The 60948-nt window shown below is 41.3% G+C and overlaps 4 protein-coding genes and 2 pseudogenes across 4 annotated transcripts in view; 5 read left to right on the top strand and 1 right to left on the bottom strand.

Moving 5' to 3' along the window:
• Positions 1 to 2884: 2884 nt before the first annotated feature.
• On the top strand, positions 2885 to 6322 carry LOC129097248 (extracellular calcium-sensing receptor-like). The gene is made up of 10 exons (XM_054606045.1): positions 2885 to 3095; positions 3209 to 3303; positions 3449 to 3628; positions 3742 to 3930; positions 4055 to 4549; positions 4695 to 4904; positions 4999 to 5122; positions 5205 to 5398; positions 5528 to 5809; positions 5900 to 6322. Exons 1-10 carry the CDS (start codon positions 2885 to 2887, stop codon positions 6320 to 6322), a joined length of 2403 nt encoding a protein of 800 aa, XP_054462020.1.
• A 5066-nt stretch (positions 6323 to 11388) lies between these two features.
• Positions 11389 to 12844, bottom strand: LOC129097241 (extracellular calcium-sensing receptor-like; annotated as a pseudogene).
• An 8633-nt stretch (positions 12845 to 21477) lies between these two features.
• Positions 21478 to 24927, top strand: LOC129097233 (extracellular calcium-sensing receptor-like). Its single transcript, XM_054606020.1, has 10 exons — positions 21478 to 21688; positions 21802 to 21896; positions 22043 to 22222; positions 22336 to 22524; positions 22649 to 23143; positions 23295 to 23504; positions 23599 to 23722; positions 23805 to 23998; positions 24133 to 24414; positions 24505 to 24927. Exons 1-10 carry the CDS (start codon positions 21478 to 21480, stop codon positions 24925 to 24927), a joined length of 2403 nt encoding a protein of 800 aa, XP_054461995.1.
• A 6217-nt stretch (positions 24928 to 31144) lies between these two features.
• On the top strand, positions 31145 to 49448 carry LOC129097226 (extracellular calcium-sensing receptor-like; annotated as a pseudogene).
• Positions 49449 to 55411: 5963 nt separating this feature from the next.
• On the top strand, positions 55412 to 59604 carry LOC129097219 (extracellular calcium-sensing receptor-like). Its single transcript, XM_054605995.1, has 11 exons — positions 55412 to 55671; positions 55927 to 56162; positions 56324 to 56406; positions 56634 to 56813; positions 56933 to 57121; positions 57227 to 57730; positions 57837 to 58046; positions 58141 to 58264; positions 58419 to 58612; positions 58799 to 59089; positions 59182 to 59604. The coding sequence occupies exons 1-11, from the start codon at positions 55412 to 55414 to the stop codon at positions 59602 to 59604; spliced, it is 2694 nt and encodes an 897-aa protein (XP_054461970.1).
• Positions 59605 to 60466: 862 nt separating this feature from the next.
• The window catches only part of LOC129097209 (extracellular calcium-sensing receptor-like), a 6322-nt gene continuing 5840 nt past the window's right edge, over positions 60467 to 60948 (top strand). The window contains exon 1 of the mRNA XM_054605982.1: positions 60467 to 60539. Coding sequence (XP_054461957.1) covers positions 60467 to 60539 — 73 coding nt within the window. The remainder of the gene's footprint in view (positions 60540 to 60948) is intronic.

The following is a 60948-nucleotide window of genomic DNA, read 5'->3' as shown; positions in this document are numbered from 1 at the left end:
AAGACATAGTATGCAACTTCCAAAGCAACTACCACATTATTAGTCGCCGTTTCATTACTTCCCATATGACGAAGCAAAAGAGGATGGGCACCATGGGGGACGTAACTGTCCAATCACAGTCTTGTGATCCACTTACAGAACAGCTACGCAAGCTGGTCAGTCTAGAGGGGGATGACTGACAGAAATGGACCCCAGCCTCCTCAGTTGCGTCAGGAAGTAAAAAAACCCACTGCCACAACCACAGGTAACAAGTGTAGCTTCTGTTGTTCCCAGGGATATAGATGATTCCCCTCCACTTCTTACCCGACGCCTTTCTTATCGGAGCCAAAGCCGAGTGCGTCACATCAACAGCCGTGTTAGTGAAAGACTGCAAGAGGCTCTAGAGCCTCGGGCAGGTGTGGTGGTCAATAGTACTGCCAGCATTGGTGGGGTGGTATTGAGGATAAACCAGCCTCACAACATCCACCAGCAAATAGACACTCGACTGGTTCTTACATAGCAGGCTACCTTGGATAGTTGGAAGACGGGACTTCCTGAAGGAGCTTGTACATAATTGCGTTCAACAAAATAAATACTAGCCATTTTTTCCCATATTCAAAGGCCACTAGGTTTCCATCATGACAGTTAAATTAATCTTATTCTGGGCTATTTCTAGAGAAAGATTTAGTCTGTAGAATGTATGTGAAACATCACCTGTAATCCATAGCTGGATCTGACAGCATGACTTTCTTGTATGAGATGTCCACTATTCAAGTGAATGGTCTTTCTAGTCTGGCAGTGTATTGTCTGTATTCTGCTTAATGTGTAAATGTACACGGGAACTTTGTTTTCCTCCAAATGGCTTCCTAGACTGATTGTACAGATACGTGTTACCTTTGTCCCTGTGATGTACTTTCCAAATTGCAAACATTGACTATGAAGCAAAAAAAAAAAGAACAATTGGGCCTTAGGCAAAGAGGGAATGTCTTTCTTTGTATCATTTGAATGTGTAGTATAATCATACAACTACGTTAAATAGATGGGGTTAATCTTTTCAAAGATGAAATGTAAGTCTTCCTTCTCTTTTCAGTGACATTTCTTAATGTGTGATGTGTGTAAATATTCCTGTCATTGTTTTAAATCTGAGATGAGAGTAGCAAAGCAGCAGTTTTTTATTTTTATTTTTACAGTGTTACGCCATCCTACTTTCTTTGTATTGTTGCTCATCGGCGAACTCTGAGCATTTTCCTACCAATGCAATAAAACATTGAAATATTTGATTTCAACAAATTCCATGTTTATTTTCTGTTTGACTCAAAATTCTGCATAGAACATTCACCAGATAATTTATCAAGGATGAAGCTAAAGCTCAAAAACAAGTCAGTGTAGGTCACAAACAGCCTATTCTTTCCCCATATGCCACATGAAGTTACTGTATAATAGAGCTGACAAACAGCACACCTGTTGCTCTGGGCTACAATTCCCCAAACTGGTTCCAACAGACTGCCACACATTGCTAAGTTGTATGGATCAATCAGGGTACAATATTACTTTGAAATCTAAGAGAAAAGGACCCAATAATTTTGTTGTTTTCTTTCATGTTTTATCTCCACTCTTTATCTCATTCAGATAAAAAATAAACAGCATCTTGACATCATATACAGTATCTCAGTTACCTGGGTTGATTCAAATGAAATCATACAGTAGTTTTTCTATAGGAAAAATACTATACATGCATACACAGACACACAACTTACATGCTTATCAGTTGCAAGCACTGGATTGTTTTTCCACCATCACTCTAGAGAGGAGTAATTTGGCTTGTGTGTCATCAGTTTTACTTCCGTGCAAAAGGCTTTTGCATCTATTATAAATATTCACATCAACACTTCATTTGTGCAGAGTAGGGGGGTCGTTAAGTTCAGGTCATAGTCAGAGTTAGCTATTTACCTTGTGATAGGAGCTTTTCAACCAAGCGTTTCTGTTCATTATGTTCTCTGTTTTTGACATGAGGCTACGATGTTAGATTTAGATGTGAAATTGAATAGGATTTGTCTTTTGGTAACAAGAGCTGTTGAACGTTTTCTGAGGTACCATTTTTTTCTGAATTTAATTCAATCTGTTGTCAGGACTGATGACGCCGGTTTGATGTGACTGTTGTTTTACAAAGATTAAATGTATTGATGCATATTCTGACATTCAGATAACTTATATGTGTTAAATGTTCCGAACAGCTGCCTCCATGTCTTGGTTGCCCTGGTTCTTCACTCCGTGGTCCCCCTCAGCCCTCTCCCTCCTGCTTCTCAGTGTAGTGGACAGACAGACAGGGCTTCAGGTGGTTCAGGCGATATTGTGCTCTCGGTTGGGAGAGCCGATCAACAAGAGCCTCTCCCAGGATGGAGATGTGATTATTGGTGGACTTTTTAATTTTTATTACCCACGTTCAACTGTAGAGCAGGGATTCACCAAGATGCCTCATTATGAACCTTGCGCAGGGTAAACACAAAATGTATTGTTATTATTATGTTGTTCAGCACATTGTCTGTATTTATAGATGTATTTTGTCATGCTTGTGTGTTTCTGTTAAAATACAGATGAAAATATTCTTCAAAATGTTGAGGTATAAAGTTATGTAATGTTTATAATATGCATTGTGTTAATGATTGGTCAGTTAATAACAAAGTAGTTAAAGTGGCATATATCTAAGATAAGCAAATTTAAGTATAATATAGAAATATAGTGATTTCAACACGTGTTGCTGTAATACGTTTATGTTGGTCTAAATTACATTTGGATACAGATCCATGGTGAATATTTCTTTCAGTGATATTGTTGTTTATTTCATTAATTTCATTTAATCTCTGGTCTCAGTTTGGATCAAGAGTCATTAAAAAATGCATATACTATGACGTTTGCGGTGGAGGAAATCAATCGAAACAGCACCCTGCTACCGGGATTGAAGCTTGGCTACCGTATTCTTGATAGCTGTTTAAGCTCTTACTGGGCTCAGCAAGCTGCACTGTCACTGGTGGGAGGAGACGCACACAGCTGCAACTACCCCTTAACACCCTCTACGCCTGGTTCTGCAGCTTATGAACAACCTGGAGAGACAGCAGGTATGATTCGATCAAATTAAGTTTGAAGTGCACCTAAAAAAAAATAACAACTACTCATATGATTACAGTATAAAAAGGTTAACATCATGTAACCATATGTCTAATGCTATCAGCAGTGGGTCAGCCTGTTCCTTTGCTCATTGGTCCTGCCTCGTCAACAACAACCATAGTTCTGTCCAGGGTCCTGGGGCCTCTCTCTGTGCCGCTTGTGAGTTGCATTACCTTAGGAGATGAAATCCTTTATTTTTATACATCAAGAGGCATTTGAAATTTGAAAACATTGTTATGAAAAAAAAATGGTGTTATTGCCGTAAAAGCAGTATCAAATTAATATTTCTGCATCTTTTTTCCAGATCAGCTACCTGGCAAGCTGCCCTTGTCTGAGCGACAGGCTTAACTTTCCTAATGTCTTCAGAACAATCCCCAGTGATATTTACCAAGCCCGAGCCATGGCACGACTGGCCATTCGCTTCCGCTGGACTTGGATGGGAGCTGTGATTGACAACAGGGATTATGGTAACCTCGCAATACAGGTGTGTGTCTGTTATTTTACAGTAAATCGCCTCAAAAAGCAGCTCATTCAATTCCTTCATATATTGTTAATAACAATATATATTTTAAAAATGTTTGTTGTTTTGATCTCCAGGCCTTTCAGGAAGAGACCCAGGGGAAAGGGATATGTTTGGAATTCATAGAGACTGTTCTTCAAGAAACTATTGAGAGTGATGCCAGTCGTGTAGCCCTCACAATTCAAGCTTCGACTGCCAGGGTGATTCTGGTCTTTTGCTGGTATACAGAGATTAAGGAAGTGTTTCTGGAACTGGCCAAGATAAATGTGAGCAACTGCCTTGAAAAGTTGAAAAGACTAAGGTTTCCATCACTAAAGAAAGTCACTTTGTAAAAACAAAATGTCAACAGCTTTTCTTGTTGTAAATTATTTCAGTTTCCTCTTACTGTAGGTGACTGACAGACAGTTTCTGGCCAGTGAGGCTTGGAGCACCAGTGATGATATTCTAAAAGATCTTGACATCTCTAAAGTGGCAAGTGGTGTTCTGGGTGTGGCCATTCGAAGTTCAACAATACCTGGATTTGAAAATTATCTCAGAAGTTTGCACCCCATGCGTCGTCCTGATGATGAATTCTTACGAGAATTCTGGGAAAAGGAGTTTGGATGCAGGCTTGGAGCTACACAATCACACGAGACATCGCTCTCTCCTGCTGAGGGGTCCTCTCAGAAAGCTTCTCTGCCACTCTGCAGAGGAACAGAGTCCCTGGAGGGAGTGCAGAATCGCTTCACTGATATTTCCCAGCTGAGGGTGGCATATAATGTCTACCTTGCTGTTTATGCTGCAGCCCATGCCCTTCACAGCCTCCTGTCCTGCCCTGATAAAGAAAGCTCACCTGGATACAACAGCTCCACCTGCTCGTCTCCAAAACACATCAAACCCATAGAGGTAAACACTATTGTCCCTGAGTCATCTCATCCACAAGGGTCATAGTTCTTAAACTTTTAATATAATGAATATTGACTGCATTTTTTTGTAAACAGAATACAGAATTTTAAATGTGAACAGTCTCTTCAACATTTTTTACTTTCAGCTGTTGCAGCACTTGAACAAAGTGAACGTCACCACACCACAAGGGGAAATGTTTTATTTCCAAGGTGCCGACATTCCAGCAAAGTACGACCTTGTCAACTGGCAGAACACCCCTGATGGGTCACTCAAACTTGTTTTGATCGGTCGTGTGGACGGGTCTGACCTCCACCTTAATGAATCAGTCATTCAGTGGAGCACAGGATCCAATCAGGTGGTTAAAAAAGAGCAATATTGATTCAGGCTACTATCAAAATGTGAGTCAAAAGACATTATGTATTGATAATATGGTTTTACTTGTTGTTTAGGTGCCTGTTTCAGTGTGCAGAGAGAGCTGTCCCCCAGGTACCAGAAAGGCCAACAGGAAAGGAGAACCGCTCTGCTGCTTTGACTGTATCCCATGTGCTGAAGGGGAGATTAGCAATCAAACTAGTGAGGAAATTACTGCTTAAGATATCCTTAATTTAGCTATTTGTGTATTATTTTCCTTACTTCCTCTGTTTTCCTCTCCCAGATTCTTTACATTGTGAGCGTTGTCCATCTGAGTTTTGGCCCAATGCTAAGGGAACTACCTGCATCCCTCGCCAGCTGGACTTCCTTTCCTTTAATGAAACTTTGGGCATCACCCTGACTACAGCAGCTGTGTCTGGTGCCGCGGTGACAACAGCTGTGTTCGTGATGTTTCTCTACTACCGTCAAACAGCAGTGGTAAGGACCTAGAGAAATATAACAGAGTTTATTGAATGCATTTTAAATTCTTTATTTTTTTCCCCTTTGAAACAGTATTGTATTGTTTAAATGCCCACGTCTTTGTCTGTAAATCTAATTCCCCTCAAGGTGCGGGCAAACAATTCAGAACTGAGCTTCCTGCTCCTCCTGTCTCTGAAGCTGTGCTTCCTGTGCTCACTGGTGTTCATTGGTCGTCCATCAGTCTGGTCTTGTCGGTTCCAACAGGCAGCTTTTGGGATCAGCTTTGTACTTTGTGTTTCTTGCCTGCTGGTCAAAACCGTAGTAGTTCTGGCAGCTTTCCGCTCAGCTCGGCCTGGTGCTGGATCCTTGATGAAATGGTTTGGTCCAGGCCAACAGAGAGGAAGTGTCTGCCTCTTTACATCTATACAGGTTTGAATATAGTTTTATTGATTCAATGATGAGATCAATTCTTCACTTGATATAAAAATGATAACACAGACATGTTTGCTTTTCATACAGATCATCATCTGTGTGACATGGCTGTCCCTCAGCCCCCCTGTGCCTCAACGTGATCTGGGTTTCCAAGGGTCAAAGGTCACATTGGAGTGTGCCATGGACTCTGTGATCGGCTTCTCTCTGGTTCTGGGTTACATTGGTCTGCTGGCCTGCACCTGTCTCCTCCTGGCCTTTCTTGCTCGGAAACTCCCTGACAACTTTAACGAGGCCAAACTGATCACCTTCAGCATGCTGATATTCTGTGCTGTCTGGGTGGCCTTTGTCCCTGCTTACATTAGCTCTTCTGGAAAGTATGTTGTTGCTGTGGAGATTTTTGCAATCCTGGCTTCTAGCTATGGTTTACTGCTCTGCATTTTTGTACCCAAATGTTTCATAATTCTCTTGAGGCCTGAGAAAAACACAAAGAAACACTTGATGGCAAGGTAGTTTTATATAGTGTAAATCTATAGTATAACTCTCTCAGTATGGTGGAGACAGTAGCCCCGGTATAATGCAATTGTTCATGTGAATGCGTTATATCAGTTCCTTTAATTTAAATAATGTTACTAGTTAATCTGCTTGTATGAAATTAGCAAACTTCTTGCAGCTACACTTAATTATGGCTTTCATAGGTAACAAAGTATTGTTTATACTGTTCATAGACATCAATAAATGAAAACATCTATCATCAACCATAAAAGAAAAAACACTTTTTAATTAAATTCTCTCTACAAATGTTATTGATTTATTTTGCATTAATGTTGTTGGTTGTTCTCTTTCTCTGTGTTTTGAATAAATACCGTACCTCAACTGAATTAAACTCTCTCTACCAGTTTTTACTACACAACATTAATATGTAATCTATTCTAGAAAGATTATCTAGCTTGTGTACCATGTTGCACTATTTTCAAAATGCTATACATACAATAATTGAAAGTAAATAATATAAATAAATAGATTTATTACTTTCACAGTGGCTTTCACAGGGGAATTTTAAGATTACACAATAAAACAATTACATTTTATGTTCAACGAATCAACAAATATATTGTACAAAATACATTCTTAAAAATTGTTCAGCCAACGATAGCTACGAAATCCTAAGGAGTGCTCTTTTGATTGGTCTTATCATTTTGCCCATCAAATCCACAGCTGACAACATTAATCCACATGTTTTATCTTCTTTGCTAATATATCAGTCACCAGAGCCACTTGGAATTTGTTCAGACAGTGTCCTACTGCTGTTTCAGTGGCCTGACCTAATGTATACATTTCTTGCATATGTCACTGCTCACTGAAGATGTGCCACTGTTGCTTAGGCATCTGGCAATGAAACAGCATGTCAGTTGTGTATTCTTGTCACTGCTGTCTGATACCAGCCTGTAGATGCCATTTAAAACTGACATCATAATTCATGGCTTCAGATTGACAGACTGAATTTGAATCCTGACAGATTCTCAAAAAACGTTCAATCCTACAATCTCAAATATGAAGAATCCCTAGCGACAGTATAAATATTTATTGTCCCCAAGACCAAAATACCCCTCATCACCTGGGTTTTTAGTATACTTGACAAATTTCCTTTAGAGCTAAATTATTATTATTTTTTTAATAATAGTTTTCAAGTAGTAGGTGCACTTCCCACTTATGCTTGTTTAATGGGACTAGTGTGGGTACAAAGCGTCCACTAGTCACATGCTAAGCACTCATCCCACACCTATTCCCATCAGGGAGGCAGATGGGTGTGTGAAAGAGTTGTTTGCCTCTCATCACATGTGTGTAATGCTGATCAGGGAGAGTTGAGTGTGGCTTTTACCTCATCATTGTCAGTGCAAATGGAGCCTAAAAAGGGCTACCTTTTTTCTCATGAACAGGCTTGTTCATGTGTCAGTTTTAAAATGAAAACTTCATGTCATTTCATTTTAATTAGATGCCATGAAATACTCATGCATTATATGAATATAATCTCTGCATATAGAACTATAGTATAAAAATGTGTCTCTTGTTAAAAAGAATGATGGTAATCTGTTAGCTATAATCTGCAACACCATGAAAAAGAACTAAAATGGACACATCCTCGTTTTCCCCCTCTGTGTCTTCTCTCTGTCTGTGTGTAATGGGATTTAAATGTTTGTCAAATTAACAATGATGGAGGTGAGAAATTGCACACCTGTGACTCATCCTCACTTAACCGCCTTGAATTAATTGTGATGTAACTTAGTCCTCTGAGACCTTTTGCTCGCTGAATGAGGGCTTTCTCAGGCTTGATGAGCCTGAGCAAAGTCAGCCTTGCTTCCCCAAACTGTAAACTCACAGCATGAAAACCATTTGTTTTTCATTAAATTTTTTCTGTTGAGTCCTTTACTGCCCTAATTTTAATGCCATATTTCATGAATTTTTTCAGTACCATTGTTTCCATAGTTCAGCGAGCTGCAAATTTGATTTTGCTGCATAAAGGGTGGCATTGGTTAACTTAAGTTGCAAAGACGGTTGTTAGAAATAATTGATACCACTTGAAACACATGAAGACGCCCCCCAGACACAAAAAAATGTAATAATGCCACTGCCTGGTGTGTTTTCAGCGTAAACCATCCAAAGCCCGTAACTGGCAGGTTTAAGACAACTAGCATGAGTGCATGGTCGTGAGACGCCATGGCTCTTGACCACTGCTAGTGGTGTCCGCCTCCAGGTCTGTGTTGCAGTGACTGATGGATGGCAAGTTCACTACAATACAATGCGTCAATCCTATAGGGACTCTCTTGTGGCCCTGTATCAGTGGCTTCTAGAAAAAAGGTGGGGGTAGAAAGGCTCAGACCTGGTGTTTGAGATGTGAGTTTCCTTGTTTCCAAGCAGGGACAGCATATGGTTCTGGTGACTGGCAGGGACGTGGCCTCCTCTTAGATGGGGAGGTTCTGAATCTAGCTGCCCAGTCACTGACTGGTCTACTTATGCTTTCTTTGCCATCGGCCATGTTTAGGACAGATGCAGGTTGGATGTTTCAGCCGGCCCAATATGCCTGCAGTTGTACTTCGGAGATGTTTGGGGTGCTTCGGAAACTTGGAGAGGGTTGTTATGACTTAATTTCTTACTTTATCAATGACATTTGGACATGTGTCAATAGAATGCTCTGGAATTTTTTTCCTAATTTTAACTATCCCTCCATTACCTCTAACCGCTTATTTTATTTAGGGCAGCGGGGGGGCTGTAGCGGATCCCAGCTGAAATTTGGCGAAGACAGGGTATACCCTGGACAGGTCGCTAGGCTATCACAGGGCTGAAACCATTTAGACTCCTCATTTAATCTGAGTTGCATCTCTTTGGCCTGTGTGAGAAAACGAGAGAACCTGCAGAAAACCCACGCTGACACAGGGAGAATATGCACACTCCACATAGAAGTGGCTGCCTCTTATTGTAACTAGTTTCTATAAAAACGTAATTGTCCCCATAATTACACAGCCCATAGTGACGTCTCAGAGACTTTCTGCAAATAGACGTTGCTGTTGATTTGATATCTCCAAACATGGACAAATTAAATCATAACTATTTTAAAAGTTACTAAATACCACAAGAAATAATTAAAACTTTTTTTTTTTTTTTTTTTTTACTTGGATCCACCACATATTGACTTCCTTCATAATATGAATGATCCAGTCTTTTAAAAACATTTTCCAAAAGGTCTTCATAATGAACCTTTACTGAAAATAACAATGTCCTGCTAGCCCTGCTGTGAGAGGTGTGGCTGTGTATTTAAGTCACTGTGGATTAATTCATCAACTAAATGTTAAAGTTGAAAATGCAACTCTATTGGGACATCTAAAGCCATTGGCCTCCAGGTAAATATAATAGTTTCTGTAGCACACAGTACTCAGTTATTTTATTATTATCTTGCTCTCACCTTTGAGATCAGTGATTTGGCGCAGTGTCATCCTGTTTACTATCATTCCGCCTGGACTTTACAACTGTTATGAATACACAGAACAACATCTATGTTGTGCAGAGGACGACGACTCCCTTCACTGTGAGCATTGTCCATCTGAGTTTTGGTCTAATGCTAAGCGAACTGCCTGCATCCCTCGCCAGCTGGACTTCCTTTCCTTTAATGAAACGTTGGGCATCACCCTGACTACAGCAGCTGTGTCTGGTGCCGCGGTGACAACAGCTGTGTTTGTGGTGTTTCTTTGCTACTGTCAAACACCAGTGGTAAGATCCTTTTGTAATGTAAACAAAACTCTACTGTACACTTTCTACAAATTGTCGTTGTTCAACTGTAGTTGATTGAACTGTTTCATTTAACTGCCTGCCATGTCATTTTTTCAAAACATTTGGTTGACCTTAAACATGCCCTGTTTGGCTTATGGTTAATGTGCTTGTATTTTATTCACTTGCAGGATTGTTTAATCTTGCACACCACCCATCAGGACATACGCAAAAGTAAGGGCAGGGCTTAATATTAATTTCATTTGAGATTGATTTGGTATTGAGGCGTTTACCATTTATTACTGAAATTTGCACAACAGCCATAATATATTGTGCATTTTTTTGTTTGTTTAAATGTCAATTGATTTTTTATATGTAAATGCACCTTCCAGTAAAACGTCAACTTGCCTAGTTGTAAAATATGAGGTTTGCTTTGCAGTTTAATACATATACAGTATGAGAAGAGCTACTTTACACTGGGTATAATCCCAAATTTGTGTGTGACAAGCAAACCAAATTAAACTCAACAATTGGATTTCTCCCATGGATATGTATGTGGATGTGTATGTCCACTAGATGGTAGCAGCATACCAAGATATTATTTGTAAAATAATTCATCCTCCCTTGCACTGTGTCTGTTCGATGGAGGGTGATGTATCTGGCTGGCACCCGAGGTGACTTGGCAGGTCTTAGATATAATCAGTTCTGCAGAAAAATGTGGGAGAGATGTACTTCCACATTAGTCTGTTCAATTTGCAATGTTATGGATTTGGTAATTGCACTTCTATGATTACAGGCATGAAACCTGTACGGATGATACGTATATACCTGAAAGACAAGAAAGCATCTTATTTAGGTGGCATTTTAGAAAAAAAAAGAAAGCATTTTCATAAATTTCATTTCTTTTTCATAAAATTACTACCGGAATCAAACCCTTGTGAAGTCGGTCCAATGAGAATACATGTTTTGATTCATATTGGAAAACCAATAATAACCAAACTTTGACCTCTGGCATAAACTACTGATGTAAATGTTTCAGCTAGCATGTTTAATTACAATTATGGCACTCGAAACCAGATCTTATTTTTCATGCCGGCTTAGAACAGTGAATACAAAAACACAAAAAGTAAAAAGAATCTGAATGATATTTTGCCGTAGCATAGTTGTCATTTTCAAAACTGATTGCGGCTTTGTCTTCAAAAATCCTTTTTATTTCAACTCTCTTTTTCCTCTGTAGTTCATCACGTGGGCAGGAGAGCATTTAGAAAATTGCTTCTAGTTTTGTTTGTTGAATGGAAAATACAGAGTGGATAGCGTTATTTGATACATTCACCTCGCCCCATGATTGCTTTCTTTGTGTTCCTCTCTGGTCTCAGCAGGATTATATAACATTTGGGTCCAAACAGTGCCAACAAGAGACCAAAACTGGAGGCCAGAATGGCAAATACTTTCACTGCATCTGCATATTTGCCTGGAGAGTTTATATAAGCAGGAACAAAAGCCACCCACACAGCACAAAGATCAGCATACTGAAAGTGATGAGTTTGGCATCGTTGAAGTTGTCTGGAAGATTTCTTGCCAGAAATGCTAACAGGAAGCTGAGGATAGCCAGTAAGCCAATGTAGCCCAGTAACACTGCAAAACCAACGGTGGACCCGACTGCACACTCATAAAGTATCTTGTCGTTTTGGTATTGAGTCTTTTTATGGGGAGCTGGTGAGCAGGGGATTTTGGGGAGCAGACACAATCCAAGCAGTGCAGATTGCTGCCTGAATAGAAGTAAGAACCATGACTGTCTCTCTCTGCTGCACAGCACCAAACCACTTCAGACCGGCTCCACCTCCTGGCTTGGAGGACTTGAACACAGCCAGAACCACCATTGTTTTCACCAGGATACATGAGACACAAAGTACAAAGCTGATCCCGAATGCTGCATGTCTCAGTTGGCATGTCCACAGCCCGGGACAGCCGATAAACAGTAGTGAACAAAGGAAACATGATTTAAGTGAAACCAAGAGCAAGAAACTTAGTTCTGAATTGTTGGCGCGTACCATGGGTGTACTGCGATGATAGGTGAAGATCCCCAGGACAACAGCACAGATAAATGTGCCCAACAATGAGGTGGTTGTCAGGCAGATACCCAGAGGCTCATGGTAGGAGAGAAACTCTGTTTTCTTAAGAACACAATGGTCACACTGAGGGCTGGACCAGAAATCCTCAGGACAGCTGGTGCACTCCATGGAGTCTATATGAAAACACGGAAACAGAGCATCATGGACACTGACACTTACGTTGGGTGTGCATCACCTGGGCACCAATAAGTGCAAGATTCACAAAAACAAATTCATATTCAATAATTTAACATATGGTTTTATAATAATACCAGCCTGTGTCATTGCTGAACTTTCCCTCAGAACATGGTACACAGTTGAAACAGCAAAAAGGCTGCCCCTTTTTTCTGGCCATGCGGGTACCTGGAGGACAGCTCTCACTGCACACTGACAGGGGTGACTGAAGGGATTGTAAGAGTGATATAACAGTTATTCTAAACTTTTTGATGCTGTTATTGTGTGACATGCAGTACTAAAGTAAAAACAACAATAAAGGTGTAACCTGTTTGGAGTCCAGAAGATGAAGTTCCAGAAGATTTTATCTTCATCAAGTGTTAGTTCTTCATCTTTGGAGGCCAACTTCATCTTTGGAGGCCAACTTCTTAACGAGCCCCACATTCTGAATTTTAGTTCTTCCATCAGGGAGCCAAATCCAGTTCATGACATCATATATTGGTAAGGCATCACCTTTTTCATCAAAGGAAACTTGATCTCTCAGTAAATAACAAGATGAGGAAAGAGAGGAAGACATAGAGAGGAAAAAAGAGAACAGCATAATATGACTTTGCATACAATTAGCTTTTTCCTTAGAAGTAATTTGACATATCACAGGAGGAAAAGCACAGGTTAAAATAATAAAATAGGCTTGGCTGTATTCTATTTAGCTGTTTCTGTTCCTGGTGTCATGGTATCATGCATTACTGTCATCACTTCCATACAACAGAGTAATTGTCATTGTTGTGCTTTTCCTAATATGGCATTTAAAAATGGCTGCTGTGAAAAAGTCCAATTTTAATTGGACAAGCTGGTTTATAATTGCAACAAACTCAGTTTCACCCTCAAATGGTATATGCTAAAAGTTGAATAAAACAAACACTGCTACTGTTGTTTATGGAAGATTTTTTGTTTCACAGAATAATTTTACGCCAGTGTTTGTAAGGAGAATAAGAAAAAGCTGAGACGTCAAGTACAATTGAAATAGACTGTCTTTCCAATATTCAAAGCTGAACAGTGAGAAGAGACAGGAAGCTGAGAACAGTAACATGATGCAGTGTTTTATTTTCCCTGCAGTGGACTGTTGGGATGGTCCTGATGGAGAGCCGATGGTGTAACATGGCTACACTTTGACCTCCAAGATACTGTTCAAGTCTGTCATAAGGACCATCAATAAATACGCCTTCATAAATAACCAGTGAGTCAAAAAACCCTGCTGTGTGTGTGTGTGATAGCATGTGAGTGTTTGTGACCCTTTATGGAAACTAGACATTTCCATTTTCCTCATAGGTATTGTACTGGGAGAAAATGGCCCAGAATGCCAAATAGAAATGCCATTTTACTTGTTTCTCTTTCAGTTTACTCACTCAAATAAATATGTCTGAAACATAATTTCTGGTTTACATTCAGTGGAGCAAATAATGTCCTTTGCACAAGGACAAACAGAAGAACCGTTCTGTATGTGTGTGGCACACACAGAGAGTTTCCATTATTATTTATTATTATTATTGTGTTATAAAACGATTTATTCATTACAAAGGTACAGACAGTGTTGGAGCAGATAAAATCAATGTAATTAAACTAGAAATTTAAGTACATTTGGCAATAGCTTGTTGGAAGTTTCATTGAAATGAATGTGCTGTTAATCAGTTTTTTAAAATCTTATTTTCTAGTCCTCAACTTCTAGTAATAATTTGCAGGTAATCCATGATATGGTTTTATAGGAAAGATTCGACATTTTGAGAAATATGCTTATTGGCTTCCTTACCAAGAGTTAGATGATTTTTTACTCTTTGGATTTTGAGCAGGTGACACAAATATGTCAATAAGTGAGCTTACTTGGATTTTGAAACCAATTGACAGAGCAAAGCTAGCCGCCTCCTCTTTCCAGTCGTTATGCTAAGCTAAACTAATATGCTAGCTGTAATTTCATATTTAACTGATACATGACAGTATTTATCTTCTCAGCAAATTCTCGACATGATAACAAATTTAACAAACAAGTATTTTCAAACAAATACATCAGGAATCAATCACAGATCAATATAGGGTAACATTCAACTAAACAGGAAAGCACAATAAAGACCCAGGCACACAACCTAGTTAACTTGCAGAATTTCAGAACATGGATAAAAAATCCCACAAAAGCCCTTTTAATGTCTTATGACTCTTTTTGTTGAAAATAGAGCTGATATGATTAGTTAATAAATTGATAATTCAGTAGGCCAAGTGATTATTCTGTTAATCGATAAAGATTAAGCTCATTGAACTGTGTCAGTGTTTCACTTGAGAGAAGCTCCTGGATGTCAATGTCTGCGTGTCAAAGTGAAATGACTCTGGATGTTCTTTTTTCTGTTGTCTCTTTTTGTCTTTCGAGGTGGATTTGTGTGTGAGTATGTGTTAGTGTGTGCATGAGTGTGTGTTTTGTGGTTCAGAGGTGGAGTTGAGAAAATGGCTGATTCCCCTGAGGGAGAGCTGTCAGTCTGACAAACCTGACATTTTGCCAAAGCATGGACAAGGAGGAGGACATTCAGGAGACGTCTGGAAGCGATGCCGGAGGACAGTTTATCAGGTGACCTTTGACCTGCTTCACCACAACACTGACAAACCCTGACAACTGGGAGGTTTGATAGTTGCTGACTGTTGGGAGCATTGAACAGTCCAGGGCATCAGCAGTGCCATGCAAACCTCTAAAGCCATTTCAGCATTAATTTATCTTTGAGGGAAAGAATGATGGATTTCAAGCCAAGTGCTACTATAGACAGCAAAGAAAGGGGAGACTGGGTGGTTCTCCTTTCATGTATCATCTTTAATATATTAACATTAAATGAATGACAGCAGGAATGCTAGGCAGTGTTCACTCTGCAAGTCTTGCTGTTCAATCATGACTTCCTTCTCATAGTTCAACAAATTGGATAGTCACACATGGAAGGGACCCAAACCAGAATTCAACATGTCAGAATAATTTTTTTCTCTCCCCTTTCACAAAGAAAAACAACCAAATCTGAATATATCCCATTTCTCTTTCACACACATTCTTTGTCGATTATTGATCCATTCGTTGAAGTGGAGATCATCGGCCTGCCAGTTGATTGCTGCAAGGAACTGACACAAGTTGTTGATGACAACGGTTAGACACACACAGACTTGAACAACATCACAACATTGTGCACTCACTGAACCACTGAAGAATGTTTTAGCATATCATCACATATCATCTTGAAAATGTCTTAAAGCAGTTATAATGGATATTATATATTATATGAAAACAATGCATCAAATGCCAATCTGAAAGCTATATGACAATCTGAAAGGGGTTGCTTGTGGTGATATACCACAAGCAACCCCTAATTAGCTGCCACTGAATAAAGCTGAGTCATTGTTAATGCGATTACTGACACTTGAGCTTTTCCGACGATTGACAAGTCAAAATGTCTTCTGTGAAAAGGGCCTGTTTTTGAAACCTTTTATTGATCACATTTAAGGAAGGAAAAAAACTATATTGCAGACCTTTTATCCATAAAGCATAGATTATAGCCTAAGGTCCTGTTGGCAGTTTTACAATATAGATGGAAATGACACCGTTCAATCTAATCTAGGGCTTTGATAATTGACCAATGACCTAACTAGGTATTTAATAAATGGGTCAGCAACACATTTTACATGTGAAAAGTGGTACATAATATTTTAACAGTAAATTACACTTTACATGCAATATAACATAGCCTATTAAAAATATAGTCATTGCAAACATCTACAAATTAGTGCCTTCATTCCTAAAAAAACAAAGCTGATGCAATGCCATAACTACAGATGTTTCATTTGACTTTGGGTTGTGGAGCACTGGATCAGAATTCAGATTGTTTAATTAGAGGCATAAAGGAAGCAGAACGAAGGGGTCTGCTGTTGTCACCCCTAACATATCCCCACAGATGAGGGAACCCGGCAGGGGGAGGGGTGAAGCCTCCTCTGGGAAAGGTTATCCAGCCCTAGGAGCTCAACAGTATTATAAGATTAGTGTGCATGATCCATGAAATACATAATTTTACACATCACTACCTCTATCTTCATCTTTCTTAGTTTTTATGTTGATACTCTATATGTGTTTGGATGAGATACTGATAAAATACATCCTAATTATAATATAACAAAGCTATATGTGTGTTTTTCTCAGGTTTTAATCCAGTATGGGAGGAGACCCTGTCTTTTACACTTCACATGGCTGAGGTGGTTTTGGTGCGTTTTCTTGTCTGGGACCATGACCCAATCGGAAGAGACTTTATTGGTCAACGGACTGTTGCCTTTACCAGCCTCATAACAATTGTTATCATTTGCTGTGAATTAAGTTTAGTGCTTGACATAGCTTTTCCTTAAATTTTAAACTGTAATCTGTAAAGTGCACCTTGGTTGATAATGTGTTTCTGAGTAGCATGTCTCACTTCTTTTCTTCTTGGTGGGTATTTTCCTTTCATCATCCCAGTCAAGTAATTAAATATTTTTGGAATTATGCAAATACACCCAAATTACGTCCATTTAAGTTTAATAACCATAAGGAATTTGTACGATTCATGATGCTAACACTAACCAAGCCACAGCAATCTGATGCATTAATATCAGGGTCACTGTTGACTTTAGAAACAGTTGTGCTGTTTTGTTCAAGTTTGTTTAAGTGCTACTTTCTTTTTGATAAAACGCTTGGAGTGTCTTAAATAAGCATTTTGCATTGACTTGTCTTGCACATTGATTGTGCAAGACAAGCACTGTTGAACAAAATGATACACACACATTATCTCATGATCATACCCCTTTCCGTCATTCAAACTACAGGCCTACCACCCCTACCACACTGCAAGATTTAAGGTCACCTCTGAAGACCATCACTGCATCTACTAAGAAGAACCACTTAAGTCCCCGGAGAGTAGCTGAAAAAATAAATCATGAAATCCATTCACCACGCAAGATTTCCCAGGCAGGAGCACCTGCTCCAGCTCTCCTCTTAAGCCTAAAAACTGCTGAGCTTGAAGAAGTCTACATCATTCTGGATGAGGAGGTGCTGCTGCCTGTATCAGTGTACAACCTGAGAAAACAGGCGGTCCATGTTCAGGCAGACACTAGGGAGAGCACACCCTTAAGTAGCTTGGGGTTCTCTCCAGCCAAGGTGGTTGCTGGGATGATGTGAACAGAAATAGGGTTTGGAGTAAAGAAAGTGAGGAGGCAGAGGAGAGTGTGTACGAGGAAGTGTATGATCCCCGAACACCAACATAAGTACCAGGAACAGAGCAAAGTACTTCTAAAATGTACACAGGCTCCTCTGTAAACAATAACTGTTTTCAGTTTCTCCATGACTCAGCTGGAAATGCTTTCGCAGAAGTGGAGATAAATGTCGATTAGGATCCATTGGAGATGGTTATGACATCTCCGTAACATTGCAAACAATGAGAGGGACCCATAGGTCCAACCAAACGGCATGCTATTTACCAAAACCACGAGTCCACTCCCAACCTCTCCCAACAAAAACAGCCTTTGTATTACAGTGATCCTCAACAGCAGTACCCGTCACATGCATTTTCACAGCGTCCCACTCCAATGAATCAACCTTCCTATCAGCGGGCCAATCCCCACCAACACCAGAACAACTCCCAGGCTTCTTCCTTCCACAGACCCGTCAATTCTAGACCTTCCAACCCTAGTCCACTGCGTCAGAACAGCTACCCCGTTCCTCAGAGCAATTATGATGCCATGAACAACAGCAGAGACTTCAGGACTTCTTACACAAAACAGACGAGCTATAGTGGCAGCCAGATCATAAACGGGTCCCATCAAGATAGGCCAGGGTGTAATCAGGTGGAGCAAGTAAGGTGCTTCCATAATGGTTTCTCCTCTTCTGAAAGCCTCCCTGGCCAATCTGCTGTGTCTACAAACATTGGTAGAGACAGAGGCCTATATTCCCCTTCTTCAGGCTGCGATGCAGTGTACAGCCACTTGGACTTTGACTGCTTTACACCCTCCTCAGAGTCTCCAACCCCTAGAAACAACCAGCCACACTGTCAAAGTCAAACACAATCATACACCCCGACTCATTCCTGGATCCAAAACGTTTCTCACCACTCAAATGTAGGCCCTATATCAACTCAACCCCAGCCTGGTACCATAGACTCCTCAGCCCATGTAAGTCAAAGTCCCTGGGAGACCTGACCTCTGAAGACATAGTATGCAACTTCCAAAGCAACTACCACATTATTAGTCGCCGTTTCATTACTTCCCATATGACGAAGCAAAAGAGGATGGGCACCATGGGGGACGTAACTGTCCAATCACAGTCTTGTGATCCACTTACAGAACAGCTACGCAAGCTGGTCAGTCTAGAGGGGGATGACTGACAGAAATGGACCCCAGCCTCCTCAGTTGCGTCAGGAAGTAAAAAAACCCACTGCCACAACCACAGGTAACAAGTGTAGCTTCTGTTGTTCCCAGGGATATAGATGATTCCCCTCCACTTCTTACCCGACGCCTTTCTTATCGGAGCCAAATCCGAGTGCGTCACATCAACAGCCGTGTTAGTGAAAGACTGCAAGAGGCTCTAGAGCCTCGGGCAGGTGTGGTGGTCAATAGTACTGCCAGCATTGGTGGGGTGGTATTGAGGATAAACCAGCCTCACAACATCCACCAGCAAATAGACACTCGACTGGTTCTTACATAGCAGGCTACCTTGGATAGTTGGAAGACGGGACTTCCTGAAGGAGCTTGTACATAATTGCGTTCAACAAAATAAATACTAGCCATTTTTTCCCATATTCAAAGGCCACTAGGTTTCCATCATGACAGTTAAATTAATCTTATTCTGGGCTATTTCTAGAGAAAGATTTAGTCTGTAGAATGTATGTGAAACATCACCTGTAATCCATAGCTGGATCTGACAGCATGACTTTCTTGTATGAGATGTCCACTATTCAAGTGAATGGTCTTTCTAGTCTGGCAGTGTATTGTCTGTATTCTGCTTAATGTGAAAATGTACATGGGAACTTTGTTTTCCTCCAAATGGCTTCCTAGACTGATTGTACAGATACGTGTTACCTTTGTCCCTGTGATGTACTTTCCAAATTGCAAACATTGACTATGAAGCAAAAAAAAAGAACAATTGGGCCTTAGGCAAAGAGGGAATGTCTTTCTTTGTATCATTTGAATGTGTAGTATAATCATACAACTACGTTAAATAGATGGGGTTAATTTTCAAAGATGAAATGTAAGTCTTCCTTCTCTTTTCAGTGGCATTTCTTAATGTGTGATGTGTGTAAATATTCCTGTCATTGTTTTAAATCTGAGATGAGAGTAGCAAAGCAGCAGTTTTTTATTTTTATTTTTACAGTGTTACGCCATCCTACTTTCTTTGTATTGTTGCTCATCGGCGAACTCTGAGCATTTTCCTACCAATGCAATAAAACATTGAAATATTTGATTTCAACAAATTCCATGTTTATTTTCTGTTTGACTCAAAATTCTGCATAGAACATTCGACAGATAATTTATCAAGGATGAAGCTAAAGCTCAAAAACAAGTCAGTGTAGGTCACAAACAGCCTATTCTTTCCCCATATGCCACATGGAATTACTGTATAATAGAGCTGACAAACAGCACACCTGTTGCTCTGGGCTACAATTCCCCAAACTGGTTCCAACAGACTGCCACACATTGCTAAGTTGTATGGATCAATCAGGGTACAATATTCCTTTGAAATCTAAGAGAAAAGGACCCAATAGTTTGGATGTTTTCTTTCATGTTTCATATTTTTAATCTCATTCAGATAAAAAATAAGCAGCATCTTGACAGTATATACAGTATCTCAGTTACCTGGGTTGATTCAAATGAAATCATACAGTAGTTTTTCTATAGGAAAAATGCTATACATGCATACACAGACACACAACTTACATGCTTATCAGTTGCAAGCACTGGATTGTTTTTCCACCATCACTCTAGAGAGGAGTAATTTGGCTTGTGTGTCATTAGTTTTACTTCCGTGCAAAAGGCTTTTGCACCTATTATAAATATTCACATCAACACTTCATTTGTGCAGAGTAGGGGGGTCGTTAAGTTCAGGTCATAATCAGAGTTAGCTATTTACCTTGTGATAGGAGCTTTTCAACCAAGCGTTTCTGTTCATTATGTTCTCTGTTTTTGACATGAGGCTACGATGTTAGATTTAGATGTGAAATTGAATAGGATTTGTCTTTTGGTAACAAGAGCTGTTGAACGTTGTCTATGGGTAGCATTTTTTTCTGAATTTAATTCACTCTGTTGTCAGGACTGATGACGCCGGTTTGATGTGACTGTTGTTTTACAAAGATTAAATGTATTGATGCATATTCTGACATTCAGATAACTTATATGTGTTAAATGTTCCGAACAGCTGCCTCCATGTCTTGGTTGCCCTGGTTCTTCACTCCGTGGTCCCCCTCAGCTCTCTCCCTGCTGCTTCTCAGTGTAGTGGACAGACAGACAGGGCTTCAGGTGGTTCAGGCGATATTGTGCTCTCGGTTGGGAGAGCCGATCAACAAGAGCCTCTCCCAGGATGGAGATGTGATTATTGGTGGACTTTTTAATTTTTATTACCCACGTTCAACTGTAGAGCAGGGATTCACCAAGATGCCTCATTATGAACCTTGCACAGGGTAAACACAAAATGTATTGTTATTATTATGTTGTTCAGCACATTGTCTGTATTTATAGATGTATTTTGTCATGCTTGTGTGTTTCTGTTAAAATACAGATGAAAATATTCTTCAAAATGTTGAGGTATAAAGTTATGTAATGTTTATAATATGCATTGTGTTAATGATTGGTCAGTTAATAACAAAGTAGTTAAAGTGGCATATATCTAAGATAAGCAAATTTAAGTATAATATAGAAATATAGTGATTTCAAGACATGTTGCTGTAATACGTTTATGTTGGTCTAAATTACATTTAGATACAGATCCATGGTGAATATTTCTTTCAGTGATATTGTTGTTTATTTCATTAATTTCATTTCATCTCCTCTGGTCTCAGTTTGGATCTAGAGTCATTAAAAAATGCATATACTATGACGTTTGCGGTGGAGGAAATCAATCGAAACAGCACCCTGCTACCGGGATTGAAGCTTGGCTACCGTATTCTTGATAAGTGTTTAATCTCTTACTGGGCTCAGCAAGCTGCACTGTCACTGGTGGGAGGAGACGCACACAGCTGCAACTACCCCTTAACACCCTCTACGCCTGGTTCTGCAGCTTATGAACAACCTGGAGAGACAACAGGTATGACTCGATCAAATTAAGTTTGAAGTGCACCTAAACAAAAACAACAACTACTCATATGATTACAGTATAAAAAGGTTAACATCATGTAACCATATGTCTAATGTTATCAGCAGTGGGTCAGCCTGTTCCTTTGGTCATTGGTCCTGCCTCGTCAACAACAACCATAGTTCTGTCCAGGGTCCTGGGGCCTCTCTCTGTGCCGCTTGTGAGTTGCATTACCTTAGGAGATGAAATCCTTTATTTTTATACATCAAGAGGCTGATATTATTTGAAAACATTGTTATTAAAGAACAAATGGTGTTATCGCTGTAAAAGCAGTATCAAAATAATATTTCCGCATCTTTTTTCCAGATCAGCTACCTGGCAAGCTGCCCTTGTCTGAGCGACAGGCTTAACTTTCCTAATGTCTTCAGAACAATCCCCAGTGATATTTACCAAGCCCGAGCCATGGCACGACTGGCCATTCGCTTCCGCTGGACTTGGATGGGAGCTGTGATTGACAACAGGGATTATGGTAACCTCGCAATACAGGTGTGTGTCTGTTATTTTACAGTAAATCGCCTTAAAAAGCAGCTCATTCAATTCCTTCATATATTGTTAATAACAATATATATTTTAAAAATGTTTGTTGTTTTGATCTCCAGGCCTTTCAGGAAGAGACCCAGGGGAAAGGGATATGTTTGGAATTCATAGAGACTGTTCTTCAAGAAACTATTGAGAGTGATGCCAGTCGTGTAGCCCTCACAATTCAAGCTTCGACTGCTAGGGTGATTCTGGTCTTTTGCTGGTATACAGAGATTAAGGAAGTGTTTCTGGAACTGGCCAAGATAAATGTGAGCAACTGCCTTGAAAAGTTGAAAAGACTAAGGTTTCCATCACTAAAGAAAGTCACTTTGTAAAAACAAAATGTCAACAGCTTTTCTTGTTGTAAATTATTTCAGTTTCCTCTTACTGTAGGTGACTGACAGACAGTTTCTGGCCAGTGAGGCTTGGAGCACCAGTGATGATATTCTAAAAGATCTTGACATCTCTAAAGTGGCAAGTGGTGTTCTGGGTGTGGCCATTCGAAGTTCAACAATACCTGGATTTGAAAATTATCTCAGAAGTTTGCACCCCATGCGTCGTCCTGATGATGAATTCTTACGAGAATTCTGGGAAAAGGAGTTTGGATGCAGGCTTGGAGCTACACAATCACACGAGACATCGCTCTCTCCTGCTGAGGGGTCCTCTCAGAAAGCTTCTCTGCCACTCTGCAGAGGAACAGAGTCCCTGGAGGGAGTGCAGAATCGCTTCACTGATATTTCCCAGCTGAGGGTGGAATATAATGTCTACCTTGCTGTTTATGCTGCAGCCCATGCCCTTCACAGCCTCCTGTCCTGCCCTGATAAAGAAAGCTCACCTGGATACAACAGCTCCACCTGCTCGTCTCCAAAACACATCAAACCCATAGAGGTAAACACTATTGTCCCTGAGTCATCTCATCCACAAGGGTCATAGTTCTTAAACTTTTAATATACTGAATATTATTATATATATATATATTTTGTAAACAGAATACAGAATTTTAAATGTGAACAGTCTCTTCAACATGTTTTACTTTCAGCTGTTGCAGCACTTGAACAAAGTGAACATCACCACACCACAAGGGGAAATGTTTTATTTCCAAGGTGCCGACATTCCAGCAAAGTACGACCTTGTCAACTGGCAGAACACCCCTGATGGGTCACTCAAACTTGTTTTGATCGGTCGTGTGGACGGGTCTGACCTCCACCTTAATGAATCAGCCATTCAGTGGAGCACAGGATCCAATCAGGTGGTTAAAAAAGAGCAATATTGATTCAGGCTACTATCAAAATGTGAGTCACAAGACATTATGTATTGATAATATGGTTTTACTTGTTGTTTAGGTGCCTGTTTCAGTGTGCAGAGAGAGTTGTCCCCCAGGTACCAGAAAGGCCAATAGGAAAGGAGAACCGCTCTGCTGCTTTGACTGTATCCCATGTGCTGAAGGGGAGATTAGCAATCAAACTAGTGAGGAAATTACTGCTTAAGATATCCTTAATTTAGCTATTTGTGTATTATTTTCCTTACTTCCTCTGTTTTCCTCTCCCAGATTCTTTACACTGTGAGCGTTGTCCATCTGAGTTTTGGTCCAATGCTAAGGGAACTACCTGCATCCCTCGCCAGCTGGACTTCCTTTCCTTTAATGAAACTTTGGGCATCACCCTGACTACAGCAGCTGTGTCTGGTGCCGCGGTGACAACAGCTGTGTTCGTGATGTTTCTCTACTACCGTCAAACACCAGTGGTAAGGACCTAGAGAAATATAACAGTTTATTGAATGCATTTTAAATTCTTTATAATTTATTTTTTTCCCCTTTGAAACAGTATTGTATTGTTTAAATGGCCACGTCTTTGTCTGTAAATCTAATTCCCCTCAAGGTGCGGGCAAATAATTCAGAACTGAGCTTCCTGCTCCTCCTGTCTCTGAAGCTGTGCTTCCTGTGCTCACTGGTGTTCATTGGTCGTCCATCAGTCTGGTCTTGTCGGTTCCAACAGGCAGCTTTTGGGATCAGCTTTGTACTTTGTGTTTCTTGCCTGCTGGTCAAAACCGTAGTAGTTCTGGTAGCTTTCCGCTCAGCTCGGCCTGGTGCTGGATCCTTGATGAAATGGTTTGGTCCAGGCCAACAGAGAGGAAGTGTCTGCCTCTTTACATCTATACAGGTTTGAATATAGTTTTATTGATTCAATGATGAGATCAATTCTTCACTTGATATAAAAATGATAACACAGACATGTTTGCTTTTCATACAGATCATCATCTGTGTGACATGGCTGTCCCTCAGCCCCCCTGTGCCTCAACGTGATCTGGGTTTCCAAGGGTCAAAGGTCACATTGGAGTGTGCCATGGACTCTGTGATCGGCTTCTCTCTGGTTCTGGGTTACATTGGTCTGCTGGCCTGCACCTGTCTCCTCCTGGCCTTTCTTGCTCGGAAACTCCCTGACAACTTTAACGAGGCCAAACTGATCACCTTCAGCATGCTGATATTCTGTGCTGTCTGGGTGGCCTTTGTCCCTGCTTACATTAGCTCTTCTGGAAAGTATGTTGTTGCTGTGGAGATTTTTGCAATCCTGGCTTCTAGCTATGGTTTACTGCTCTGCATTTTTGCACCCAAATGTTTCATAATTCTCTTGAGGCCTGAGAAAAACACAAAGAAACACTTGATGGCAAGGTAGTTTTATATAGTGTAAATCTATAGTATAACTCTCTTAGTATGGTGGAGACAGTAGCCCCGGTATAATGCAATTGTTCATGTGAATGCGTTATATCAGTTCCTTTAATTTAAATAATGCTACTAGTTAATCTGCTTGTATGAAATTAGCAAACTTCTTGCAGCTACACTTAATTATGGCTTTCATTGGTAACAAAGTATTGTTTATACTGTTCAATAAATGAAAACATCTATCATCAACCGTAAAAGAAAAAACACTTTTTAATTAAATTCTCTCTACAAATGTTATTGATTTATTTTGCATTAATGTTGTTGGTTGTTCTCTTTCTCTGTGTTTTGAATAAATACCGTACCTCAACTGAATTAAACTCTCTCTACCAGTTTTTACTACACAACATTAATACGTAATCTATTCTAGAAAGATTATCTAGCTTGTGTACCATGTTGCACTATTTTCAAAATGCTATACATACAATCATTGAAAGTAAATAATATAAATAAATAGATTTATTACTTTCACAGTGGGCCAATGTTGTATGTTTTGGCATATAATTAAAATAAGTAAAACTATCTTAAATAACTGTGGCTGTCATCACAATAGTTGATGTAGCTTTTAAAATGTTTTGACCTAGTAGACTTTAAAACCCTACAAATACTGTCTGGAGAAAAAGAAAGAACTATTCCTGACTGCATCCTTGGGTTGTTTTCAATGAGAGAGAGCAAGTATCCAAGAAGGGGATTTTATATGTTTGATGAAAGAGGGTCAGTTCAACTAAATCTTATTTATATAGCCTAATATCACAAAACACAAATTTGTCTAAGGGGGCTTTCCAATCTATGCAACATATGGCATCCTGTCCTTTGACACAGTTGCCAAGTAAGCAACATGCATTATTTGGACATGAACACATACAGATGTAGAGGCAGAGGAGGAGAGAACCGCTCAGTGTATCAGAGAGAGTCCCCAAGCATTCAAGGCCTATAGCAACAAGTGGCTAGTCCAAGGGAAGCCTGAGCAAGACCCAACTACTGTATAAGCGTAATCAAAGAAGAAAGTCTGAAGCCTTCTCTTAAATGGGGAGAGGGTGTCTAACTACTCTTCTATTTAATTTTCAATTAATTAATTAGAGTGGCCATGGGGCAGACACAGTGAGTATAAAGCAGCAAAGTTTTCAGATGGATATCGTTAAATTACATTTCCACAAAATTACACGTAATAAACTATAAAACTACAGAGTCAAAATTACATTATGTTATTGTTAATAAATGTTCTTTAAACCTTGGGAAAACAGACATTTGGACGGCATATGGACGAGTCTTCTCCTGAGTCTTCAGACTCTGCCTCTTCCACAGAGGACGTGTTGGTCGGGTTCAGGAGTTCCTCAAAGTGTTCTTTCCACCGCTCGACAATATCCCCAGTCCGGGTCTGCAGTTCTCCCCCCCTGCTGAGCACAGCCTGAGAAAAGCCCTGTTTCCCCACACCCGCCCGGCGCCTCTCTCCCTGGGCAACTCCGGAAAAGGAAAAAGTCCAGCCCCTCTCCAGGAGTTTGGTTCCAGAACCGGTGCTATGCGTGGAGGTGAGCCCAACTATATCTAGTTGGTAGCTTTCCACCTCCCGCACCAGCTCCAGTTCCTTCCCCGCAAGAGAGGTGACATTCCACGTCCCAAGAGCTAGTCTGTGATGCCGGGGGTCAGCACGCCCAGGTTCCCGCCCCAGCCTGCCGCCCAGCTCACATTGCACCCGACCCCAATGCCTATCCCTGCGGGTGGTGGGCCCACAGGGTGGCGGCACGATGTAGCTTTTTTTCGGGCTGGGCCCGGCCGGGCCCCATGTGCCAAGGCCCGGCCACCAGACGCTCGCCGGTGAGCTCCCTTCCCGGGTCTGGCTCCAGGAGGGTGCCCCGTTTTCCCTATTCCGGGCGAGATGCCCCAACCTTGCATCGTCCGATTCATTAGGGTTTTGTGAATCGCTCTTAGTCTGACCCCTCCCCCAAGACCACTTTGCATTGGGAGACCCTACCAGGAGCTATTGCCCCCGACAACACAGCTCTCAGGATCACTGGGGCACACAAACCCCTCCACCACGATAAGGTGGCGATTCATTGGATAGATTTTATTTTATCTATCTGATGATTTAGTACTAACCACTTTTTTTTGCTCAAACTCTTGTGTTGTAAACAAATGAGGAAAAAATATGTAAACTGAATTAAACAAAAAATCATATTAGTTGGTGAAAAATTATAATTCACTACCCATTATACTAACTGCAGTTAATAGCTTAATCACTTTAAAGAAAGAACAATATGTTAAAGATATCTTTGGAATTTTTTTGTTGATGCTACATGTACTGAATCACGGCCACTAGATGGAAGTATCATACCATCCAATTATGCTCCAACATGAATTGTATGCTCTATATGCAGTAGCTTTACTATACATCAAATACAGTAATTACAATTTGTATCTTGGCATTATATACATTAAGTGTCCACCGTCACAGAAAAGGAAATGTGGAGAAAGTTTGGTGTATGAGAGATAGGGGAATTTTAAGATTACACAATAAAACAATTCAATTTTATGTTCAACGAAGCAACAAATATATTGTACAAAAATATTTTCCTCCAAAATACATTCTTAAAAATTGTTCAGCCGATGATAGCTACGAAATCCTAAGGAGTGCTCTTTTGATTGCCCATCAAATCCACAGCTGACAACATTAATCCACGTTTCATCTTTGCTAATATATCAGTCACCAGAGCCACTTGGACTTTGTTCAGACAGTGTCCTACTGCTGTTTCAGTGGCCTGACCTAATGTATACATTTCTTGCATATGTCACTGCTCACTGAAGATGTGCCACTGTTGCTTATGCATCTGGCAATGAAACAGCATGTCAGTTGTGTATTCTTGTCACTGCTGTCTGTTACCAGCCCGTAGATGCCATTTAAAACTGACATCATAATTCATGGCTGCAGATTGCCAGACTGAATTTGAATCCTGACAGATTCTCAAAAAACATTCAATCCTACAATCTCAAATATGAAGAATCCCTAGCGACAGTATAAATATTTATTGTCCCCAAGACCAAAATACCCCTCATCACCTGGGTTTTTAGTATACTTGACAAATTTCCTTTAGAGCTAAATTATTATTTTTTTAACAATAGTTTTCAAGTAGTAGGTGCACTTCCCACTTATGCTTGTTTAATGGGACTAGTGTGGGTACAAAGGCTCCACTAGTCACATGCTAAGCACTCATCCCACACCTATTCCCATCAGGGAGGCAGATGGGTGTGTGAAAGAGTTGTTTGCCTCTCATCACATGTGTGTAATGCTGATCAGGGAGAGTTGAGTGTGGCTTTTACCTCATCATTGTCAGCGCAAATGGATCCTGACAAGGGCTACCTTTTTTTCTCATGAACAGGCTTGTTCATGTGTCAGCTTTAATATGAAACCTTCATGTCATTTCATTTTAATTAGATGCCATGAAATACTCATGCATTATATAAAGCCATAATCTCTGCATATAGTGGTTATATCCCCTAACCACAGGGAAGAAGATTCCACTTTCATGTTGAATAATTAATGTCAAGAAAACATTTCCCCCAAAGTTTATGTCAAATCCAATTTCCCCCTGTTCAATTATGCCACGAGAGTGCAGAGGCAGAAGGCTTTAATGAAATAGAATGACTGTATTGCTGTCACGGATGTGGTGTGGACCCAAAAGCAGTATGACCAGGAGACAGATAAAGTTCTGGAGCTTTATTTAAAGCTGAGCACACAGCAGACAGACAGGCAGGGTCAGACTCACATTGGGAAACAAGCAGGGGATCAGGCAGACGGAAACCAGAGGAAGCGGAGGCTAAACCCGTGGTCGGGGACAGAAGGCTAAGGTGGCTAACCGAGGTAAAGGTAAGGTAGGGGAATCTGGTGGTAGGGGACAGAAGGCTGAGTCGTTGACCTGGGCACAGACAGGCAGGCAGGGTCGGCAACGGGAAATCAGTCCACGGGAAATTGCTGGAAGGTGTGACATAAATGCAATGAACGATCTGGCAGCGAGTGTGTGACTGACTGGGGTTTAAATACTGCAGGGTGTAGGTGCAGCAGAGTGAGCAGGTGAGAGGGATTGTGCTGATGAGGTGGGTGTGGCAGACAGGTGCACTGCATGAGGCTGATTAGGTGAGTGAGGGAGAGTGTGGTGAGAGAGAGGGGGCTGGGCTGTGAGCTGGAAGTGGAACTGGGAGTGGCTGGAGTGAACTGTGAGAGAGTGACAGGCAGGTGAACAGAGTGAGCCAATTAGGTGAGTGAGACAGAGTGACAGGGAGTATGGAGCTACTGACAGTATGGAGGAAGAACCGCCTTGAATTAATTGTGATGTAACTTAGTCCTCTGAGACCTTTTGCTCGCTGAATGAGGGCTTTCCCAGGCTTGATGAGCCTGAGCAAAGTCAGCCTTGCTTCCCCAAACTGTAAACTCACAGCATGAAAACCATTTGTTTTTCATTACATTTTTTCTGTTGAGTCCTTTACTGCCCTAATTTTAATGCCATATTTCATGAATTTTTTCAGTACCATTGTTTCCATAGTTCAGCGAGCTGCAAATTTGATTTTGCTGCATAAAGGGTGGCATTGGTTAACTTAAGTTGCAAAGACGGTTGTTAGAAATAATTGATACCACCTGAAACACATGAAGAAGCCCCCCAGACACAAAAAAATGTAATAATGCCACTGCCTGGTGTGTTTTCAGCGTAAACCATCCAAAGCCCGTAACTGGCAGGTTTTAGACAACTAGCATGAGTGCATGGTCGTGAGACGCCATGGCTCTTGACCACTGCTAGTGGTGTCCGCCTCCAGGTCTGTGTTGCAGTGACTGATGGATGGCAAGTTCACTACAATACAATGCGTCAATCCTATAGGGACTCTCTTGTGGCCCTGTATCAGTGGCTTCTAGAAAAAAAGTGGGGGTAGAAAGGCTCAGACCTGGTATTTGAGATGTAAGTTTCCTTGTTTCCAAGCAGGGACAGCATATGGTTCTGGTGACTGGCAGGGACGTGGCCTCCTCTTAGATGGGGAGGTTCTGCATCTAGCTGCCCAGTCACTGACTGGTCTACTTATGCTTTCTTTGACATCGGCCATGTTTAGGACAGATGCAGGTTGGATGTTTCAGCCGGCCCAATATGCCTGCAGTTGTACTTCGGAGATGTTTGGGGTGCTTCGGAAACTTGGAGAGGGTTGTTATGACTTAATTTCTTACTTTATCAATGACATTTGGACATGTGTCAATAGAATGCTCTGGAATTTTTTTCCTAATTTTAACTATCCCTCCATTACCTCTAACCGCTTATTTTATTTAGGGCAGCGGGGGCTGTAGCGGATCCCAGCTGAAATTTGGCGAAGACAGGGTATACCCTGGACAGGTCGCTAGGCTATCACAGGGCTGAAATCATTTAGACTCCTCATTTAATCTGAGTTGCATCTCTTTGGCCTGTGTGAGAAAACCAGAGAACCTGCAGAAAACCCACGCTGACACAGGGAGAATATGCACACTCCACATAGAAGTGGCTGCCTCTTATTGTACTTCTATAAAAACGTAATTGTCCCCATAATTACACAGCCCATAGTGACGTCTCAGAGACTTTCTGCAAATAGACGTTGCTGTTGATTTGATATCTCCAAACGTGGACAAATTAAATCATAACTATTTTAAAAGTTACTAAATACCACAAGAAGTAACTAAAACTTTTTTTTTTTTTACTTGGATCCACCACATATTGACTTCCTTCATAATATGAATGATCCAGTCTTTTAAAAACATTTTCCAAAAGGTCTTCATAATGAACCTTTACTGAAAATAACAATATCCTGCTGGCCCTGCTGTGAGAGGTGTGGCTGTGTATTTAAGTCACTGTGGATTAATTCATCAACTAAATGTTGAAAATGCAACTCTATTGGGACATCTAAAGCCATTGCCCTCCAGGTAAATTTCAGGCGCAGTGTCATCCTGTTTACTATCATTCCGCCTGGACTTTACAACTGTTATGAATACACAGAACAACATCTATGTTGTGCAGAGTAGGAGGGGGGGGATGACTTATGGATTCAGTAAGGGTTATTTAATTTTTTTTTTTTTCATTTGAGGAACTGTTGACGGTTTATTTCACCTGAGCTGCAGTATCTAAATGAGTGTATTGCACATGTTTAAAGTGCTCAGAACATCTCCGTCCATGTCTTGGTTATCCTGGTTCTTCGCTTTGAAGCTGTGCTCATCCCTGCTCCTTGTGGGGCTTGTGGGCAGACAGCTGGGGCTCAGGGTTGGGCTGCAGGTGGTTCAGACAGCGACGTGTTCTCGGTGGGGTGCACCCAGCGATCAGGATCTGTTCCAGGAGGGAGATGTAGTGATTGGTGGACTCTTTAGTCTTTATTACAAACTTCCAGATCTAGACAATGACTTCATTCAGCTGCCATACTACAAACCGTGTACAGGGTAAAACGCTGAACTGAACTATTTACTGTGAAAACTGTAGCTGCATATGTCTGACAAACACAAGAAGCATTACTGGCTGTATCTATTGGTGGTTTCTTCACATTCACATGTTCATTTTCTTGTTAAAGTATGCTGTTATAATAGTCAATAAAGTTATGTCAGAAACTGTTTACCTAATCTTTTACAAATTATTACAGATCACCTCAGCATTTTTGACTGATAATTCTCTAATTTCTTCTCTCCTGTGGTCTCAGTTTGCAAAATCTTCCATTACAGTACATATATGCTATGGTGTTCAATCAATCACAGCACAACCTTGCTGCCAGGTGTGAAGCTTGGCTACCATATTCTTGATAGCTGTGCCCTATCCCCTTTGGCTATCCAGGCAGCACTGTCGCTGGTTGGAGGAGACAGTGCCAGTTGTAATTCAACAGCCCTGCCAGACTATTCTGCTGAAGAGGGAATCAGAGAAAGGAGAGGTACTAAATTAAGCTTCGTATGGAACTGACGTACATCCTTCTATTAATAACAAGCGAATAAAATGACGAAAGCATAAACACCACAATGTTGTGTCTAAATGAGAACCAAAGCTTAACAAATTACTTTATTTCATTATATCCTATAATTTCATCAGGTGATCGGACTGTTCCTTTGAACATTGGTTCCTCATCTAAACCAGCCCAGATGCTCTCCAGAATCCTGGGGCCACTCGCCCCTCACTAACTATACCTTTAGTGAGTTCTGTGTAAATCTAAAAATGTTTAATTAAGACTTTTATGGTTGTTTATTTTTCTTTAGCTATATTGACTTTGGTGCATGAAATGAAATGTTTTCTCACCTTCATTCTGCTATCCTCAAAAACAAACCTATTTACTGTGAACTGCAGTAAGCACAGTCTTCTTCTTTAAAAAAGATAAGAAAAAGATGCCTGTGTGAAAATGAAAATGGAAATGAAAATAATGTGTACTTGTATGCGATTTCAAAATTACTATGTGGTTTTAGAATATCTATGTATGTGTTTTTTGTCCTTTACTGTAGATGAGCTACACGGCTAGCTGCCCCTGTCTGAGTGACAGGCTCCGGTATCCTAACTTCTTCAGGACCATGCCCAGTGATATTTACCAAGCCCGTGCTATTGCCCAGCTTTGCATACGTTTCAATTGGACCTGGATCAGAGCAGTTGTAGCAAACAACGATTATGGCTTTGTGGCAATAAAGGTGTTTCCATTTGGCATCTATACAGGTCATCTATACAAGACAATTTATTGTTTTTTATTAATTTACTATTTTACTAATATTTTTTCTCCTTTCAACTGTATATGTCAGGTTTTTCAGGAGGAGACTCAGGGGGCAGGTGTGTGTCTGGCATCACTCACAATGTTTTCTCTTTGGAGGGTCTCTACAAATGCCAGACACACCCCTGCCCCCAAAGAGAAAACATTGTGAGTGATGCCAGACACACAGCTCTCATAATTCAGGCCTCGACTGCAAAAGTGATTCTGATCTTTACCTGGTACACAGATGTGAGAGAACTGTTCCTGCAGCTAGCCAACATTTATGTGAGCAATTGAAGTACAATTGTGTATTGAATATAGTTAATGCAAAAGAAAATTTAGACATTTTACATTATAAAGATATAGCTTTTTTTAAATAATTCTTAACTTGATTGTGATCTTATCTTCTTGCTATCACCAGGTGACTGACAGACAATATCTGGCCAGTGAGGCTTGGAGCACCAGTTGTGATCTTCTCCAAAACGTTGTCTCAACTAAAGTAGCAAAAGGGGTTATTGGTGTTGCCATAAGAAGTTCAGCTATATCTGGATTTGAAAATTATATCAGAAGTTTGCACCCAGTTCATCGTTCTGAAGATGAGTTCTTAAGAGAATTCTGGGAAGCGGAATTTTGGGTGCATTTCCAATAGATCTCCGAATCCTCTGATTGAAGGACGACCCTGCTGAGCCACAGTTGCCCCAATGTTCCCCCCAGAAAGAAAACATTCACACTTGCTTATTAGGAAATATAACACCATATTTATTTGTAATTTTAAATTCTGACAGCAAGAACAGGTGAATACATTGAACATCCCCCTTTAGCTCTCATCCTCCTCTCTGCTGTTCTCACCTTTTACATTCAGCTGATATTTTATCATCAGTGCCACCTGTTAATATGATTAATGGCCCCTGGGCTGTATTGAAATGGAGCGAGTCTCTGCTCTCCCCCACATCTCTCTCTCACACATTCACTCACACACACACACACACACACACACACACACACACACACACACACACACACACACACACACACACGCTCACACACTACACAGCTCATTGAGCTGTGTCAGTGTTTCACTTGAGAGAAGCTCCTGGATGTCAATGTCTGCGTGTCAAAGTGAAATGACTCTGGATATTCTTTTCTCTGTTGTCTCTTTTTGTCTTTCGAGGTGGATACGTGCATGAGTGTGTGTTTTGTGGTTCAGAGGTGGAGTTGAGAAGCCATTTCAGTATTAATTTATGTTTGAGGGAAAGAATGATGGATTTCAAGCCAAGTGCTACTATAGACAGCAAAGAAAGGGGAGACTGGGTGGTTTTGATTCCTTCTCCTTTTATGTATCATCTTTGATATATTAACATTAAATGAATGACACAAAGTTATTAAAAAACAAACAAAGGAAAAACAACCAAATCTGAATATATCCCAGTTTTCTTTCACACACATTCTTTGTCGATTATTGATCCATTCGTTGAAGTGGAGATCATCGGCCTGCCAGTTGATTGCTGCAAGGAACAGACACGGTTGCTTGTGGTGATATACCACAAGCAACCCCTAATTAGCTGCCACTGAATAAAGCTGAGTCATTGTTAATGCCATTACTGACACTTGAGCTTTTCCGACGATTGACAAGTCAAAATGTCTTCTGTGAAAAGGGCCTGTTTTTGAAACCTTTTATTGATCACATTTAAGGAAGTGAAAAAAACTATATTGCAGACCTTTTATCCATAAAGCATATATTATAGCCTAAGGTCCTGTTGGCAGATTTACAATATAGATGAAAATGACACCGTTCAATCTAATCTAGGGCTTTGATAATTTACCAATGACCTAACTAGGTATTTAATAATTGGTTATTTTCATTTGACTTTGGGTTGTGGAGCACTGGATCAGAATTCAGATTGTTTAATTAAAGGCATAAAGGAAGCAGAACGAAGGGGTCTGCTGTTGTCACCCCTAACATATCCCCACAGATGAGGGAACCCGGCAGGGGGGAGGAGTGAAGCCTCCTCTGGGAAAGGTTATCCAGCCCTAGGAGCTCAACAGTACATTACATTACATTACAGTCATTTAGCAGACGCTTTTATCCAAAGCGACTTACAATCAGTAGTATATTACATATCATTCAACCATTCACACACTGATGACAGGCTACCATGCAAGGTGCCACCATCAGACTCTAACTAACATTCATGCAACATCCAGTCCACACCGATGGCAAGCCTTCGGGAGCAACTTGGGGTTAAGTGTCTTGCCCGAGGACACATCGACTGCCAAAGCCGGGTATCGAACCACCGACCCTCTGATTGGAGAACTACCTTGCTCTCCACTACGCCACAGCCGCCCCAGTATTATACGATTAGTGTGCATGATCCATGAAATACACAATTTTACACATCACTACCTCTATCTTCATCTTTCTTAGTTTTTGTGTTGATACTCTATATGTGTTTTGATGAGATACTGATAAAATACATCCTAATTATAATATAACAAAGCTATATGTGTATTTTTCTCAGGTTTTAATCCAGTATGGGAGGAGACCCTGTCTTTTACACTTCACATGGCTGAGGTGGTTTTGGTGCGTTTTCTTGTCTGGGACCATGACCCAATCGGAAGGGACTTTATTGGTCAACGGACTTTTGCCTTTACCAGCCTGATGCCTGGTATGTGCAGAATTCCTCAGTGTTTTCAGCTTAACTTGACAAAAAGGAACTTTTTGTGTGTGAATAACATGAGCTTGAGAGGGGGTACAGTTTGTCAATGCAAGTAACAATTGTAGTTCTGCTATTTAACAGAAACAGACAGACAGACTCTCTTACAATTAATACAGAATTTCCATTTAAGGTTTTGGCAGCACTATGGTTATGGGGCAGGTCATCTAGTGAACCTTGATTTGTATAATAAAAGACCTTTGGCTTGGCGGGTTATTTTTGTTGTTTACATCCATCAAAGTTGTCCCTGAACCCCCGATGCCCTCTCCTCAGGCAACCACCGCACACTCACCAGTCTGATGACAACCCACATCTTTCTTTGACTCTATTGCTCACTCTATCTCACTCACATGCTTTCTCTCTTCATGTCTAACAACAGGTTACAGACATGTTTACTTGGAGGGGCTGACTGAGGCTTCAATCTTTGTGCATGTGTCAGTGCATGATGTCTATGGAAAGGTAAGTGCTGTATCCTGGTCTTTATTGTAGCATTGCCTCTGTCAGACACTTTTATCAAACAGAAAGAAATGTGTTTCCCTCAACACATGAATCCATTAAAGGCCCAACCTTTGTCTTTCTAGTGGAGCCCTCTAGTCCTGAACCCCAGCTTTACCATAATGCACTTTCTAGGATCTAACAAGGTATCCTGATGCCTTAAGGCTCTGTGTGGTGCTGCATGAAACAGCAATGCATGATGCACAAGTGCAGTTTGTGTTCAGCTGTCTTTCTAATGACTTGTTTGTGTGAAACATTGAACCAATGAGGAATACAGTTTGCTAATAAGCTAAAAATCAACTGAGGTTGTGAAATCTTCAACAAATATAGACTCATTTGTAATGTAAGCATGAATTCATAATCCTCAACGGCTTCTTGCATATTGTTCTTTGTGGTAACTTAAGGAGTAAGGGTGCCATCTGTAGGCAATGCATTAAAAAGCATGCAATTGTTATCATTTGCTGTGAATTAAGTTCAGTACTTGACATAGCTTTTTCTTAAATTTTAAACTGTAATCTGTGAAAAAGGTTTGTTCACACTTTGTGTGAAGTGCACCTTGGTTGATAATGTGTTTCTGAGTAGCATGTCTCACTTCTTTTCTTCTTGGTGGGTATTTTGCTTTTATCATCCCAGTCAAATAATTAAATATTTTTGGAATTATGCAAATACACCCAAATTACGTCCAATAATCATAAGGAATTTGTACGATTCATGATGCTAACACTAACCAAGCCACAGCAATCTGATGCATTAATATCAGGGTCACTGTTGACTTTAGAAACAGTTGTGCTGTTTTGTTCAAGTTTGTTTAAGTGCTACTTTCTTTGTGATAAAACGCTTGGAGTGTCTTAAATAAGCATTTTGCATTGACTTGTCTTGCACATTGATTGTGCAAGACAAGCACTGTTGAACAAAATGATACACACACATTATCTCATGATCATACCCCTTTCCGTCATTCAAACTACAGGCCTACCACCCCTACCACATTGCTAGATTTAAGGTCACCTCTGAAGACCATCACTGCATCTACTAACAAGAACCACTTAAGTCCCCGGAAAGTAGCTGAAAAAATAAATCATGAAATCCATTCACCACGCAAGATTTCCCAGGCAGGAGCACCTGCTCCAGCTCTCCTCTCCAGCCTAGAAACTGCTGAGCTTGAAGAAGTCTACACCATTCTGGATGAGGAGGTGCTGCTGCCTGTATCAGTGTACAACCTGAGAAAACAGGCGGTCCATGTTCAGGCAGACACTAGGGAGAGCACACCCTTAAGTAGCTTGGGGTTCTCTTATTTCATTCTTACTGACCGCCAGAGGCAGTGCTTAACACTGGATGTTATCCATCGCGCATGCGCAGGTCGAGTATTTAATATCAACAAAGTCACACGTGACCGGGGATGACGTCGGGCCGCCCGTCTATATAAGGCCACGTCACTCTCCAAGATGTCCCTTGTATCTTCTCGCAGTAGCGAATACAGGTTTAGAGTAAGAGATAAGCTTGAATAAAAGCAATATAAGCCGGTGACTCTTTGCTGGTAGCCCTGCAACCGCATGGTTGGAGCCACGAATTCGTCCTCCAAGGGCTGCGATTAGTCACGCTCGGCTTTGTTTTGAACGCCGCATACCGGTGTTTTCGCCGGTGAGCTCGGCTCACGCTAGACTAACACAGCGTCTCATCAGCTGTAGCGAAGGCTGCTAAGGTAAGTACTCTCTCTGTGTTAGCTTTAAAGTTAAGTAAGATAAGGGGATTCTGTTTTCGGCACCCGCTTAAAGCTTACGTTTTGTTTTGATTGCCTCGCTGCATCGGAGATTGCCATTACCGGCGTCTGCTGCCTTTTGTGGCAACTTTCGTGTTAATTAAAGGCTCCCAGAGTGTTTTCGCTCGTTAGGCGTGTACTCCCTTATTTGGAATTAAAGAGCAGAAGCTCCCCATTACGGTTGAGGCTAATGGGTAAATAAGAAAAATTAATTCATTTTGAAAAAAAAAAAAAAAAAAAAAAAAAAAAAAAACAGAACTCTGTTTTAGTTTGAGTTTCTTACGTTGAGCAGTTTGCTGCACTTTTGTTAAATTATTACTGTTGGGTGCTTTCGCCCATTAGTAACTACTTTACTCTGGGAATATACTATTTTTTGATAGCTTATTTCCCCCAACATGTTAGGCTCACATGGTTGCCGCACTTGCATGGCTCCACTGCTAGCCCTAGATGGACATGATGAATGCCCCGCATGCCTCGGTGTGGTCCACCTGAGAGAGGGGCTGTCCGACAATCAGTGTATGAATTGCAGTTTCATGCCACATGGGCTGAAAGTGGCAAGACTAGCCGAGGTGGAAGGACCTCAGGTTGAAGGTGAGCTTCCCCGCCTGGAAGAGAACCAGTGGTACGTACGCTCCCCACCCAGGGCTGCCCCGCCCAGGAAGAAGGCTAGGAAGGCTGACGGTTATGCTGCCAAAGTGGACAAGCTAGTGTCAGAGTTCGCTGAGATTAAGAGTTTGCTCTATAACCTTCAGCCAGTCAGGTTGGCGTCAATCTCTCAGGCTGAGGCTCCAACTACACCAGAATGGGACGGAGATGCTCTGTCTACGAGGGCTTCCTGTAGCCAGTTCTATGAAGACAGGCCGGGACAGGGCGAGGTAGAGGCTTCTACCCAGGCTTCTGAAGGCGGCTCCCAACATGTAGGGAGTGGGTCTAGGGCAGGCTCAGAAGCTTCCCGGCCACGGTTAAGCCAGTGGTCCGAATGGCACTGGCACGCTTAGGGTTGGATGAGGCTCCAGCAGATATCGCTCCAGCTAGTGCATTCTTTAGGCGTGTCCCGCCACAAGATACTTTTTCTGTGCCTCCCTCCCAGCCATATATTGAGGAGCTTCACAGATGCTGGCTAACCCCAGATCTCTATCTCATCACACCAGTGACAGCAGGGCCTTGGCTTCAATGCAGAATGCCAGCAAGCATGGACTCGACCGAATGCCAGCCGTAGAGCCGACCATTGCCTCCCTCATTGTGGCACCAGAAGAGGTGTTGAGGCCGAATGCTCGCTGTCCCAGGCCACAGTGTCGCATCACTGATGACCTGTTAACAAAGTGCTACGACACAGCGGCACGTATGGGCCGTATCGGGAACTCCTTGTCCCATTTGATATTGGCCCTGTCTCAGTCCTTGCAATCATCCAGTACAGATGCTTCAGTGCAGAGTCTAAGTGACACGTCTTTGCAGGCATTTGCCTTCATGACCAGAGAGCTTGGTAGGCTGATGGCGTCGCTTACGCTGGCTCGCCGCCAGGTATGGCTGGCCCAGTCCCCATTATCAGAGCCATGCCGGAGGACCCTTCGCACTCTCCCCGTAGTTCCGGGAGAGCTGTTTGGCCCAGCAGCACAACAGGCCGATCGTGGCATCCAGGCTAACCAGACACGGCAGCAGTTTGCTAGCCTTCGGGGAGCTGCATCCCAACCGAGGCAGCAGCCTCCACAAGGTTATGGCACCAATCGTCCTCTGCCGCTAGCACGTCCTAGTGGTTATTCCAGGACCTCACCAGCTCCTGAGCGACCCTATCAACCCCGTCGGGCTCCCACAAGGCCAGCACCACAGGCACAGAGGGGTCGGGGGTCGGGGTTTCCCCCCTCCAGGCCCCCAAGAGGGCGTGGGGGCAGGTACTGACGGCTCATGGCCGGGCGTCGGGCGCTTCACCCAGCAGCACCTAATCTGCTGGGGAAGTTGCACTACAGACCCTTGGGTGGTGACCACGCTTTCCCAAGGGTACAATCTCCAATTCCGACGCCGGCCCCCAGTTTTCAGGGGGATCAGACTGACTACAGTCAGCGATCCCACAAAGCGACAGGCCCTCAGCCAGGAGGTATCCACCCTCCTGGAGAAGAAGGCCATCGAGATCGTAGATCCTCAGACACAGCAAGGTGGGTTTTACTCAGTGTATTTTTTAGTTCCAAAAGAGGGTGGGTTTCGCCCTATACTGGACTTACGAGGGCTGAACAGTTTTCTGAAAGTATTGCCCTTTCACATGCTAAAGACAGCGGAAGTGCTCCAGGCCGTCGCACGGCAAAGCTGGTTCACATCAATAGATCTAGAGGATGCATACTTTCACGTCCCGATAGCACCACATCACAGGCCATACCTGCGCTTTGCATTCGAAGGGCGGGCCTACCAGTACAGGGTCCTCCCATTCGGGTTATCCCTAGCCCCACGGATCTTCACAAGGTGCATGCGGGCAGCGCTCGCACCAATGCAAGCCACCGGAATACAAATCCTCCCTTATCTGGACGATTGGCTTATTTGCGCTCCAACCCGGCAACAGGCAGAGCAGGACACCACAGCCCTCCTAGGCCATGTGGGAAGGTTGGGTCTTACAGTCAACTACGGCAAAAGTTGTCTAATACCCAGCCAACAGGTATTATTCCTTGGCATAACCCTGGACTCCGTCCAAATGCTTGCCTTCCCGTCTCCACGGCGGGTAGAGGCCATACTCCAGATCCTCCTGCATTTTCGGGAGGACAGGAGGGTAAGGTACAGCCTTTTTCTCAGGCTGTTGGGAATGTTGACGTCAGTAACGTCAATAGTGCCACTGGGCCTCCTTCACTTGCGGCCGTTCCAAGTTTGGACCAATGGCCTCCACTTAGATCCAAGGTTGCACGGATCCAGGAAGGTCAGGGTGTCCAGTCAATGCCTCCTGGCATTACAACCCTGGAGACGCAGGGCATATCTTGCCAAAGGTGTCGCACTAGGTTCGATCCCCTCACGCCGCGAAGTGGTGGTGACCGATGCTTCGCTCTCTGGCTGGGGGGCAGTGTGGCAGCACAGGGCAGTGAGAGGGCTCTGGAGTGCGCCGCACAGGACACAGCACATAAATGTGCTCGAGCTCCGTGCTATTTATAGCGCTCCACCAATTCCTGCCATATTTGAGGGGCAGACATGTTCTGGTACGATGCGACAACAAGTCAGCTGTCTACAATGTGAACCACCAAGGGGGCACAAGGTCGGCTCAGTCATTACAGGTTGCACAGCAACTTCTTGTATGGGCTCTCCCTTACTTTTCCAGCCTCAGGGCTATGTACCTTCCAGGGCCACAGAATACGGTGGCAGACTTTCTTTCACGCCAGAAACCTCCGTCGGGGAGTGGCGACTCCACCCAGAGGTAGTAGAGGCAATTTGGAGCAAATACGGCACAGCAGAGGTAGACCTGTTTGCTTCAGAGTCCACAACACATTGCCCTCTCTGGTTCTCTCTGTCAGAGACGAGTCCGATGGGACAGGATGCCTTGGCACATCCATGGCCACGTCAACTCCTTTATGCCTTCCCGCCATTTCCACTGATAGGGTTAACTCTACACAGAGTTCAGAAGGGGAACCACAGACTCCTGCTGGTTGCCCCAAACTGGCCAGGGAGACCTTGGTTTCCAGTAATGTACAGGCTGCTAGACGGAGATCCATGGTGCCTGCCGAAGAGGCGGGACCTGCTCTCACAGCTGGGGGCCACATCTGGCACCCCAGACCAGAGTGCCTGCAGCTATGGGTTTGGCCCTTGAGGGGCCTGATCCACTTATAATGGAATGCGACCAGGAGGTAGTTCAAACCATTATGGACTCAAGAGCTCCCTCCACCAGGGCACTTTATGCTAACAGGTGGAAGATATTTGCAAAGTGGTGTGAGGTACAGAAAGAGGTACCGGAGTGTTCCTCAGTGCCAATGATACTGCGTTTTTGCAGTCCTTACTGGAAAGGAAGCTATCTGCTTCCACTTTAAGAGTGTATGTGGCTGCCATTTCAGCCAGGCACATTAAGGTTGATAGCCGGACGGTGGGGTCTCATTCTTTGGTGACCCGATTTCTTAAAGGAGCCCAGCGGAGGAACCCCCACGGGCTGTCAAGGTTCCTTATGGGACCTACCTCTGGTACTTGGAGCCCTCCGTCTCCCCCCGTTTGAGCCCTTGGACCAGGCGCCACTGAAATGGCTGTCGGCGAAGGTGGCCTTTCTTCTGGCGATCGTGTCAGCCAAGCGTGTGAGCGAGCTTCATGCGTTGTCAGTGAGTGAAGAGTGTATACGCTGGAACTCAGATGGCACAGGGGTGGCACTGTGGCCTAACCCATCTTTTTTTCCAAAGAGGCTGTCTTCGGCCCACTATAATCAGGTCATAGAGCTAGCAGCTTATGGCCCCTCACACCCACCGGATGAGGAAGCTAGTTCAGCAGAACTACTCTGCCCGGTGAGAGCCTTGAGATGTTACATACAGGAAACTGCCGGTTTTCGTCAGTCTGATGGCCTGTTTGTCTGCTACGGGGGCCCGAGGAAGGGGCAAGCGCTGTCCAGACAGAGGCTTTCGAAGTGGGTGGTGGAGGTAATTGAGGAGGCATACAAGTCAAGAGGACTGCCTTTGCCTCTTAAGATCAGAGGCCATTCCACCAGGAGTGTCTCCACCTCCTGGGCAGCACTACGAGGAGTGCCTCTAGGTGAGATTTGTGCCGCGGCCTCCTGGGCTTCAGCGTGCACCTTTGCCCGATTTTACAGGGTCAATGTAGCTGCTCACCACGCAGTGGCTGCAGCTGTTATTCAGGAACCCTCAGGCCCTTCCTAATAGGTGGGTACAGGATTCCTCGTGACTACGTTGGTAATAGTCATCCAGTGTTAAGCACTGCCTCTGGCGGTCAGTAAGAATGAAATAGAACGAGAGTTACGTATGTAACTACGGTTCTATGAATTCTGGATGACCGCCAGAGTTCTCTGTCACTCGGAATCTTGCGAGAAGATTCTGAAGGGACATCTTGGAGAGTGACGTGGCCTTATATAGACGGGCGGCCCGACGTCATCCCCGGTCACGTGTGACTTTGTTGATATTAAATACTCGACCTGCGCATGCGCGATGGATAACATCCAGTGTTAAGCACTGCCTCTGGCGGTCATCCAGAATTCATAGAACCGTAGTTACATACGTAACTCTCTAAGTCTTCCTTCTCTTTTCAGTGGCATTTCTTAATATGTGATGTGTGTAAATATTCAAATAGTCATTGTTTTAAATCTGAGATGGGTTTAATTGAGAACCAATTCTAACAGTACATTTTTGTTTGTGCATGTTACCTGTGAACATGTCAAGCATGACTATGCACCAATTCATACGATAGATGTTGCATCGCCTAACAATATTCGCCGAACAACATTTGCACAGAACAAATAGCTGCATTGGATACAACAGAGGATGTAGGCTTGTTTGTATTAGGTGCAATACAGTACATTAACTTCCTAGCTTGGACTTGTTGCTCTTTATGATTTGTAGAATTCGAAAACATGATTGCAAATTTGAAAGATTTGGAGTTTAAAGGTTTTAATTTTTATAATTGCTTTGATACAGAGTGCAAAAATAATTATCTTCTCTTGTTGGATACGGTTGTTTTATTTTGTATAACTTAATGGATTGAAAAAAACAGAGTGACAACTACACAGGGCCAGGCTGAGGAGGGGAGGGTGGCAAAGCAGCAGTTTGTTTTTTATTTTTACAGTGTTACGCCATCCTATTTTCTTTGTATTGTTGCTCATAGGCGAACTCTGAGCATTTTCCAACCAATGCAATAAAATATTGAAATATTTGATTTCGACAAATTCCATGTTTATTTTCTGTTTGACTCAGAATTCTGCATAGAACATTCGACAGATAATTTATCAAGGATGAAGCTAAAGCTCAAAAACAAGTCAGTGTAGGTCACAAACAGCCTATTCTTTTTTTAAGAAAATTTACTCTCTGCTGCTGTAAGCCTGCAAATTTTCCCACTGCGGGACTAATAAAGGATTATCTTATCTTATCTTATCTTCTTTCCCCATATGCCACATGAAATTACTGTATAATAGAGCTGACAAACAGCACACCTGTTGCGCTGGGCTACAATTCCACAAACTGGTTCCAACAGACTGCCCCACATTGTTCAGTTATATTGATCAATCAGTGTACAATATTCCTTTGAAATCTAAGAGAAAAGGACCCAATAGTTTTGTTGTTTTCTTTCATGTTTTATCTCCACTCTTTATCTCATTCAGATAAAAAATAAACAGCATCTTGACATCATATACAGTATCTCAGTTACCTGGGTTAATTCAAATGAAATCATACAGTAGTTTTTCTATAGGAAAAGTACTATACATGCATACACAGACACACAACCTACATGCTTATCAGTTGCAAGCATTGGATTGTTTTTCCACCATCACTCTAGAGAGGAGTAATTTGGCTTGTGTGTCATCAGTTTTACTTCCGTGCAAAAGGCTTTTGCATCTATTATAAATATTCACATCAACACTTCACTTGTGCAGAGTAGGGGGGTGGTTACTTTCAGGTCATAATCAGAGTTAGCTATTTACCTTGTGATAAGAACTTTTCAACCAAGCGTTTCTGTTCATTATGTTCTCTGTTTTTGACATGAGGCTACGATGTTAGATTTAGATGTGAAATTGAAGGATTTGTCTTTTGGTAACAAGAGCTGTTGAACGTGGTCTGAGGTACCATTTATTTCTGAATTTAATTCACTCTGTTGTCAGGACTGATGACGCAGGTTTGATGTGACTGTTGTTTTACAAAGACTAAATGTATTGATGCATATTCTGACATTCAGATAACTTATATGTGTTAAATGTTCCGAACAGCTGCCTCCATGTCTTGGTTGCCCTGGTTCTTCACTCCGTGGTCCCCCTCAGCTCTCTCCCTGCTGCTTCTCAGTGTAGTGGACAGACAGACAGGGCTTCAGGTGGTTCAGGCGATATTGTGCTCTCGGTTGGGAGAGCCGATCAACAAGAGCCTCTCCCAGGATGGAGATGTGATTATTGGTGGACTTTTTAATCTTTATTACCCACGTTCAGCTGTAGAGCAGGGATTCACCAAGATGCCTCATTATGAACCTTGCGCAGGGTAAACACAAAATGTATTGTTATTATTATGTTGTTCAGCACATTGTCTTTATTTATAGATGTATTTTGTCATGCTTGTGTGTTTCTGTTAAAATACAGATGAAAATATTCTTCAAAATGTTGAGGTATAAAGTTATGTAATGTTTATAATATGCATTGTGTTAATGATTGGTCAATTAATAACAAAGTAGTTAAAGTGGCATATATCTAAGATAAGCAAATTTAAGTATAATATAGAAATATAGTGATTTCAAGACGTGTTGCTGTAATACGTTTATGTTGGTCTAAATTACATTTAGATACAGATCCATGGTGAATATTTATTTCAGTGATATTGTTGTTTATTTCATTAATTTCATTTAATCTCCTCTGGTCTCAGTTTGGATCTAGAGTCATTAAAAAATGCATATACTTTGACATTTGCGGTGGAGGAAATCAATCGAAACAGCACCCTGCTACCGGGATTGAAGCTTGGCTACCGTATTCTTGATAGCTGTTTAAGCTCTTACTGGGCTCAGCAAGCTGCACTGTCACTGGTGGGAGGAGACGCACACAGCTGCAACTACCCCTTAACACCCTCTACGCCTGGTTCTGCAGCTTATGAACAACCTGGAGAGACAGCAGGTATGACTTGATCAAATTAAGTGTGAAGTGCACCTAAAAAAAAACAACAACCACTCATATGATTACAGTATAAAAAGGTTAACATCATGTAACCATATGTCTAATGCTATCAGCAGTGGGTCAGCCTGTTCCTTTGCTCATTGGTACTGCCTCGTCAACAACAACCATACTTCTGTCCAGGGTCCTGGGGCCTCTCTCTGTGCCGCTTGTGAGTTGCATTACCTTAGGAGATGAGATCCTTTTTTTTTCATACATCAAGAGGCTGATACTATTTGAAAACATTGTTATTAAAGAAAAAATGGTGTTATTGCTGTAAAAGCAGTATCAAAATATATTTTCTGCATCTTTTGTTCAGATCAGCTACCTGGCAAGCTGCCCTTGTCTGAGCGACAGGCTTAACTTTCCTAATGTCTTCAGAACAATCCCCAGTGATATTTACCAAGCCCGAGCCATGGCACGACTGGCCATTCGCTTCCGCTGGACTTGGATGGGAGCTGTAGTTCAAAACAAGGATTATGGTAACCTCGCAATACAGGTGTGTGTCTGTTATTTTACAGTAAATCGTCTTAAAAAAGCATCTCATTGATTTCCTTCATATTTAGTAAATAACAATATATGTATTAAAAATGTTTGTTGTTTTGATCTCCAGGCCTTTCAGGAAGAGACCCAGGGGAAAGGGATATGTTTGGAATTCATAGAGACTGTTCTTCAAGAAACTATTGTGAGTGATGCCAGTCGTGTAGCCCTCACAATTCAAGCTTCGACTGCCAGGGTGATTCTGGTCTTTTCCTGGTATACAGAGATTAAGGAAGTGTTTCTGGAACTGGCCAAGATAAATGTGAGCAACTGCCTTGAAAAGATGAAAAGACTAATTTTTATGGCGAACAATGCACTTGCTAATGTTTCCAATGTTAAGTTCCTTGGGGTTTTTATTGACCATAAACTCAATTGGAAAAAACACATATCACAGGTGTCCAATAAATTGGCTAGAAACATTGGGGTTATTAGACGAGTAAGACACGTGCTGTCAAGGAAAATTTGTATGGATTTATATTACTGCCTTATTTATCCCTTTATATCCTATGGTAATATAGTATGGGCTAGTACATACAAAACCAGTGTAAATTCGATTTTTCTGTTACAGAAAAAATTTGTTAGATCTGTAACCAACTCCAGTTGGGACGCTCATAGTGCTCCATTATTTCGGAATCTGGAGTTGCTAAGCATATATGATGTGAATACTCTTCAGATCGGCACTTTTGTTTTCCAGTTTTTCAATAATTTACTTCCTTCTTCTTTTAACAGTTTTTTTATAACCAGGTCACAGATCCATAGTCATCAGACCAGATCTGTAGATCTCCTTCACCGGCAATTTTTCAGAACAAATCTGGGACAGTTTTCTATTAGGGACAGAGGTCCAGTCGTTTGGAACAGTTTTCCAGCTACTCTACGTAAACACTCATCTTTAGCTACTTTCAAAAAATATCTTAAAATGTACCTAATTTTAAAAGCCTATGATAATATGATAAACTGAATGTATGCTGTATTGTCTTTTTGCTTGTTAGTTATATCTTTACTTTGCTTTTTTACTTTTACTCAAATGTATTCTCATTTTTGTAAAATGACTTTGTAGTTGTTTTATCTCTATAATTTTACTTTTGTTTGTCTTTTCTTTTCTTTTACTTTATTTTCTTTACCTTATTGTATTTTAATGTCAACAGCTTTTCTTGTTGTAAATTATTTCAGTTTCCTCTTACTGTAGGTGACTGACAGACAGTTTCTGGCCAGTGAGGCTTGGAGCACCAGTGATGATATTCTAAAAGATCTTGACATCTCTAAAGTGGCAAGTGGTGTTCTGGGTGTGGCCATTCGAAGTTCAACAATACCCGGATTTGAAAATTATCTCAGAAGTTTGCACCCCATGCGTCGTCCTGATGATGAATTTTTACGAGAATTCTGGGAAAAGGAGTTTGGATGCAGGCTTGGAGCTACACAATCACACGAGACATCGCTCTCTCCTGCTGAGGGGTCCTCTCAGAAAGCTTCTCTGCCACTCTGCAGAGGAACAGAGTCCCTGGAGGGAGTGCAGAATCACTTCACTGATATTTCCCAGCTGAGGGTGGCAAATAATGTCTACCTTGCTGTTTATGCTGCAGCCCATGCCCTTCACAGCCTCCTGTCCTGCCCTGATAAAGAAAGCTCACCTGGATACAACAGCTCCACCTGCTCGTCTCCAAAACACATCAAACCCATAGAGGTAAACACTATTGTCCCTGAATCATCTCATCCACAAGGATCATAGTTCTTAAACTTTTAATATACTGAATATTGACTGCATTTTTTTGTAAACAGAATACAGAATTTTAAATGTGAACAGTCTCTTCAACATTTTTTACTTTCAGCTGTTGCAGCACTTGAACAAAGTGACGTCACCACACCACAAGGGGAAATGTTTTATTTCCAAGGTGCCGACATTCCAGCAAAGTACGACCTTGTCAACTGGCAGAACACCCCTGATGGGTCACTCAAACTTGTTTTGATTGGTCGTGTGGACGGGTCTGACCTCCACCTTAATGAATCAGCCATTCAGTGGAGCACAGGATCCAATCAGGTGGTTAAAAAAGAGCAATATTGATTCAGGCTACTATCAAAATGTGAGTCACAAGACATTATGTATTGATAACATGGTTTTACTTGTTGTTTAGGTGCCTGTTTCAGTGTGCAGAGAGAGCTGTCCCCCAGGTACCAGAAAGGCCAATAGGAAAGGAGAACCGCTCTGCTGCTTTGACTGTATCCCATGTGCTGAAGGGGAGATTAGCAATCAAACTAGTGAGGAAATTACTGCTTAAGATATCCTTAATTTAGCTATTTGTGTATTATTTTCCTTGCTTCCTCTGTTTTCCTCTCCCAGATTCTTTACACTGTGAGCGTTGTCCATCTGAGTTTTGGTCCAATGCTAAGCGAACTGCCTGCATCCCTCGCCAGCTGGACTTCCTTTCCTTTAATGAAACTTTGGGCATCACCCTGACTACAGCAGCTGTGTCTGGTGCCGCGGTGACAACAGCTGTGTTCGTGATGTTTCTCTACTACCGTCAAACACCAGTGGTAAGGACCTAGAGAAATATAACAGAGTTTATTGAATCCATTTTAAATTCTTTATAATGTTTTGGTAATTTTTTCCCCCTTTGAAACAGTATTGTATTGTTTAAATGGCCACGTCTTTGTCTGTAAATCTAATTCCCCTCAAGGTGCGGGCAAATAATTCAGAACTGAGCTTCCTGCTCCTCCTGTCTTTGAAGCTGTGCTTCATGTGCTCACTGGTGTTCATTGGTCGTCCATCAGTCTGGTCTTGTCGGTTCCAACAGGCAGCTTTTGGGATCAGCTTTGTACTTTGTGTTTCTTGCCTGCTGGTCAAAACCGTAGTAGTTCTGGCAGCTTTCCGCTCAGCTCGGCCTGGTGCTGGATCCTTGATGAAATGGTTTGGTCCAGGCCAACAGAGAGGAAGTGTCTGCCTCTTTACATCTATACAGGTTTGAATATAGTTTTATTGATTCAATGATGAGATCAATTCTTCACTTGATATAAAAATGATAACACAGACATGTTTGCTTTTCATACAGATCATCATCTGTGCAACATGGCTGTCCCTCAGCCCCCCTGTGCCTCAACGTGATCTGGGTTACCAAGGGTCAAAGGTCACATTGGAGTGTGCCATGGACTCTGTGATCGGCTTCTCTCTGGTCCTGGGTTACATTGGTCTGCTGGCCTGCACCAGTCTCCTCCTGGCCTTTCTTGCTCGGAAACTCCCTGACAACTTCAATGAGGCCAAACTGATCACCTTCAGCATGCTGATATTCTGTGCTGTCTGGGTGGCCTTTGTCCCTGCTTACATTAGCTCTTCTGGGAAGTATGTTGTTGCTGTGGAGATTTTTGCAATCCTGGCTTCTAGCTATGGTTTACTGCTCTGCATTTTTGCACCCAAATGTTTCATAATTCTCTTGAGGCCTGAGAAAAACACAAAGAAACACTTGATGGCAAGGTAGTTTTATATAGTGTAAATCTATAGTATAACTCTCTTAGTATGGTGGAGACAGTAGCCCCGGTATAATGCAATTGTTCATGTGAATGCGTTATATCAGTTCCTTTAATTTAAATAATGCTACTAGTTAATCTGCTTGTATGAAATTAGCAAACTTCTTGCAGCTACACTTAATTATGGCTTTCATTGGTAACAAAGTATTGTTTATACTGTTCATAGACATCAATAAATGAAAACATATATCATCAACCGTAAAAGAAAACACACTTTTGGATTAAATTCTCTCTACAAATGTTATTGATTTATTTTGCATTAATGTTGTTGGTTGTTCTCTTTTTCTGTGTTTTGAATAAATACCGTACCTCAACTGAATCAAACTCTCTTTACCAGTTTTTACTACACAACATTAATATGTAATCTATTCTAGAAAGATTATCTAGCTTGTGTACCATGTTACACTATTTTCGAAACGCTATACATACAATAATTGAAAGTAAATAATATAAATAAATAGATTTATTACTTTCACAGTGGGCCAATGTTGTATGTTTTGGCATATAATTAAAATAAGTAAAACTATCTTAAATAACTGCGGCTGTCAGCACAATAGTTGATGTAGCTTTTAAAATGTTTCGACCTAGTAGACTTTAAAACCCTACAAATACTGTCTGGAGAAAAAGAAAGAACTATTCCTGACTGTATCCTTGGGTTGTTTTCTTTAAGAGAGAGCAAGTATCCAAGAAGGGGATTTTATATGTTTGATAAAAGAGGGTCAGTTCAACTAAATCTTATTTATATAGCCTAATATCACAAAACACAAATTTGTCTAACGGGGGTTTCCAATCTATGCAACATATGGCATCCTGTCCTTTGACACAGTTGCCAAGTAAGCAACATGCATTATTTGGACATGAACACATACAGATGTAGAGGCAGAGGAGGAGAGAACCGCTCAGTGTATCAGAGAGAGTCCCCAAGCATTCAAGGCCTATAGCAACAAGTGGCTAGTCCAAGGGAAGCCTGAGCAAGACCCAACTACTGTATAAGCGTAATCAAAGAAGAAAGTCTGAAGCCTACTCTTAAATGGTGAGAGGGTGTCTAACTACTCTTCTATTTAATTTTCAATTAATTAATTAGAGTGGTCATGGGGCAGACACAGTGAGTATAAAGCAGCAAAGTTTTCAGATGGATATCGTCAAATTACATTTCCACAAAATTACACGTAATAAACTATAAAACTACAGAGTAGTTTTTTTGGTCAAAATTACATTATGTTATTGTTAATAAATGTTCTTTAAACCTTGGGAAAACAGACATTTTGTGTAAAATACATTGAAAATAACCTTTCAGGTTAATCTCTGCAAATGTAGTGCATTAATTTGTTTCTTAAATTGCTCATCTATATAGGGGTAATAATACAAGTATCTCTGGTAAACACAGGCTGAATAAGCAATTTACTAACCTTCACGAGTCAGTAAACAAATGGAAAGTGCTTCATTAAAACAAGCCAATTTCGAACTACAAGCCCATGAAGTAAAAACAAAAATGTATTTGTGTTTCTTTATTATTTTATTTTGACCAACATGGACTGACAATTAAAATCTTTTTTTTATTTGCTCCTGATCCATAATGTTGTGGTCCTTTATGATATTTTTGTTTGTTTTGTTTATCTGCTATTTTGGGTAGAGTAAGAGTAGTTCTTTGTCAGGAATTTAGGGTAGGTACAATAAGCTCAGGCTTAAACTTACAGTTTCTTTTTGGTCAGAATATAATGTTTGATTCTATTTCATTTTATTTTATCTATCTGATGATTTAGTATTAACCACTTCTTTTTCCTCAAACTCTTGTGTTGTAAACAAATGAGAGGAAAAAATATGTAAACTGAATTAAAGAAAAAATCATATTAGTTGGTGAAAAATTATAATTCACTACCCATTATACTAACTGCAGTTAATAGCTTAATCACTTTAAAGAAGGAACAATATGTTAAAGATATCTTTGGAATTGTTTTGTTGTTGCTACATGTACTGAATCACGGCCACTAGATGGAAGTATCATACCATCCAATTATGCTCTAATGCTTATTTCCTCATTACTCAACAAGGTTTCTACCTTGTTTTCATGAACATCTGCAATTAACTCTGCAGCTGTGCAACATCATTCTCTTTCTCTACTGATAATTGAATTGTATGCTCTATATGCAGTAGCTTTACTATGCATCAAATACAGTAATTAACAATTTGCATCTTGGCATTATATACATTAAGCGTCCACCGTCACAGAAAAGGAAATGTGAAAGGAAAGGAAATGAAAAAGTGTTCAGCCGACGATAGCTACGAAATCCTAAGGAGTGCTCTTTTGATCATTTTGCCCATCAAATCCACAGCTGACAACATTAATCCACATGTTTCATCTTCTTTGCTAATATATCAGTCACCAGAGCCACTTGGACTTTGTTCAGACAGTGTCCTACTGCTGTTTCAGTGGCCTGCCCCAATGTATACATTTCTTGCATATGTCACTGCTCACTGAAGATGTGCCACTGTTGCTTAGGCATCTGGCAATGAAACAGCATGTCAGTTGTGTATTCTTGTCACTGCTGTCTGATACCAGCCCGTAGATGCCATTTAAAACTGACATCAAATACCACTTTTCTATTTAAAGTTTAATTCATGGCTGCAGATTGACAGACTGAATTTGAATCCTGACAGATTCTCAAAAACGTTCAATCCTACAATCTCAAATATGAAGAGTCTCTAGCGACAGTATAAATATTTATTGTCCCCAAGACCAAAATACCCCTCATCACCTGGGTTTTTAGTATACTTGACAAATTTCCTTTAGAGCTAAATTATTATTATTTTTTTTATAATCGTTTTCAAGTAGTAGGTGCATTTCCACTTATGCGTGTTTAATGGAACTAGTGTGGGTACAAAGCGTCCACTAGTCACATGCTAAGCACTCATCCCACACCTATTCCCATCAGGGAGGCAGATGGGTGTGTGAAAGAGTTGTTTGCCTCTCATCACATGTGTGTAATGCTGATCAGGGAGAGTTGAGTGTGGCTTTTACCTCATCATTGTCAGTGCAAATGGAGCCTAAAAAGGGCTACCTTTTTTCTCATGAACAGGCTTGTTCATGTGTCAGTTTTAAAATGAAACCTTCATGTCATTTCATTTTAATTAGATGCCATGAAATACTCATGCATTATATAAAGCCATAATCTCTGCATATAGTGGTTATATCCCCTAACCACAGGGAAGAAGATTCCACTTTCATGTTGAATAATTAATGTCAAGAAAACCTGGATGGTAGTGTACAGTAATATTTTAGCAAAGAAGGTAGTTTCTACACAGCACTTTATATCATTTGGAGTTGGATAGAAGTAGTATGTTAATGTTATAATTCCCCCAAAAGTTTATGTCAAATCCAATTTCACCCAGTTCGATTATGCCACGAGGGTGCAGAGGCAGAAGGCTTTAATGAAATAGAATGACTGTATTGCAACCTTTTTTCTTCTTCTTTCTTCTTCTTTTAAACTTTTTTTTAAGTTAAATCAGTCACGTGATTGAGCATTATTATTATTTCATGTGTTCCAAAGGTGGAATTGCATGCAGAAGCTATAGTATAATAATGTGTCTCTTGTCAAAAAGAATGATGGTAATCTGTTAGCTATAATCTGCAACACCATGAAAAAGAACTAAAATGGACACAGCCTCTTTTTCCCCCTCTGTGTCTTCTCTCTGTCTGTGTGTAATGGGATTTAAATGTTTGTCAAATTAACAATGATGGAGGTGAGCAATTGCACACCTGCGACTCATCCTCACTTAACCGCCTTTGAATTAATTGCGACAGAGTGACAGGGAGTATGGAGCTACTGACAGAATGGAGGAAGAACCGCCTTGAATTAATTGTGATGTAACTTAGTCCTCTGAGACCTTTTGCTCGCTGAATGAGTGCTTTCTCAGGCTTGATGAGCCTGAGCAAAGTCAGCCTTGCTTCCCCAAACTGTAAACTCACAGCATGAAAACCATTTGTTTTTCATTACATTTTTTCTGTTAAGATAAGAGAAGATAAGATAATCCTTTATTAGTCCCGCAGCGGGGAAATTTGTTGAGTCCTTTACTGCCCTAATTCTAATGTCATATTTCATGAATTTTTTCAGTACCATTGTTTCCATAGTTCAGCGAGCTGCGAATTTGATTTTGCTGCATAAAGGGTGGCATTGGTTAACTTAAGTTGCAAAGACGGTTGTTAGAAATAATTGATACCACCTGAAACACATGAAGATGCCCCCCAGACACAAAAAAATGTAATAATGCCACTGCCTGGTGTGTTTTCAGCGTAAACCATCCAAAGCCCGTAACTGGCAGGTTTAAGACAACTAGCATGAGTGCATGGTCGTGAGACGCCATGGCTCTTGACCACTGCTAGTGGTGTCCGCCTCCAGGTCTGTGTTGCAGTGACTGATGGATGGCAAGTTCACTACAATACAATGCGTCAATCCTATAGGGACTCTCTTGTGGCCCTGTATCAGTGGCTTCTAGAAAAGAAGTGGGGGTAGAAAGGCTCAGACCTGGTATTTGAGATGTAAGTTTCCTTGTTTCCAAGCAGGGACAGCATATGGTTCTGGTGACTGGCAGGGCCGTGGCCACCTCTTAGATGGGGAGGTTCTGCATCTAGCTGTCCCAGTCACAGGCCCAGGGGTAGACCCGGTCTACTTATGCTTTCTTTGACATCCGCCATGTTTAGGACAGATGCAGGTTGGATGTTTCAGCCGGCCCAATATGCCTGCAGTTGTACTTCGAAGATGTTTGGGGTGCTTCGGAAACTTGGAGAGGGTTGTTAGACTTAATTTCTTACTTTATCAATGACATTTGGACATGTGTCAATAGAATGCTCTGGAATTTTTTTCTTAATTTTAACTATCCCTCCATTACCTCAAACCACTTATTTTATTTAGGGCAGCGGGGGGGGCTGTAGCGGATCCAAGCTGAAATTGGGCGTAGACTGGGTACACCCTGGACCGGTCGCTCGGCTAACACAGGGCTGAAACCATTTAGACTCCTCATTTAATCTGAGTTGCATCTCTTTGGACAGAGTGAGAAAACCAGAGAACCTGCAGAAAACCCACGCTGACACAGGGAGAATATGCACACTCCACATAGAAGTGGCTGCCTCTTATTGTAACTAGTCTCTACAAAAACATAAATGTCCCCATGAATACAGGCCATAGTGACGTCTCTGCAAATAGATGTTGCTGTTGATTTGATATCTCCAAACCTAGACAAATTAAATCATAACTATTTTAAAAGTTACTTTTACTTGGATTCACCACATATTGACTTCCTTCATAATATGAATGATCCAGTCTTTTAAAAAACATTTTCCACTACTACTGAAAATAACAATGTCCTGCTGGCCCTGCCGTGAGAGGTGTGGCTGTGTATTTAAGTCACTGTGGATTAATTCATCAACTAAATGTTAATGTTGAAAATGCAACTCTATTGGGACATCTAAAGCCATTGCCCTAAAGGTAAATACAATAGTTTCTCTAGCACACAGCAGTGAGTTATTTTATTATTATCTTGCTCTCACCTTTGAGATCAGTGATTCGGCGCAGTGTCATCCTGTTTACTATCATTCCGCCTGGACTTTACAACTGTTATAAATACACAGAACAACATCTATGTTGTGCAGAGTAGGAGGGGGGTGTGTGTGTCATATACCTCGTCAGTTGTCAGTGCAAGTTGTATCTGTTGTAATGTACATTTTGTCATTTAATTGTATTTTGATTTTCAGGTGGATGACTTATGGATGCAGTAAGGGGGATTTAATATTTTTTTCATTTCAGGAACTGTTGACGGTTTATTTCACCTCTCAATTATCTATGTTTTGCCAATGAGAAGTTGCAGTATCTTACTGAGTGCATTGCACATATTTAAAGTGCCCAGAACATCTCCGTCCATGTCTTGGTTATCCTGGTTCTTCACTTTGAAGCTGTGCTTATCCCTGCTCTTTGTGGGGCTTGTGGGCAGACAGCTGGGGCTCAGGGTTGGGCTGCAGGTGGTTCAGACAGCGACGTGTTCTCGGTGGGGTGCACCCAGCGATCAGGGTCTGTTCCAGGAGGGAGATGTAGTGATTGGTGGACTCTTTAGTCTTTATTACAAGCCTCCAGATCTAGACAACGACTTCATTCAGCTGCCATACTACAAACCGTGTACAGGGTAAAACACAGAACTGAACTATTTACTGTGAAAACTGTAGCTGCATATGTCTGACAAACACAAGAAGCATTACTGGCTGTATCTATTGGTGGTTTCTTCACATTCACGTGTTCATTTTCTTGTTAAAGTATGCTGTTATAATAGTTTATAAAGTAATGTCACAAACTGTTTACCTCTAATCTTTTACAAATTATTACAGATCACGTCAGCATTTTGACTGATAATTCTCTAATTTCTTCTCTCCTGTGGTCTCAGTTTGCAAAATCTTCCATTACAGTACATATATGCTATGGTGTTTGCACTGGAGGAAATCAATCACAGCACAACCTTGCTGCCAGGTGTGAAGCTTGGCTACCATATTCTTGATAGCTGTGCCCTACCCCCTTTGGCTATCCAGGCAGCACTGTCGCTGGTTGGAGGAGACAGTGCCAGTTGTAATTCAACAGCCCTGCCAGACTATTCTGCTGAAGAGGGAATCAGAGAAAGGAGAGGTACTAAATTAAGCTTCGTATTGGAACTGATACACTGTACATTCTTCTCTATTAATTAAGCAAATAAAATGACGAAAGCATGAAAACCACAATGTTGTGTCTAAATGAGAACCAAAGCTTAACAAATGGCTTTATTTCATTATATCCTATAATTTCATCAGGTGATCAGACTGTTCCTTTGATCATCGGTGGTTCCTCATCTAAAACAGCCCAGATACTCTCCAGAATCCTGGGGCCACTCGCTGTACCTTTAGTGAGTTCTGTGTAAATCTAAAAATGTTTAATTTAACAAGACTTTTATGGTTGTTTATTTTTCTTTAGCTATATTTGGTGCATGAAATGAAATGAAAAGATCAGAAAAAGATGCCTGGGTGAAAATGAAAATGAAAATAATGTGTACGTGTATGCAATTTCAAAATTACTATGTGATTTTAGAATATATATGCATATGCTTTTTGTCCTTTACTGTAGATGAGCTACACGGCTAGCTGCCCCTGTCTGAGTGACAGGCTCCGGTATCCTAACTTCTTCAGGACCATGCCCAGTGATATTTACCAAGCCCGTGCTATTGCCCAGCTTTGCATACATTTCAATTGGACCTGGATCGGAGCAGTTGTAGCAAACAACGATTATGGCCTTGTGGCAATAAAGGTATTTCCATTTGGCATCTATACAAGATATCTATACAGGACATATAGACAACACTTGAATATTTTTTATTTGTTTACTATTGTACTAAACTTTTTTCTCCTTTCAACTGTATATGTCAGGTTTTTCAGGAGGAGACTCAGGGGGCAGGTGTGTGTCTGGCATTTGTAGAGACCCTTCAAAGAGAAAACATTGTGAGTGATGCCAGACAAGCAGCTCTCACAATTCAGGCCTCGACTGCAAAAGTGATTCTGATCTTTACCTGGTACACAGATGTGAGAGAACTGTTCCTGCAACTAGACAAGATACATGTGAGCAATTTAAATAAACCTGAAATGAACTGATGTTTTCTGCAAAACATGATAGCTAAATTATGGTTATTTCTAAATTACATTTGATTTTGTTGCTATCTTTAGGTGACTGACAGACAGTTTCTTGCCAGTGAGGCTTGGAGCACCAGTGGAGATCTTCTCCAAGATCCTGTCACTTCTAAAGTGGCAAGTGGTGTCCTTGGTGTGGCCATTCGAAGTTCAGCTATACCTGGATTTGAAAATTATATCAGAAGTTTGAACCCATCTGGTCGTCCTGACGATAAGTTCTTAAAGGAATTCTGGGAAGAGATGTTTGGTTGTAGTCCTGGGGCCACATCACTCTCTACATATGCATCTTCTCTGTCGACTCAAGAAGACAGCTTGCTTCAAAAGGAGTCTCTACCGATCTGCAGAGGAACAGAGTCCCTGGAGGGAGTGCAGAATCACTTCACTGATATTTCCCAGCTGAGGGTGACATATAATGTCTACCTTGCTGTTTATGCTGCAGCTCATGCCCTTCACAGCCTCCTGTCCTGCTCTGATAAAGAAAGCTCACCCAGAAACAACAGTTTCACTTGTTCTTCTCCAAAACACATCAAACACATAGAGGTAAACACAATTATGTCTTATGTCTTCATCTTGCATGTGACCAATGCAGCTGCTTAATCTTCTTTTAGATGAAAAACACATTTTATAACAATTTTGTTACTTTCAGCTGTTGCAGCACTTGGACAACGTGAACTTCACCACACCACAAGGGGAAATGTTTTATTTCCAAGAGGGAGACACTCCAGCAAAGTATGACCTTGTCAACTGGCAGAACACCCCTGAGGGGTCACTCAAACTTGTTTTGATCGGTCGTGTGGACGGGTTTGACCTCCACCTTAATGAATCAGCCATTCAGTGGAGTACTGGATCCAATAAGGTGGTTTAAAAAGACCAATATTGATTCAGGCCACTATCAAAATGTGAGTCACAAGAAATTATGTCTTGAGAATATGGTTTTACTTGTTGTTTAGGTGCCTACTTCAGTGTGCAGTGAGAGCTGTCCCCCAGGTACCAGAAAGGCCAACAGGAAAGGAGAACCGCTCTGCTGCTTTGACTGTATCCCATGTGCTGAAGGGGAGATTAGCAATCAAACTGGTGAGGAAATTTGATCCAAAACATCAGAAAATGATGTCCTGGAGATCTAAGATGCAGTAACCCTGAATCTTGAATCTGTCTGCTTTGAACTTCTGCACTTTACTCCCATGTTTTAATCTTAACCTTTACCATTGCTGCTATTTTCCTCTGCCAGATTCCCTTCAATGTAAGCATTGTCCATCTGAGTTTTGGTCAAATGCTAAGCGAACTGCCTGCATCCCTCGCCAGCTGGACTTCCTTTCCTTTAATGAAACTTTGGGCATTACTCTGACTACAGCAGCTGTGTCTGGTGCTGCAGTGACAACAGCTGTGTTTATAGTTTTTCTTTACTACCGTCAAACACCTATGGTAAGAATCCAGAGATTTTTGGTTTGCAATTGTGAGAATGTGTTGTTATGATAGTATATTTACTCAGACAAAATAGAATTGTACACAACTGTATATAAAAATACGTGTTTGAAATAATGAATCCATCTTGGGTTGTTAATATACTTCATTTTTCAAAACCAAATTAATCCCATTCCTTATTTTAAGGTCCGAGCCAATAATTCAGAACTGAGCTTCCTGCTCCTCCTGTCTCTGAAGCTGTGCTTCCTGTGCTCACTGGTGTTCATTGGTCGTCCATCAGTCTGGTCTTGTCGGTTCCAACAGGCAGCTTTTGGGATCAGCTTTGTACTTTGTGTTTCTTGCCTCCAAGTCAAGACTATAGTTGTTCTGGCAGCTTTCCGCTCAGCTCGGCCTGGTGCTGGATCCTTGATGAAATGGTTTGGTCCAGGCCAACAGAGAGGAAGTGTCTTCCTCTTTTCCTTTATACAGGTCAGAAATGCAGAAAAGCTTTTTTAATAAACTAATTAATACTTATTTGAGTAATTTGATTAAATTAACATGATATTTCACAATGTTTTTTTTTTATCAAGGTTTTCATCTGTATTATTTGGCTACTATCAAGCCCCCCTGTGCCTCAAGTTGACTTGGATATACCGGGGTTAAAGGTCTCCTTCAAGTGTGCCATGGCCTCTGTGGTGGGCTTCTCTCTGGTTCTGGGTTACATTGGTCTGCTGGCCTGCACCAGTCTCCTCCTGGCCTTTCTCGCCCGGAAACTCCCTGACAACTTCAACGAGGCCAAACTGATCACCTTCAGCATGCTGATATTCTGTGCTGTTTGGATAGCTTTTGTCCCTGCTTATGTTAGCTCTCCTGGAAAATATGCTGTTGCTGTGGAGATTTTTGCAATCCTCGCCTCTAGCTATGGTTTACTTTTCTGTATATTCGCTCCAAAGTGTTTTATTATTCTTTTGAGGCCAGAAAAAAATAATAAGAAACACCTGATGGCCAGGTAGCAGAGAAATGAACAACACACCTTAGTCAATGTGTCCCTGCATTTATTTTTATGTATATAGTAGGCCTACTAAAAAACACTATAGTCTTTTTTCTTCAGATTAACCTAAAATGGGATATATCCAGACATGATTCTTTTTTGACTCTCTTGGCTGGGTACTATTAGTTATTGACCAATAATGTCCGGTGTTTTCACACAGACAACTGAATAGTTTGTGTCTTTAAAAAAATATTTTTTTTACAAAGTAATCAAAAATGAAAACATTGGCCCATTTTATTACTTCAATATGAACAACTATTACAATGTAACAAACCTTGTACCGCTTAAGAAAAACAGCAACATTAATAAACATAAATAAAAACATTTCATGGTTGTGTTTCTTTTGTTGTTATGCAACTATTTGCATCACAGGTTGTGCCATTCACGAATATTTTGAGCAGAGAATCAAAGTGAGAAAGAGTTACATCAGATTGCACTTCATAATGATTTACAGAATTGCAAATTTTGAGTAGATCAGGTGTAAATCACAGGAGAGAGTCCATGTGAAGTATTGTTGGGAGAGTAATACAATGGTTATCACACCATGACATATTCCAACTTTATCATTTCATTTTGGAAATCTTATGACATTTGAGAAAATACCTATAGAGAAAGCTGGTTTTGAGGACTTCAACAATTATTGGTTAAACCATAACTGCTATTCAGCAGGGGATTAGAATCAAAACATCGAACCAAATTTGTCTTGTTTGAAATGAACACTAGAATTAATCATTTTAAAGCAGTAAACTACGAAGATGTCTCGGTTGCTATAGTAAACAAATCCGGATCTTTGACCTTTTGCCTCTTTGGTCCAGATCTCAAGAATGACCAAAGGTCACAATTTGTGTTACGCCCCCTGGTGGTTTGGCCCCCTGGTGGTTGGTCTCCAATCAGAGGGTCGGTGGTTCGATACCCGGCTTTGGCAGTCGATGTGTCCTTGGGTAAGACACTTAACCCCAAGTTGCTCCCGAAGGCTTGCCATCGGTGTGGACTGGATGTTGCATGAATGTTAGTTAGAGTCTGATGGTGGCACTTTGCATGGTAGCCTGTCATCAGTGTGTGAATGGGTGAATGATATGTAATATACTACTGATTGTAAGTCGCTTTGGATAAAAGCGTCTGCTAAATGAATGTAATGTAATGTAATGGTGGCTCGGAGTAGAAGGACGTAACATAAGGCAACAGGTTGAGCAAGTGAGGGTGTAGTCATACAAAAACCAGGACCCAATATGAATTAAAGAAAGTATTTATTTACAGAAAAGCAACACAGGGATCAAAGAGGACTGTCAGTGGCACCAAAGAAAAT

The sequence above is a fragment of the Anoplopoma fimbria genome, chromosome 1 (genome assembly GCF_027596085.1).
Source record: "Anoplopoma fimbria isolate UVic2021 breed Golden Eagle Sablefish chromosome 1, Afim_UVic_2022, whole genome shotgun sequence".
Classification (NCBI taxonomy): domain Eukaryota; kingdom Metazoa; phylum Chordata; class Actinopteri; order Perciformes; family Anoplopomatidae; genus Anoplopoma; species Anoplopoma fimbria.
This window is presented reverse-complemented; position numbering and strand designations above follow the sequence as displayed.

Excerpts from the sequence above, each read along its gene's own strand:
- LOC129097248 (XM_054606045.1), top strand. The coding sequence starts at position 2,885 with ATGACGTTTGCGGTGGAGGAAATCAATCGAAACAGCACCCTGCTACCG. Across the intron at positions 4,905-4,998 it reads GGAGCACAGGATCCAATCAG|GTGCCTGTTTCAGTGTGCAG; the intron begins GTGGTTAAAAAA and ends CTTGTTGTTTAG. Across the intron at positions 5,123-5,204 it reads GGAGATTAGCAATCAAACTA|ATTCTTTACATTGTGAGCGT; the intron begins GTGAGGAAATTA and ends TTCCTCTCCCAG.
- LOC129097233 (XM_054606020.1), top strand. The coding sequence starts at position 21,478 with ATGACGTTTGCGGTGGAGGAAATCAATCGAAACAGCACCCTGCTACCG. Across the intron at positions 22,223-22,335 it reads ATGGTAACCTCGCAATACAG|GCCTTTCAGGAAGAGACCCA; the intron begins GTGTGTGTCTGT and ends TTTGATCTCCAG. Across the intron at positions 24,415-24,504 it reads GCCTCTTTACATCTATACAG|ATCATCATCTGTGTGACATG; the intron begins GTTTGAATATAG and ends CTTTTCATACAG.
- LOC129097219 (XM_054605995.1), top strand. The coding sequence starts at position 55,412 with ATGTCTTGGTTATCCTGGTTCTTCACTTTGAAGCTGTGCTTATCCCTG. Across the intron at positions 55,672-55,926 it reads TACTACAAACCGTGTACAGG|TTTGCAAAATCTTCCATTAC; the intron begins GTAAAACACAGA and ends CTGTGGTCTCAG. Across the intron at positions 57,122-57,226 it reads TGCAACTAGACAAGATACAT|GTGACTGACAGACAGTTTCT; the intron begins GTGAGCAATTTA and ends TGCTATCTTTAG.